At 42.2% G+C, this 66,130-nt stretch overlaps 1 protein-coding gene across 3 annotated transcripts; it reads right to left on the bottom strand.

Moving 5' to 3' along the window:
* Positions 1-12,035: 12,035 nt before the first annotated feature.
* LOC129857260 (apoptosis-stimulating of p53 protein 2-like) lies at positions 12,036-65,132 on the bottom strand. 3 transcript variants are annotated; one of them, XM_055925317.1, is made up of 20 exons: positions 64,610-65,132; positions 48,879-49,026; positions 45,134-45,247; positions 42,294-42,364; positions 41,679-41,780; positions 39,460-39,619; positions 39,144-39,325; positions 37,527-37,691; positions 37,246-37,287; positions 26,205-26,252; positions 25,349-25,544; positions 21,077-21,187; positions 20,710-20,834; positions 20,076-20,481; positions 17,140-17,978; positions 15,217-15,354; positions 14,730-14,863; positions 14,367-14,533; positions 13,997-14,196; positions 12,036-13,863 (listed from the first exon to the last, which is right to left on the bottom strand). In XM_055925317.1, exons 1-20 carry the CDS (start codon positions 64,634-64,636, stop codon positions 13,822-13,824), a joined length of 3,417 nt encoding a protein of 1,138 aa, XP_055781292.1. In that variant the 5' UTR covers positions 64,637-65,132; the 3' UTR covers positions 12,036-13,821. The 3 variants fall into 3 exon arrangements, with proteins under 3 accessions (XP_055781292.1, XP_055781301.1, XP_055781309.1); XM_055925326.1 differs by lacking the exon at positions 37,246-37,287; XM_055925334.1 differs by lacking the exons at positions 26,205-26,252; positions 37,246-37,287.
* Between the last annotated feature and the right edge of the window lie 998 nt (positions 65,133-66,130).

The following is a 66,130-nucleotide window of genomic DNA, read 5'->3' as shown; positions in this document are numbered from 1 at the left end:
GACATCTACTTTGTGCATGACAAGTAATTTTTCCAACAATTGTTTACAGACAGATTATTTCACTTATAATTCACTGTATCACAATTCCAGTGGGGCAGAAGTTTACATACACTAAGTTGACTGTGCCTTTAAACAGCTTGTAAAATTCTATAAAATTATGTAATGGCTTTAGAAGCTTCTGATAGGCTAATTTACATAATTTGAGTCAATTGGAGGTGTACCTGTGGATGTATTTCAAGGCCTACCTTCAAACTCTGTGCCTCTTTGCTTCACATCATGGGAAAATCAAAAGAAATCAGCCAATAACTCAGAAAAAAATTGTAGACCTCCACAAGTCTGGTTCATCCTTAGGAGCAATTTCCAAATGCCTGAAGGTGCCACGTTCATCTGTACAAACAATAGTACACAATTATAAACACCATGGGACCACGCAGCCGTCATACCGCTCAGGAAGGAGACGTATTCTGTGTCCTAGAGATGAACGTAGTTTGGTGCAAAAAGTGCAAATCAATCGCAGAACAACAGCAAAGGACCTTGTAAAGATGCTGGATGAAACGGGTACAGAAGTATCTGTATCCACAGTAAAACGAGTCCTATATTGACATAACCTGAAAGGCCGCACAGTAAGAAAGAAGCCACTGCTCCAAAACCACCATAAAAATGCCAGACTACGATTTGCAACTGCACATGGGGACAAAGATTGTACTTTTTGGAGAAATATCCTCTGGTCTGATGAAACAAAAATAGAATTGTTTGGCCATGATGACCATCGTTATGTTTGGAGGAAAAAGGAGGACGCTTGCAAGCCGAAGAATACCATCCCAACCGTGAAGCACAGGGGTGGCAGCATCATGTTGTGGGGATGCTTTGCAGCAGGATGGACTGGTGCACTTCACAAAATAGATGGCATCATGAGGAATAAAATTATGTGGATATATTGAATCAACATCTCAAGACATCAGTCAAGAAGTTAAAGCTTGGTCGCAAATGGGTCTACCAAAGGACAATGACCCCAAGCATACTTCCACAGTTGTGGCAAAATGGCTTAAGGACAACAAAGGCAAGGTATTGGAGTGGCCATCACAAAGCCCGGACCTCAATCATATAGAAAATTTGTGGGCAGAACTGAAAAAGCATGTGCGAGCAAGGAGGCCTACAAACCTGACTCAGTTACACCAGCTCTGTCAGGAGGAATGGGCCAAAATTCACCCAAATTATTGTGGGAAGCTTGTGGAAGGCTACCCGAAACGTTTGACCCAAGTTAAACAATTAAAAAGGCTTAGAATTATAACCTTCTCAAACAGCCCAATTCATACTCTTCAGAGGAATAATGGACTTTACAGTGTCCTTTATTAAAATTATATATATATATATATATATATATTTATATTTACAGTACCAGTAAAAAGTTTGGACACCTACTCATTCAAGGGTTTTTCTATATTTGGACTATTTTCTACATTGTAGAATTATAGTGAAGACATTAACACTATGAAATGAAACATATGGAATCATGTACTAACCAAAAAAGTGCAAAACAGATCAAAATGTATTTTAGATGTGAGGTAGTCACCTGGAATGCATTTCAATTAACAGATGTGCCTTGTTAAAAGTTAATTTGTGGAAAGTTCATTACTTTAAGACATGAAGGTCAGTCAATGCGGAATATTTCAAGAACTTTTTCTTCAGTTTCTTCAAGAGCAGTCGCAAAAACCATCAAGCGCAATGATGAAACTGGTTCTCATGAGGATCGCCACAGGAAAGGAAGACCCAGGTTTACCTCTGCTGCAGAGGATAAATTCATTAGAGTTAACTGCATCTCAGATTGCAGCCCAAATAAATGCTTCACAGAGTTCAAGTGACAGACACATCTCCACATTAACTGTTCAGAGGAGACTGCGTGAATCAGGCCTTCTTGGTCGAATTGCTGAAAAGAAACCACTACTGAAAGGACACCAATAATAATAAGAAGAGACTTGTTTGGGCCAAGAAACGGACATTAGACCAGTGGAATTCTGTCCTTTGGCCTATTGAATCCATGAAACCCTAACCACGCTGGGCCAATTATGTGCCGCCCTATGAGACTCCCAATCACGGCTGGTTGTGATACAACCTGGAATCAAACCAGGGTCTGTAGTGACACCTCTAGCACTGAGATGCAGTGCCTTAGACCTCTGCGCCACTCGGGTTCCCACTGTGAAGCATGGAGGAGGTGTGATGGTGTGGGGATGCTTTGCTGGTGACACTGTCAGTGATTTATTTATAATTCAAGGCACACTTAACCATTATGGCTACCACAACATTCTACAGTGATACGCCATCCCATCTGGTTGCGCTTCATTTAATCTATCATTTGTTTTTCAACAGGACAATGACCCAAAGGGCTATTTGAGAAGGTTATAATTCTAATTCTAAGGGCTATTTGACCAAGGAAAGTAATGGAGTGCTGCATCAGAAGACCTGGCCACCACAATCACCCAACCTCAACCCAATTGAGATGGTTTGGGATTAGTTGGACCGCAGAGTGAAGGAAAAGCAACCGACAAGTGCTAAACATATGTGGGAACTCTTTCAAGACTGTTGGAAAAGCATTCCAGGTGAAGCTGGTTGAGAGAATGCCAAGATTTTGCAAAGCTGTCCTCAAGGAAAAGTGTGGCTACCTTGAAGAATCTAAAATCAAAAAAATATTTTAATTTGTTTAACACTTTTTTGGTTATTTCATAGTTTTGATGTCTTCCCTATTATTATACAATGTAGAAAATAGTAAAAATAAAGAAATGCCATTGAATGAGTAGGTGTGTCCAAACTGGTACGCACACACACACACACACACACACACACACACACACACACACACACACACACACACACACACACACACACACACACACACACACACACACAATGTCCAAATGTCCAATTTGAAAAAAAAAACTATTGGATTTAAGCTGATAGTCCACTTTTTAAGGGCCACAGAATGAGCAATGGAGCTCTTCTTGGTGTAAACGCTGTGGAAACTATAAGTGCTCCAGAGTAGAATGGACCCCCCTTTTACTGCAACACAATTTACAGAAAACAATTAGATTTAAGCTGATTGGCCACTCTTTAAGGGCCGCAAAATGAGCTTCAAAAGCTCCTCTGGGTGTAAACTCTGTGGATGTGGAAATTTAAGGACTCATGCGTAGAATAGACCCCCCTTTTACTGAACACAACGTATAGAAAATTGTGTTCAGTGTAACATGTATGTCCAATATAAAAAACTATTGTATTTAAGCTGATTGGCAACTCTTTAAGGACCGCAAAATCAGCAGCGATGCTCCTCTGAAAGAAGCTCCTACAGTGCAATAAATGATAGGAGTACACCCCATAAACATTGTTGAGCTTTTAGGTTTAACAACAAATCGACAAAATATTAAATAAATCACCCAACATCTTATAGAAAATACTTGTAATTATTCTTTGTATGATAAGTAGTACAACATATATCGATAACTTTTCAATCATTTCAATCACTGTGTTTTAAACACGCTTCTGTCGTATCTAGTTACCCAATTTAATGTAATATTTACATCATTGTTAGTCAGCGCTAGCTGGTTAAATTAGCTTGAGGTCGCAGTGACGTTAGTCTAGTCGCTAATGCTAACTAGCTACCTAACCTAAGATTGGGACCTAAAATACGTAAGATTGGGATTCCTGAAACATTATTTGGTAAAAATATTTTATCTCAGGGAAATTAAGCTAATTGATTGCACACAAATTGGCCATTTTAATTGATAGGATTCAGATAATATTCAAATAAATGAAGTACCCAACATCTGATGTGGACCAAACTTCTTCCTAACAATGAGTAAAACATGAGGAATAAAATAAAAAAAAGTCAAAAGCAGCCTATGGACCCCCTCCACACACTCCATTCAAATCCCACCCAACAACCAGTATACGGTATCAGTTCTCTGTTTTACAAGTAGTAAGAAGCTGTGGCTTGGAGTATTTCTTCACCATACTAAGTAACCTATTCCCTGTGAATTTTTTTCTCTTATTCAGAGAAATGTCATTGAAGTTGCTTGCATTATTTACCATAATGTAGTAGGAAGTACCATCTTTTGACCATTAGAAGCTGCTGTTCCTGCTATACCACCATAGTATTTTATTAATTTTGCTGGTCTATGTTTATTAAATAGGTCACAACATTTCCTTTGCAACTTTGGGGAGAAAACCAATAAATTTAGCCCCCCATGATATGCAACTTTTCTGGGAAGTTAGGAACCAATATACACAGGCAGTTTGAAAAAGCTAGCCTTTGCTTTCCTAACAGAAATTTGCATCCTGTAGAACAAGCACCAACAATTTCTGGGACACTGTAAAGTCCATGGAGAATAAGAGCACCACCTCCCAGCTGCCCACTGCACTGAGGCTAGGAAACACTGTCACAACTAATAAAACAATGATAATTGAGAATTTCAATAAGCATTTATCTATGGCTGGCCATGCTTTCCACCTGTCTACCCCCACAGCAACTTGCCCAAGCCTCCCCCATTTCTCTTTCACCCAAATCCAGATAACTGATGTTCTGAAAGAGCTGCAAAATCTGGACCCTCTCTAAAATAATCCGCCAAAATTGTTGCAACACCTATTACTAGCCTGTTCAACTTCTGTTTCGTATATCGTCTGAGATCCCCAAGGATTGGAAAGCTGAAGAGGGGTCATCCCCCTCTTCAAAGGGGGTGACACTCTAGACCCAAACTGCTGCAGACCTATATCTATCCTACCCTGCCTTTCTAAGGTCTTCGAAAGTCAAGTTAAACAGATCAACGAACATTTTGAATTCCACCGTACCTTCTCCGCTATACAATCTGGTTTCCGAGCTGGTCACGGGTGCACCTCAGCCACGCTCAAGGTCCTAAACAATATCATAACCGCCATCAATAAGAGACAATACTGTGCAGCTGTATTCATCGACCTGGCCAAGGCTTGGACTCTGTCAATCACCACATTCTTATCGGCAGACTCAACAGCCTCGGTTTCTCAAATGACTGCCTCGCCTGGTTCACCAACTTCTTCTCAGACAGAGTTCAGTGTGTCAAATCGGAGGGCCTGTTGTCCGGACCTCTGGCAGTCTCTATAGGGGTGCCACAGGGTTCAATTCTCGGGCCGGCTCTTCTCTGTATACATCAATGATGTCGCTCTTGCTGCTGGTAATTCTCCGACCCACCTCTATGCAGACGACACCATTTTGTATACTTCTGGCCCTTCTTTGGACACTGTGTTAACTAACCTCCAGACGAGCTTCAATGCCATACAAATCTCCTTCCTTGGCCTCCCAACTGCTCTTAAATGCAAGTAAAACTAAATGCATGTTCTTCAACCGATCGCTGCCCACACGTGCCCGCCCGTCCAGCATCACTACTTTGGACGGTTCTGCCTTAGAATATGTGGACAACTACAAATACCTAGGTGTCTGGTTAGACTGTAAACTCTCCTTCCAGACTCACGTTAAGCATCTCCAATCCAAAATTAAATCTAGAATCGGCTTCCTATTTCGCAACAAATCATCCTTCACTCATGCTGCCAAACATACCCCCGTATAAGTGACTATCCTACCGATCCTTGACTTCGGGGATGTGATCTACAAAATAGCCTCCAACTCTCTACTCAGCAAATTGGATGCAGTCTATCACAGTGCCATGTGTTTTGTCACCAAAGCCCCATATACTACCCACCACTGCAACCTGTATGCTCTCATATTCGTCGCTAAACCTACTGGCTCCAGGTCATCTATAGGTCTTTGCTAGGTAAAGCCCCGCCTTATCTCAGCTCACTGGTCACCATAGCAGCAACCCACCTGTAGCACGCGCTCCAGCAGGTATATCTCACTGGTCACCCCCAAAGCCAATTCCTCCTTTGGCTGCCTTTCCTTCCAGTTCTCTGCTGCCAATGACTGGAACGAACTTCAAAAATCACTGAAGCTGGAGACTCATATCTCCCTCACTAACTTTAAGCACCAGCTGTCAGAGCAGCTCACAGATCACTGCACCTGTACATAGCCCATCTGTAAATATCGCATCCCCCATACTGTTATTTATTTTGCTCCTTTACACCCCAGTATCTCTACTTGCACACTCGTCTTCTGCACATTTATCACTCCAGTGTTTAATTGCTATATTGTAATATTTTGCCACTATGGCCTATTTATTGTCTTACCTCCTTTATCCTACCTCAATTGCACACACTGTATATAGACTTTTTTCTATTGTATTATTGACTGCATGTTTGTTTATTCCATGTGTAACTTTGTGTGTTGTTTGTGTCCCACTGCTTTGCTTTATCTTGGCCAGGTCACAGTTGTAAATGAGAACCTGTTCTCGCCTAGCCTAACTGGTTAAATAAAGGTGAAATATTTAAAAAATAAAAGAAAGATTTATAATCGTCGCTTGCGATACGGCTTTCGAAACATATGGCCCTTATCTTTCATCAGCTAAAAAGAATCCTTCAAATAAAAAATACTTACTGTAGCAGTTTGCACATATCCATACAGCTATGGGTGCATCCATCTGACGAAACTACACTTCTGCTACACTTCCCGAGTTACACAAAGGTGTTCGGAGCACACTTGATAGCTAATTGGCACAGGTGGTCACTTCTGTCTGTTTTCTGTAATCAAGTGCTGTAACATGGAGATATGGAACACTAACCCTAAATAAAGGTGTGTATCAATGTAAACATTTTGGTTTTTATATTTTTTTTTAGATGAAAGATAAGGTTCTTATGCTTCCAAAACCGCACCGCAAGCCATTTCGTGTTAATGTTCAGACCTGTCGTCGGGGCTCTAAACAAAATGCCTTCATCCAATGACATCTATTTGTAATGTAATGGAACTGGGAGTCATGATCAAGGGCTATAGCTAGCTAGGCTAATTGAGGCTACATGCTGTGCTTTCTCCACAACCCCATTCAGATTAAACAACAGCCTACCTTTTGGCTGCTCATTGTGGCCTACTCCTCATTTCCCAAACCTTTTTTATTGGCCAACCTACTCCCTCTTGTTAATCCAGCAGCTGTGTCCGATTTCAAAAAGGCTTTAAAGCGATTATCTGAGGACAGCGCCCCGCATACAAACACATGAAAAACACATTTCAACCAGGCAGGTGCGACACGAAGTCAGAAAAAGCGATATAAAAATGCCTTTCCTTTGATGATTTTCTTCTGTTGGCACTCCAAAATGTCTCAGTTACATCACAAATGGTTCTTTTGTTCGATAATGTCCTTCTTTATATCCATAAAAACTCAGTTTAGCTGGTGCGCTTCAGTCAATCCACCCAGTTTCCCTCCATCAAAATGCATACAAAATTAATCCCAAATGTTACTAATAAACTTTTCCAAACAAGTCAAACAACGTTTATAATCAAACCTTAGGTACCCTAATACGTAAATAAACATTACATTTAAGACGGAGAATCGTCGAAAAATACAAAAGAACGCGCTCTATTCCACGCGCTTGGAAACACTACAGCCAAAATGGGAGCCACCTAGAAAAACTATAATTTCTGGCTCATTTTTCCAAAAACCAGCCTGAACCTCTTTCTAAAGACTGTTGACATCTAGTGGAAGCCCTAGGAACTGCAATCTGGGAAGACTTGGCCTTATAATAAAAGTAATGGTCATTGAAAATAGTGGTAGGCTTTTTTTTGGGATGGTTTGTCCTCTGGGTTTTGCCTGCCATATCAGTCTGTTATACTCACAGACATTATTTTAACGGTTTTAGAAACTCAGAGTTTTTTTCTATCCAAATCTACCAATTTAACAAGCAGTTTACTTTGGGCACGCTTTTCATCCGAACATCAAAATACTGCCCCCTACCCAAGAGAGGTTAATTTTGCATAAATGATTTGCCTTTTGTAAGTTTAAGAAATATTTCGTAGTGTCTTGTTACCAAAAACCCACATATCTTTAAGATATTCTCTAATTTATGTCCCTCATGAGGGAGGATTATGAGTTCACAGAAGTAACAAGTAAAGATAGACCATCGAATTAGTTCATGTTTTTACTGATAACAATTTTGTTTATGAATTATTAAGTGATTCAAATGTGTCATTCAGGTACAAAATTGGTAACAGAGTGACCGAAAAATCTGTAACAGAATGACTGCAACTGAATTGGACGCAACGGGTATTCATAACAGTCACAAACCACAGTTACAGTACAGTACAGTTAAGTACAGAAGACTAGAGCACTAATGAGTAGAGTGCAGTATAATGTAATATACTCTACTTGTCTGTACTGAACTATACTCTTTACTGTACTGTACTCTACTGTGCACTACTGTACTTTGCTCTACTGTTCTGTACTGTACTGTAAAACATACCGTGGTCTCAGCATGACTACTTGTCAAAATAAAGGTTAAATAAAATATTAGACTCTATTTTACTGTACTCTACTGAACTCTACTGTACTTTGCTGTGATGTACAAACTTGTGAAACATAGCTGTCTATGATTGGTACAGATTTGGTCCTGTTATTACAGAATAATACCCAAACATGCAAAGGGAGGATATTCAATTGTTCTACATTTGTGTACCTATTCAGGACACATCACCATGAAGAGAAGGGCATTCATAATTATGCATTTATGTATAGTACAGATCAAGGATCCATGACGCGAGTCTCAGCGTTACTCTGGTGCCGTGAAATTGTCTATATACTGTGCCTTCAGAAAGTATTCATACCCCTTGACCTATTCCACATTTTGTTGCTACAGCCTGAACTCAAAATGTATTAAATAGTTTTTTTCTTACCCATCTACACACAATACCCCAAAGTGAAAACATGTTTTTAGACTTGTTTGTTAATTTATTGACAATGAAATACAGAAATATCTAATTTATATAAATATTCACACCCCTGAGTCAATACTTTGTAGAAGCACCTTTGGTAGCGATTACAGCTGTGAGTCTTTCTGGGTAAATCTCTAAGAGCTTTCCACACCTGGATTGTGCAACATTTGCACATTATTATTTTCAAAATTCTTCAAGCTCTGTCAAATTAAATGTTGTTCATTGCTAGACAACCATTTTCAGGTCTTGACATAGATTTTCAAGTAGATTTAGTGTAACTCGGTGTAACGGTTGTGAAATGGCTAGCTAGTTAGCGGGTACGCGCTAATAGCGTTTCAATCAGTTACGTCACTTGCTCTGAAACCTAGAAGTAGTGTTTCCCCTTGCTCTGCAAGGGCCGTGGCCTTTGTGGAGCGATGGGTAACGATGCTTCGTGGGCGACCGTTGTTGATGTGTGCAGAGGGTGCCTGGTTCGCGCCCGTGTCGGGGCGAGGGGACGTACTAAAGTTATACTGTTACATTGATGCTGTTGACCCGGATCACTGGTTGCTGCGGAAAAGGAGAAGGTTGAAGGGGGGTGAGTGTAACGGATGTGAAATGGTTAGCGGGTACGCGCTAATAGTGTTTCAATCAGTTACGTCACTTGCTCTGAAACCTAGAAGTAGTGTTTCCCCTTGCTCTGCAAGGGCCGCGGCTTTTGTGGAGCGATGGGTAACGACGCTTTGTGGGTGACTGTTGTTGATGTGTGCAGAGGGTCCCTGGTTCGCGCCCGTGTCGGGGCGAGGGGACGCCATAAAGTTATACTGTTACATCGGCCACTGACGAACATTCACTGTCTTCTTGGTAAGCAACTCCAGTGTAGATTTAGCCTTTTGTTCAAGGTTGTTGTCCTGCTGAAAGGTAAATTCCTCTCCTAGTGTCTGGTGGAAAGCAGACTGAACCAGGTTTTCCTCTAGTATTTTGCCTGTGGTTAGCTCCATTCCGTTTCTTTTTATCCTGAAAAACTCCTCAGTCCTTAACGATTACAAGCATACCCACAACAATATGCAGCCACCACTATGCTTGAAAGTATGAAGAGTGGTACTCAGTAATGTGTTATATAGGATTTGCCCCAAATATAACACTTCATATTCAGGACAAAAAGTTAATTGCTTTGCAAATTTTTTTGCAGTATTACTTTAGTGCCTTGTTGCAAACAGGATGCATGTTTTGAAATATGTTTATTCTGTACAGGCTTCCATTTGATCAATCTGTCAATTAGGTTAGTATTGTGGAGTAATGACAATGTTGTTGATCCATTCTCCGTTTTCTCTTATCACTGCCATTAAACTGTAACTGTTTAAAAGTCACTCTGGCACATGAATTAGGAAGACGCATATATCTTTGTAGTGATTGGTAGTATTGATACACCATCCAAAGTGTAATTAAATCTCCCTCATTCACTTTCATTTCACATCCAGAGCTCGGTCTGGCGGACATCTCACTCTGTCTGTACTTGACCCGTCTTCTTCGACACACCACCTCCCTTTTTATCGTCATTATCATCAAATTCAGATTCAACTTCTGCTTTCCTAATTCTCCTCGACATCTTCTTCCTTCTCTTTCGAAATCCACCTTTTCCTGTCCCAATATTCCTCTTCTCCCGGCTTTGCTATTCGTCCCATCGTCTAGGCTGGATGTGCATTCCTGGTAATACACTCATGCCCCCCGTGGACCGGTTCATACATACGCAAGGGTGTACAACATCCTACATTTTCTGAAAATCCCAAAATTGAGGTGGAAAATTGTTTTATTATGACAGTACATATATTTGGTATATATATTTTTTCAGCGTCTCGCCATTAAAGCTGGCTAAGGAGGAAAATTATGCCTATGCAGCCTGATTGGAGGATGCTTTATGTATGAGCCTAGTATTACCGGGAATGCACATCAAACCTAGATCTAGCTGCCGCTATCAGCTGCCTAGGCCACACGAGCCATTTAATTAATGGAAAGAGACAAAAAACGCCAAAAGTGTAATGACATTCAGCGATTGTCATTCGGTCTGCACTCCTGTAGCCTGAATGAATTGATGATGCTGACAAAATTACCGTTTTATGTAGAAAGAAAAGTTGGGACACCTGAACGCTCTTAACCCCCCCCAATTGACTTTGTTCGATTTTAGGGGGACTCATGTCTCATTCAGGTGGTCTCGTTCTCTCCAGCAGGTGGCAGCAGGTTAACAGAGTGAAGTCCATTTAAATGACAAACCTAGGCCCAGTTCCATTTCAGTCCCTAGTACCTACGTCTTTTGGGGTTACTGATCTGGAAGGACAGGTATATATAAAAATAATAATACTAATAATAATAGAAAGGGTAGGGTTAAGGTGAATGGGTAAGGTGCAGAAATTGATTAATACCAGTCTATCACAGTCTTGTTCTTTTTCATTGCGCAGCTCTGCTGGCTTAATTATTGCCAGTGATGAGGTATTCTAGACAAAGGCAGATTGTTATTTTTGATTTTCTGAAAAACTTAACTGACCAAAAAATATAAATGCAATATGTAGCGTTAGTCCCATGTTTAATGAGCTAATATAAAAGATCTCAGAAATATTCCATTCGGACAAAAAGCTTATTTCGCTCAAATTTTGTGCACTGTTTACATCACTGTTAGTGAGCATGCCACCCGTGGCGACACCCCTGCCCAGTCATGTGAAATCCATAGATTAGGGCCTAATAAATGTATTTCCATTGACTGATTTCCTGAACTGTACCTCAGTAAAATGTTTGAAGTTATTGCATGTTGCATTTTTATTTCTGCTTAGTATATAACAGAAAGGTCAGTGTTCCTCTGTGTATTCTAATGTTTATGTAGTCCACTGCTTCATGTGTATTTCAATGCTTCATATCTCAAGTACACTTCTAGAACAATACTTACCTGAAACAAATTCACAGGTGATTAAGATACTTACATATTTTTAAGAATGCAGAGCACTATTTCATCTCACAAAAAGAGGATAGGATCATTCTAATGCTAGCACACAACTATCTGGGACCGTATGCATCGAGCGTCTCAGAGGAGCAGTGCTGATCTAGGATCAGGTCCCCCCTGTCCATGTAATCTTGTTCATGGTGATCTAAAAGACAAAATGTATCCTAAACAGCACTCCTACTCTGAGACGCTTGATACATATGGCTCCAGGTCTAGAAGACACAGTCACAGCAATTAGTTTTCAAAGTATTTTATTGTAAATGTTTACAATTCTCCATGTGAGGTTATAGTTTTGACGAGACAAAAAAATGATGATAAGGTAACAAAAATAAATACATCTGTTGAGTAGACAGTGGTAAGGGTAGAGGCGAGTTGATACAGAATTCCTTACTATGAATGAGCTGATTAACCGAGTTTTCATTCAATTAAACTTGCTTGAGGGATTTTAAGGAAAGACATCCTTGTCTGCCATTGTAACCATGACTCTTTTGCCCTCTCTTACTCTTCAATCAAAAGCTACACAGGTATAACATGTGCAAAATGTTTCTTGAAGTTTAGTCTCATCCTTCCTACATGGCTAAATGGTCCAAATGAATTGTATGGACATCATTTCAGCAACAGAAAACATGGATTCGACAAGTGAGTTAGTTTCAGAGGAATGCTCATTGTGACAATAGCACAACCGCAGTACAATTATGTTTGTTATATCTCAACCATAAAGCCAGTGTAGAGAAACATAATGAGCGATGCTAATAATCTGCTCACATAGAAAACATACCACAGGCTATTTTGGCATCATAAAAGAACAAGAGTCAATAGCAATTGCTAAATCAACAGTGGCATAGGCTAAATTTTGCCAACCATTAACATTATACACCCCCCCCCCCCCCCCCCCCCATTTTATAAGCTGAACAGTGGTAATAGCGTCACACACACACAAACACACATTAACTCTTGCCAATACAGTAGGGTCAATGCTGAAACATGGGTTAAACATTTTAGTTACACAGAGGGACACGGCCACTAAAAACAGGAAATGACAAGCAGACCGAGCCCCCACAGGGATTGTCGAGGTAACAGAATAACTGTTCAGACAGAATGTCGCGCATCACCAAACATTACACTCATCCATTCACTCACCTAATACTCTCTTCAGCTCCAGCTCCTTCTAACAGGGTTAAAATTAAATAATAACCCAGAAGAAAACACAGTTTGAAAGACTATTTAAGAAGTGTAAAATCATCTTTCTACATAAAAATACTTTTTGTTCCATTTATCCCCAGAGTTCCGATCAATATAACTGCAGATACTTAAATCTGATCTGAAAACAATATGACGAACATGTAGAGAAACATAATGCCTTTAGTGCCTTATACACACAAAGTGGTCTGAAAAATAGATGTGGAAAACCTCTTCTGCTGGTATGTAAAAGTGACACAGTCGGGCCATAGAGTCAGTGGCTATAGGCCCGCCTGACAAGTAGTGTTCATAGGTCAGTTTAAAATCCTTCAAGTGGTTTGGTCTTTCAACGTTTCTTCATGTGATTGTTGGCCTGTCCTTGTAAAGTCCTGTTAAAGCCTGCGTGGATCTCCATATCAATTGTTGTCTCAGTCGTCTCGACTGGCTCCCTTCCCTTGCCTCATTTCATCCATCCTCACTGATGTGAAAGAGCTGGCAAAGTGAGATCAAATTACCCTGGAACCTTCTAACATATTACTAGTACCCATCCTGACATGACAGGTCAGAGCAGATGAAGCAGGAAAAGACGCGGAGAGGAGACGAGGAGAGGAAGCCATAGTGGACCAATTAGGTTGCATTTAGACAGGCAGCCCGATTCTGCATTTCTTTTCTTCACCATTTGGTCTTTTGACCAATCAGATCAGCTCTGAAAAAGATCTGATGTGAAAAGATCTGATGTGATTGGTCAAAATACCAATTAGTGGAAAAAAATATTAGAATTGGGCTGCTTATGTAAACGTAGCCTAAGATGCAGACCATGTCCAGTTCAGGATGAGCCTGTCTAAGCCAGGCTTCTCTGTCTGGGCTTGATTCTTGGGTAAAGCTGTTGAGAAAGACACACATACTGCTTATTAGATATATTGGAACATTATCAAACAATAATTAATAACCTCTTAATGCAAAGTTATTCAGGAAGGTTTAACTTTAGGAAACTCAGTTGTGACACTGTGACTCACCCCCAAAAGGTTCCGAGGGATGTACCCCTCGGTGTCGCCCATGCGCGCCCACCACCACTCGATCTCGTCCTCATCCTCCCGGCGAACGATTGTCATGCAATCACCCTCACGGAACGCCAGCTCATCAGAATTGTCATTGGAGTAGTCCCACAGGCCGTAGACCACAGCCCTGTTCATAATGCCCATCTTCTCCTGCACTCCTGGAGGAAAGAGGAGGAGAAAGAGGGTTTAGCAGAGCAAGAACACATACACTCATACAAAAATGTACAAAGCATACACACACACACAGATATATGCACGCATACACACAAACTTACCCCAGACATAACACTCAAGGCTATAAGATCAGTAGAAATGTTGAGCTACTAACCGTAGAGGAACTGGGAGCACTGGGTGTATCCCTCCTCCATCTCCTCACACTTATCTGCTGCCGTCTGCATGTCGCTGTAGGTCATAGCAAACACCGCTGCTCCCGACTCAACCAGGAACTTACACACCTGCACGTTATTACAGGAGGCCGCGCAATGCAGCGGAGTCCTGAGAGAGAACGAGAGAGGGAAAAGAAGAAAGAAAGGGAGGAAAAAGGAGTGTGATATTAAGAGGGGGGAAAAAATCATACATTCCGAAATACTTTCAAGTAAGAGTTCAAGTTGGACTGCAGTTTACAACACTCCTATCACTGACTGCAGTAAGAATCACAATCAGAGATATTGGTAGTATAGGGTCCACTCACCATCCATCACTGTCGGCTGCGTTGACGTTGACACCAAACTGCACCAAGAACTTGACGATCTCCGTGTGTCCGGCACAGACTGCGTTGTGGAGGGCTGTGATCCCCTCATCATTTGGCAGACTAGGGTCCTCCACCTGAGAGGGGAGAGAGAGGTGGATACGATTTCACAACTCGCTTTACACACAGACTATTTTACACCCACTTGATAAAAATGATAATCAGCTAAGACTACAAAACAAACATTAAGACTACAGTACTTCACTTTGAGAGGGATGTTTAACCAGCTACCATGCTACCTGCTATTACAAAAACAACTTTACACATTTTCCCTCACTACACACAAGCCTGTTAAAAAGCACTTGTAAACACTGTTCGTCTATGAAAATCTTTGCTTACGAAATACCTTAATAGAGAGCCACTAGGGAATAATATACAGTATACATCTCAGTATACAGTATACATCATACATACACAGACATAGTCTTACCTCGTAGATGATCCTCTGGACCAGGTCAAACTCTCCCTCCAGAGAGGAATCCAGGAGCAGGGCCAGGGGGTTAAACTTCACCCTCATACTGTGGTCGATCCTTTCTGAGCCAGTCTTACGCAGGTTGGTCCTCTTCCCCTAATACAGACACACGGAGGTGAGAACACTTTTCAAACAATGTCATGCCTTGATGAAGTCACACAGCCACTGACACACACTCACAAGGAAGTGTCTAAGGATTTTAGCTAGTGTCCGGTCCCATCTGTGCTCAAACGGATAGAGAGATGATATATGGAGGTCCTTGAGCCACATTTCAAATCAATGCTCAGTTCATATGAATGGGTGCCAGCCCACAATGCCACACCATGCTAAAGAATAATAAACACATTGATAAAAACCATTCGATAGAGTATCCAGAGTATCCATTGAATGTGAATACCCTGGCTTGAAAGAGAGAAAATGTATGAGCGACCTGTTCCTTCAGCTCCTAGCTCAGCACTGAGCTTTTTGTGAGGGGACCAAATCAGTGAAGAAACTACTGGTTTCACTAAGCAACCTGATTATTACTCAACCAGATTATGGTTATTACTGGCCCCATGAAAGAAAGGGCCCTTTCTGGTTCTTAACTCCCCAACGGTCGGTTCATGAGTCCTCTGAAACACGAACCGCCAAACCGCATCACTTAACACCTGCTCGCTTAACCGAGAAGCCGGCTGCACCAATGTGTCGGAGGAAACACTGTTCAACTGATGACCGAGGTCAGCCTGTAGGCGCCCGGGCCACCACAAGGAGTCGCTAGAGCGCAATGAGTCTTGTAAACCCCCCCCCCCCCGGCAACCCTATCTTCTAAATCAAATAGGAATATGCGAAGCAAGAATATGTTAACTTCATGAAGTAGCTAAGACAAAACATTCAATGTAGCCAAAGATTATGGGGTCCCCTAGGTAACACGTATCAAAACGTTGGTTCACAATAACTCCTCCATGGGATTTCCATTCACTGTCATGTCAAACAACACTGTATTCAAAGTGTCTATGATTCCATGTCATGATTCCAACAGTTCACCCAAGTGTTTTGCTCTAAATCGCAATTGCAACATTTGGTTAAAAATAAGGCTTGGATTGTTTGCCTATATCATGCAGCCCTACGTGTGGAAAGGATCTCAAATGAGTGCAGGAAACGCAGAAATTGAAAATCATTTTTGGTTGAATTGAACAGTATAACAATCAGAATGGAGATAGACCCATTAAAATCACTTAGAATATGTTGACACCCTAGGGTCACGCACTACTCATGAAGCAAATTTAGAACTTTTGTTATTCAAAAACGTCAAATAGTCATACTGTCCATTTTATATATATATATATATATATATATATATATATATATTTTTTTTTTTAAATACTGTGATATGATATTTTGGCAATATCGCCCAGCCCTAGTAGGACCCCACTGATAAACCAGCTTAGAGGGGATCAACAATGGAATGCAACTTGTTGTTTACTTACAGGGCTAGAAAATAACCAAAGCTCATTTCATTGTCACCTTTGGATGGGCGAAGAGTGAATAGGTTCCACATCCTATTGCACTTGATCAGGATTAATGTGCTTATATAACCAATGAGAGTGTGGAGGGTGAACATGTACTGTATAATCTGAACAGTCAGAAAAACCCATGATCCGACCATGAGACTAACAACATGAGGCACATACAGTACTGTAGAGTACAGGCGGCTATTGTTAATACATGCTATGGCTTAAGACTGGTGTAAGGCTATTTGCAGCAAGTAGAGTGGATCTGTTTGATCTGGTACTGATGTTAAATGTGACTGATTGCGAGCTGATGTTTATGAATGTCATGGAAGGTACTTTAAATATAATGTATCATCATCAGTAAAACAACAGTGTAACTTAGGGTTCTTACAGGTGGCAATGTGACCTGTCCAGTGACCTCTGGTGCCTGCATGCTGAGAGTGTCCTCCCCCAGGCTCTCCTGCCCAGCCCCGCTGGGGTAGGGTGGTGGGGGGTAGGGGGGGAACTCCTCCGTGAAACTCTCTGGAGGAGGGGTCAGGCTGGGTGGGCTGGGCTGCTCCATGCCAGCAGCAGCAACAGGGGACGGTGGGGGGAACAGGGGCTGGTCAGGTCGCGGTGCAGGATGGGCCGGATGGGGAGGGGCGGTGAACTCCTCTCGTTCTCCCTTTGGGACGGCTGGTGGGGGAGTGTTTTCTGCAGGGAGTGCGGGGAGGAGGTTAGGGGAGGGGGGCAGGACTTCACAAGCCTCAAGTGTTACACTCTCCGGTTGGCTGCCATCCCCACCAATCTGGGCCCCTGGAACACCAGGCCCTGCCCCTCCCTCCTCCTTCACAGCCTCGGGTGTGGTGGGCGTGGTGAGGATGGTCTCCATAGCAGCCAGCGTGGTCTTCTGGTATAGCAGTTTCTGGATGTTGGGCCCCGCGGGGCCCTCGGGCTCTGTGATAGAGCTGCGTTTCTTCAAGGGCCGCGGGGCGTTGTACAGCTTCTTCCTGAGGGCCTCCAGGTCCCCGTCGCTCTGGTGGCGGTAGGGGTTGGAGATGAAGGGCAGCAGCTTGGTGGGGCTGAGGGGACGAGGGGTGCGCTCTGTCTCCCCCTGCTGGCCCTCGGCAGGGGGGACATGGGGGGCCCCGTGGTCCACCTCAGAGTGCTGGTCTGGGGAATGTCGCTGCTCGCTGTAAGGGTTCTCTGGGTGCTGGGGGCCTCCGCTGGGGATCACAGGCTTACCGTACACTACACACACAGAGAGAGACACAGAAATAAACAGAGAGAATCGGTTAGGATTTAAAGCAGGCTTTATAAAAACAACAAACAGACAACCTCTTTTCCTGCTAATAAACAATGACACACCAGGACCAGAGTTGGAGAACATGTAACATTTGAATCAGCTTTTAAGAATATCATCCAGGCAGTATATAAAATCATTTTAAAATAAAATATATATGTTTTATTGTCACACACACAGGTGTAGTGAAATGTGTTGTTTTACAAGAAAGCCATAGTAGTACGTCGCCCCTTGAGCAAATTAGGGTTAAGTGCCTTGCTCAAGGGCACACTGCCAGTTTTTTCCATGCCACTGGACCCGGCCCCTATCTGTTAAGGACCGTGTGGTTGCTGCCCTTGTATCAGTCTCCCGATGTTAACAGAAGCACCGGCTGGGCCCCGAGGGACCCCCTTCAAGCTAATGAGCAGTCATTCTGACTGCAAACGTTAAAAACTTAGACATGAACTCACTAATAAAATCAGCAGCTCTTTGCTGTATTCTTTGACAGTCTCTCTCTGGTTATGAAGTTATAAAAATCTCACGTATGCCAGTATCAAACTTTGCTGTGGCCGGGGTTGTGATTTGAGCTGTTCGATTGATCACCACAGTAGGCACACTCAATTTAGCCACAGATCTCCCAGTCTGCCGGGTAGGTGGAGTGAATCTCTTTCAGACAAATGAAATGCATCAAAATGGGAACACTTTGCCTACCCAGTGCGCAGGGCTTCTGAAACAAGTGCAGCTACTGCCAACAGCGCAACACGAATAACACGGAGAGAAAAAAAAGAGCACAAGCCTTTACACCTTTATCATTGGCTTTTCTACAGAAATGTTTAGTGATCGACTAGGAGTGCCTTGAAGATTGACCGTTTGGTGACCACTGTACTAGCGTTTTTTCCCTCCTCCATTCTTCTCCATGTACACATGCTGCTCTTCCTTCAGAAAAGCATACATCACTACTTTGTTCATTTGCACAATTTATCTTGTTCACTTTCGCTTGTAAAATGTCCACACTCAGGAAAATGACATTCAGTAGCTACTAGCTAGGCTTGTATAACTTTATGAACTGGATTTATGATATATATATATATTAAATTAAATTAAGAAAAACTAGGAGCACGCTGCATTAAAACAGACAACTGAAGAAAAAGCATTTATTGAAGGAGCTGCACTACACCAAAAAGATCTCCACCGTGCCGCAGAGGACAAGCGGCAGCTATCCAAGGAGAGACTCAACACCTGGAAGACCCCATGGAGGACAATCATACTCCACTCGAGTGATTGTCGATGGAGAAGATGTGTGTCAACATGTCAGGTTGGTGGCTTTGCCCTGAAGGAGATCCACAGGGATGACAGCCTTATGGACTCTTAATACATTGTGAAAGCACACTAAAGACCTCACTTCTGCAGATTGAGACACAGCCAGTCTCAGATAGGGCCAAGGGTTTATTCTGATCATGTGACCTGACCAGTAAAAACTCTAGGTGCTTGTCTTATCATAACCAGGGCATCAAGTTTTTCCTGGCCAGAGCAGAGCAGATCCCTGAGAGTTCATGTCCTCTGTTTCACTCTAGAGGAGAAATCCCACAGGTGAGACTAACTCATTACAAACCTAGTCAGACATATCTGCATATGCAAACCGGTAATAGTAACAGGGTGATGATGAGGATTACGTTGATGTTTTATTTAACGATTGCCATGCCTCGGGGCTTATTACCTTTAATTAGATTCACTAACTGCAGCTTGTTCTGAGTCAGGACCCTCTCCTCTCCACTGGCTAAATTTAATTACTGTACTCTCCTAGGTACTTAACATAAGACTTATGGCAGTCTGCTTTGACCTCTCTGTTAGGAGTTACTCTTGCAGTAAGTGTAAAACAGAAAAGAACAGAAACAAGACTGTTTGTAGTACTCTGGTGTTCAGTGAAATGCTTTGGAGCCATGGTTCACACATCTTTCTTGATTGACAAAGTCTTAAGACAAATAGCCAAATGACTCCAGGCAGACAGTAGCCCTGATAAAGTCAACAGGAACAGAAGAGGAGCCAGAACTAGCAGGTAGTCTTACCACTGACAAATCCGTTGCCGCGGCTCTGGCTCCTGTTGAGAGCCCCCTGCAAGACCGGTGGGAAGGGCTTGCCTGGGGTGGGCTGCTGGGTGTACATGGAGTAGATGGAGCTGGCTGCCAGGGTCTGGGGCTTGATCAGGTCTTTAGGCAGCTCTGGGGTGAAGGGTCTGACAGTGGCGGCCGGAGGGGGGTCCTGCTTTGAGGGCAGGGGCAGGGTCTGGCTCTGGGAGGGGGGCAGGGAGACATGGGCCTGTGGGCCCCCCTGGGATTGCTGGTGCTGGCTGGGAGGCTTGGCCTTGGGGAAGGTGCCTGTGTTGAAGCCTGGCTTGCCATAGGGGGCACCACTGGGGGCTTTAGGTTTACTGGCAACGGGTGGGGGAACTTTAACTGGGGGTTTAGCAGCAGACTGGGGAAAGGAGAACAGAGAGGAGCTGGTTAGACCACAGAGGAATGGCATGCGCGCACACACGCACTCACACACAACTGATCAAGGACAACTCCTGATGTCAAGTGTTCATGTTTAAAGAATTTTCAGTTTTCTGACATTCTGACATTGAGACATTCTGGGCACCATCCATTGGGTCTGCAGTAAAAATAGCTTAGGGGCATTTTTGTTGAGATACACAGTTCTTACCTGGGAGTCTCTGACCAGGTCGTCACTGCTCTGGTTCTTGCGGAGGGAGGCGGCGGGCACCTCAGTGGGCTCAAACATGGAAAACGGACGCACCCTCCTGTCCTTCTTCATCTCCTCAGTCTCATCTACACACACAACAACACAGGTGTAAAACATAACTATGCAAACATACAGGGAAAACAATAGCAAAACCCTATCTGGACTGTGTAAGCTATTAAGTGCATATTCAAGGAAAGTGAAGTGGCAATTTGAGTCTTCATGTTTGTGTGGGTTCGCAGATATGATTTGGCCACTACATATCTGGTCATCGTGTGGTCGAGTGTACAGTCATATTTATGTGTGGTTGTTGTGCTGTGGGGGTGATTACCTTGCTCTGTGTTGGGGCTGGAGTGAGAGGTCATTCTGGGCAGTGTGGAGGATGACCCATGACTACTGCTGTTGGGCTCTGGTCCAGAAGGGCCCCACTCTGCCAATTTAGCTGAGAGAGGGGGGTGAGCGTGGTGGTTAGGGAGTTGTGGTTTCTAAAAATACTTTCAATTGAAACCAATGGAAGGCAAAATATATTTAGAAAGGGTCTGGCCAAAGCTGGGCTATATAGCAATACCCTGTGGCAGGGTCTTCTCTTTTCTCAGCCGGATTAAGACAGTACAGCAGCGCAAAATGTGGTAGAGCTAGCTAGTTCTTTCCATCTTTCTAATTTCCTCAGTAACTGATTTAGACCTGATCGGGACAGTCCGAAACCACATGGTTGTCAGACTGTCAGTTCTGCTGGAGGTAATGTGTTCGTTCCAACGGACCCATTTAGAATGCTGCCGAATCCAGAGTGGAAGGAGAATAGCAACAGGCACGGTTTAATTCAACAAACAGGCAGTATTGCCTCACAGCAACACAGACAACAACAGAGATCTGGCAGAAAGAGAGATGACGATGACAATACTAACTCCTTTTTTTTCTTCCTCCATAACAAACATACCCCCTCAAAGCGTATTTCCACGCCCACACAACTCTCTCTCTCTGTCCATATAGCATCGACTGAAAGGGTAACAAACAGCAAGCACAAGCGGACACATTCACACAGAGCACACCACACCAGAGGGAGTGTGTACTTTTCATCTTAGCCCGCAGCTCTTTCAGAGGTTTAAGCAAGAACATGGATTCTAAAATAACCAAAAATGCACGAGAGACAAAAAGCAGAGGAGCCTTAGAAATCCAGATATCTAGTGTTAAAGATTCGGTCCGTTATAGGCCAGAGCAGGGGGCCCAGTGTGGGCATGGTGAGGGGTGCAGGTCTGGCTGGACCCGGGGCCAGGCAAGGAGACTCCCCGTCGATGGAGGAGAGCTCTGGAGGGGTTTGGACCGGCTGCAGATTCACCTCTTTCCTCCCCTAGGTCTCCTTTTTTCCCAGATACATAAAAATATACACCGATTTCATTTAAGGACCAACAAATGTACAGCCGTGCCATATAGATAGCAAAATAGTTGGGAAGAGATGTTCGATGTACAGCTTTTCTTTCCCACTGCATATTGGCTCATCACGCAGAAGTGATTGCATGTAACATCACGGCAGACTGGGGAAAACCTGTTACTTTAACTGTTTTTCTCTCATTTTGCGCTGAAGAGGACGTGTAAAGGAAAAGATGGACCGATGAAATGACTGACTAGTTTTGATTTCATATCATAAATGTTTATTGATGCCTCTCTCTTACACACACACACACACACACCTCCTTCTACCAGGGTAGTTCTTTAAGGCGGACTGAACAAGTGAGTGATCAGGTGCATGAGTAAGACTGAGTCATTCTGTAGATAATGCAAAAAGACCAACCTCTAATGTGCTTTAACTGGTTTTGTGTGTGTGTGTCATTAGTTTGGCATTTATGCAACCTGACTGAATCGAAGCTCTTATTGTCAGTGTTTTTGGTCAATTTCCTTACATTTAAGTCAATTCAAAAAGTGAATGAATATTCAATTCATGAGTTAAAAAGTCCTCATATGAAATAATTGGTTGACTGAATATGAAATGGAAATTGAGCACATGTAATATCTCCACCGGTATTCTATTCAGCCCAACAATTGAGTCAAATCCATTACTCACTCATGAGTAAAATAGTACTGGATTTGTCATTCCTACTCAGAAGCACTGTAGAATTTGGATAGGGTAATCTGACCATCGTATCAACTTGCACTACTTCCCCCTCTGGTGGAATAAGTATGTCAATTACAGGAAGGAATGTAATTGAAGAATCTCTACTGTTGACCAATGACTGAAGAATGGGTGTAGACTTCGGCTACCAAAATTTGTTTGCACGAACAGACGGAAAAGAAACCTTTGCTGAAGACCAAAACCCAGCTAGCACAGTGGATCTAGGCCGATTCCGTCTGAGAGTCGGAGCACTCGGCTGAGAGTCAGACTCGGCCGACGTCATGTGGCCTGAGTCTGGGCCGCCTTTGGCAGTATTACTTATGGCTAGGATGTAGGGATTGAGCTCGGGCCGATTCCGGTGTGAGTTATCAGGCCTAAATGTATTACTTGGGGCTCGGGCCGATTCCGGTGACAGTTATCTGGCCCAAATGTATTACTTGGGGCTGGGGCAGATTGGGGCTACTCTCTGGCAGATGATTACACAGGCTGCTTTATATAATTAATAAAAATGTCATTATTTATTTATTTTTCCATATTTTCCTCATTGTTTCAAAAAATTAAATAAAATACAATTAACATTTAAATGAAATTCCTTAAGAGTCATGTGTAGTATTTTGATACTTGTGCAAGGCAATTGATAAGCATTAAAAACTTTGTGGCTGGACCTTCCCGAGTGGCGCAGCGGTCTATGACACTGCGTTGCAGTGCAACCTGCGGATCTACAGATGCTGGTTCTAGACCCGTGCCGGCCGCGACTGGGAGACCCATGAGGCGATGAACAATTGGCCCAGCGTCGTCCGAGATATGGGAGGGTTTGGCCGGCCGGGATGTCCTTGTCCCATCGCGCTGTAGTGACTCCTGTGGCGGGCTAGGCGCATGCACGCTGACACGGTCCCCAGTTGTACGGTGTTTCCTCCGAGACAAAATGTTTTTTTTTGTGGATGGGTATAATTTGTATGTATAAAATGTATAATAGTACTATTTAAAATGACTAAATCCGGTAATTTTGTATAGATTTATTTACATTTTCATCGGGTCGCTTCTGGGGGGATTCTGGTAAGATGCCGGCAAAGTCGGCTGAATTCTGGTAGACGGAAACGGCCCGATGTACTTGGGACGATTCTGGGCAGTCATTCATTTTGATTCCGGGCCGAGTCTGACACCGGGCTGATTCAATCAGTTCCGGCTCCCCGGAAGAGGGACGCTTCTGGGCGGCCCTCATTGCTAGCTGGGAACGAACAGAAACATCACAGAATGGCATCATAATATATGCACAAACTGTTCTGAACTGTTTCGGATGGGAATCATGTAGATGCCTTTAGTGCCAATGTACAGGTAACTGCCAAAATAATGGAAACACTTGAGTACATTATGGATACAAAGTATTTTAAAAGCAGGTGCTTCCACACAGGTGTGGTTCCTGAGTTAATTAAGCAATTAACATCCTATCATGCATAAAAATGTTGGGCAGGCCATTATTTTGGCTATGCCCCCATAGGATGACAATGCCCCCATCCACAGGGCACGAGTGGTCACTGAATGGTTTGATGAGCATGTCAACGATGTAAACCATATGCCATGGTCGTCTCAGTCACCAGATTTCAACACAATTGAACACTTATGGGAGAATCTGGAGCTGGGCCTGAGAAAGCATATTCCACCACCATCAACAAAACATCAAATTATGGAATTTCTCACGGAAGAATGGTGTTGCATGATCCTCCAACAGTGTTCCAGACACTTGTAGAATCTGGGCATTGAAGCTGTTTTGGCCCAACATCCTATTAAGACTATGTTGATGTTTCCTTTATTTTGGCAGTTACCTGTAGATTAGGTAAATTCATAGTAGCTATTTGACCAATCTGAAGAGGATACTACTGAGCTTTCCCTGGTTCAACCTCTGAATGCACAATCACACAGCAACATGAGGGCTGGTATTCCACCCTGGCAGACATAAGTCACCATTTAGTGGCGGAAGAATTATGGATAAGGAGAAGGTAGGTTATCATCTCAGACGGGCACCACAACACAGCAACATAACTCCTGATTCAAGGTCTGGTATCTTTTCAATCCCCCTAATGGTTCAGGTTCAAATTAGTAGGGTAATCGAATCCTAGATCTATGGTTAGGGGGATTGGTAGAGGAAGTAGCCACACCAGAGCACCAAGCCCCTAGGTTACCTTCTGAGCTCAGAGTCACTTTACAACTAGAGCCCATCTATCAACCGGGGTATCTCAGAATCCTCAGCTCCTGTTGAGGGTGGGGAACTCAGTCACATGTCAAACCTCTTACAAGCTCGTCATCTGGATTTTATTTATCACTCAGCTGAGGTAGAGATATAGAGTACCTTAATTAAAAGGAGACTGTGAGCGTAAGAGATGGAGTGGAGACTTCAGGAGAAGAATTGACAGGCAAACGTTTGCCAGGGCCAAGAGGGAGGAAGTGAGAGGGGAAAGGTGAAATGAACATCTGTAAGGTTAAAGGTCACTGTCGCACCTGTGTTGGCCTCGCCCTGGGGTTCTGGCTGTGCAGGCATGTTAGCGGTGCCGTCGGGGTAGACAGCAGGTTTGACCAGCAGCTCGTGTCTCACTGGGCCGCGAGGCATGGTGGACGACTGGATGTACGGGCCGACAGCCGCCACACGAGAAGGACCCTGATGCTGCTGCTGACCACCCGGACCATCAGAGGGCAGCTAGAGGGAGAAAGAGAGATGGAGGGAGGGAGAGAGAGAGAGTTAGACAGACAGTTCAGAGCAAGCCAAACATACAGATCCAGCATGTCATCAGTGTGGAGGAACAACAGGGTCACTCACTGACAGACACAGTATGTAAAGAGTGAAAAGTACAGCACAAAAACAGAAATAATACATTTTTTAAGCATCTCCCTCAGCTTAGTAGTAGATTACGCTGTTAGTCTATTTGCCACTATCCTAAATACACAAAGGAGTGTTTGAAGTTATGGATGAAAATATGATAAAAGCTCATTTAAGGGAGCTAAACTGTGTTGAAAAATACTCCAACTACCCCACATAAAGCCTGATCAAGTTGAACTCTGAAACATTTAGGGAAAAAACACAGACCAAACTATCAGCTCTCTTTTACGTTCCAATATAACCAAAGTCTTTCTCCGAAAGTTTTTGGTTCAAAAAACAAACTTTAGCAGTTGTGTAAAATGAGGTCTTACGGAACGGAGCAGATTAAATAAGTCAAGCCGTGCCCTTTAAAACAAGATCAAATCAACTGCACTCCGCTACTGGAAACAGAAATGCAGATAATCCTACGGCAAATGCTGCTCTACCAAGTCATGCTGAAGAGATCTATGTCAGGTCCAGCTCTGCCATTAGTTACTGTACCTGGGGATGAGCGTCTTTTGAAGCCCTCTCCTTACCAGGGTAGCCATTCTTGAGAAAACAAAAACACAAAAGGCAACAGCAGTTGAACACACTAGTAGTCAAACCCCATACAAGTACATAAGTCGCTATTGATCAGTTCCTCCCATATGCTCAGACGGAGCGAGGTGAGGTGATTCTAGGCTGACATCTTTCAGGCGTTTCGCAACCAATGTGTTTGAAACATGCCTTCCAGGTGATGTCATACAGACCCTTGCTGTGTAGTTGGCCAGAGAGAAGGGTAAACGTAACGGCTCTTTGTGGCCGCCTGAAAAAGCCCTGCTCATTATAATTCGAGGCAGACTGTCACTAAATCCCCTCCTCAAAGAGTCCTGCTCTATTCAGCCTTCAGCTTCTCTGCTTCCATCTCTAATAACTACAGTACATTCATATTACACCTTGACCTCTTCAGCTCTCTCCTTTCTTTACCTCAGCTCTTCCCTTCAACATAGGAGAGAGGACTTCAAAAGATGGTGGACTTCTTTAATAATGTAGTACATTATTTTCTACTGGTTGTAACTGACAAGTAACCTGTCAGTCTATGTCGTTGTTTTTTGTTTGAATTGCTTACGTCTTCGCTATGCGGGGGAAATGGTAAAACAAGCAGAACTACGTGGCTAAGAACTGTTGTGACGGGGATTATTATCGTAGCAACACACTTGTCGAGTGAAGGCAATCCCACACTGTGTTAGCTAGGTTTTTCATGTCTTCGGGTGTAGTTCGTAAAGGTTGAAGCATGTATGTTAGGATTGTAACGTTATAATAATTAAGGATAAAGCGTAAATTCATGCCAGGAATAAAAGTGTGACGTTTTTGATTTCCTCCCTTCTGTAATAAGCAGCCAATTAAGTATTTTTCCTTTTTTCATGTGTTTAATCTGATACTGTTATCTCCAGCTAAACAATTTTTTTATGTATGTAAGCACTTCAGAGTTATATCATGCTAATAAGTGACTCATAAGACAAGAAAGTTGTAAGAGTGTGCTTAACTGTACTTTCATCTATTTTATAGTTCTCACGGAAGGTGATAATTCTGACCAAAACTACAGAATAAAAAGCCGCCAGTTAAAATCAAGGAACGGTTGTGTTCGTGGTTACTGGAGGGAGCTACAGTGAGAACTCAATGCTCTTCACAAGCAAGAGAGAAATAAGAATCTCATCCAGCTGTAAAACGTCTACAAGATTCCCAAGTCCTGGTAGGCTGTCAGATAAGAGTTTTGCACCTACCTGCAACCTAAGAAGAAAATCTCCACATAAGGAAACATCGTGAGGCAACATAAGGTCAAGACTAACAGGAAAGTCAGACACGCAAGTACGAGTCAAGGTGTTTGAAGGTGGTCCTAGCCTTGTGAACAGCTAATAAGAGACTTTAAGATTACAATTCGTAAGGGCTGGAGATAGTTGTGTATTTCATTAAGACTTGCTATAAGTATGCATCTGCTCTTTCTATCTGAAAAGTATCACTGGTATGTGCATTACTGGAAAAATATTTTTTGATACTTACTAAAAAAATATATATAGCTACAAAACATTAAGGGTTAGCATACACCTATTAATCATATTTTCACCTGTAAGTTAATAGTGTAATTGTTTTGGTAAAGTGTTTGTTCAAGCTTTTGTTAAAAGCGTTATACGTGTTTATATCACGTACCAAGGTTTAAATTACAGTGAATTAGAGTATAAATGACATACTCACTTATCCAAGCCTTATCTAGAATGTCAGAAAGAGGTAGTTTCACTAAAGGTGACAGGGGATGGGATGGGTCAAGTTGAGCAGCCGCAGCAACACCTCGGGAACGTCAAACCTTCATCACAACAAACAGAGCAGCAGGAAGAGACCGGTGTGGAGTCACGGCTGCCAGCGAATGATGATACAGAGGCTGCTAATGAGACATCACAACAAGAGCCACGAAGAGGTGAGAGGGTCCGCAGGTTAACTGAAAAGGGCAGGGAACTGAGTGACGAAAGGTGGAGACAGCTTGAACATCGTTTCAGTGTCAGCTATGAGAAGTGGAAGGGTCTGGTAAAAGGAGGCAAAACTGTCACTGACAGGCTGTTTCTCTGAAGACCTACTACAATACCTCCTAAACAAGTTTAGCCATACCTCTACAGATCTAAACATTGACTATGTAAATTTGCGTCAAATCGACATTCCCGACAATGATATGCGCCGCAGATTTGATACTTGCGAAGCAGTTACAAGGTCTATTATCAAGGCTGTAAGGTGTCAGTTAGAAAGCAGGTAAGAAGCTCAAAGTAACCAAATAGAAAGCTGCACTGGAATGAGAGCAATTCATTGTGCATGTCCGAACTCTCACATAAGTCAAGTCTCAACTATCAGCACTCAATTGCATCCTCCCAGTCTCAAAGCAACTCAAAAGGTCACCTCCGGACGCTCAAGTGTGTCATCTGTCAAGAGACAAGAGGCTGCGGTAGAAGTTGCTGCTAACCAAGCAGCTTTAGAAGTAATGGTTAAGCAAGAATGCCAACTAGTAGAGCTTCAGAGACTCGAAGATGGAGATAAGAAGAGGACAGCGGAGTGTACGAGCAAGATGAATACTCAGAGGACGAGAAGAGAGAACTACTCTAACTGCAAATCTGTGAAAGAGAAAGAAGTCATGCACAGAGGTTGCTCATTTCAGAGTCTCTCACCACAACATGTTGTGACAAGCACACAACAAGAAAATGGCACCAAGACCATGGTCAGATTACTAACGGAATCCATCAGTGTAAGCTGCCTCCCCATACCTGAACCAGTAACATTCAACGGAGAACAAGTCTCTTTCACTGACTGGAAGGTCTCTTTTCAGACTCTGATAGACAGGAAGAACATACCAGCAACTGAGAAAATATACTACTTAAGAAAATATGTTGGTGGGCCTGCCAAGAATACCATCGAAGTTACTTTCTGTTGGGAACAGAGTCAGCCTTTGGCTTGGAAGGACGGGCGTTTCAGATTTGTGTGTTTGACCTCTGGGTCAAAGAATTGTCTTTGCGCTCCATCAGCTCCATATAAGCTGTTGACTTCCGTTGTTTTGGAGATGCCGTACATTTACTGCAATGTTTTTTTTGCTGTGTGGACCATTCTTGAAGAAGGTACGTAAACAAATTCCTCATTGCCAAGTCCTTCAGAGATAAGCTCAATGCATGGCCTAAGATAGGATCCAAGGACACATCCCTTTAACATCCCTTTAAGCTTTGAAACCAAGTGAAGATGGGAAACCTAAGACGCCAAGGATTCAAAGCCCTGGAGCAAGGGTATTAGCAACTAACTCCGATGAAAAAGGTACTGTTACTAGTTGTGTCTTCTGAGAGAAGTCAGGTCACAGTCTCCACAAATGTTGGAAGTTCTTGGATAAGCCCACCGCAGAGCGACAGAAGTTTGTTCAAGAAAATAAATTGAGCTTCGGCTGTTTAAGGCCTGGACATCGTTTGAAAGATTGTGATAACAGGAACACCTGTGACACCTGTCAGAGGAGGCATCCATCCTGCATGAACGAAGATCGTACTAAAGAAAGGTCAAGGGATAGGAAAGAGCCCCCACAAGATAAGGGGACAAGGCCGTCAAATGAGGCCATATCTAACAGAGTCGTAAGGGACATTAACAACACTCAAACCTCCACAATCATTCCAGTATGGGTGTCAACCACAAGCGAGCCAGATCGTGAAGTTCTCATGTACGCACTTCTTGACACCCAGAGCGACACCACTGTTATCCTTGAAGAGGCAACAAAAGCTCTCAATACAAGGAAGGAGCCAGTACAACTGAAACCTTCTACAATGGCTTCAAGGAATACCATTGTGCCCTGCCAGAAGCTGTCTGGTTTGCAGATTAGAGGGTTTTACTTGGAGAAGAAAATCCCTCTGCCAACGACCTACTCGAGAGAGTTTATTCCCGCAAACAGAGATCATATTCCCACTGCAGAGACTGCAAGAGCATGGTCTCATCTTGAACACATTGCAGAGGAGATTGCTCCTCAACAGAGCTGTGATGTCGGTCTCTTAATTGGCTACAACTGCTCCCAGGCTCTCCTTCCAAGAGAACTTGTGTCTGGTAAGGAAAATCAGTCTTTTGCTCAGAGAACAGACCTTGGCTGGAGCATTGTCGGCTGTGGAAACCCATGCATCGACTATGGCGATGCTATTGGAGTGAGTCATCGGGTTATCGTTAGACAGGTGATGCCAAGTCTTCAATCCTCTTCCAACCTCACAAATCAAGTAAACTATGTTTGGTCCCGTGTGGCTCAGTTGGTAGAGCATGGCGCTTGCAACGCCAGGGTTGTGGGTTCAATTCCCACGGGGGGACCAGGGTTCAATTCCCATGGGGGGGACCAGGATGAATATGTATGAACTTTCCAATTTGTAAGTCGCTCTGGATAAGAGCGTCTGCTAAATGACTTAAATGTAATGTAAATGTAGAACACCCGTAAGAGAGGTAATAACAGCACTGGACATTATCAAGACGATTGAATCCAACTTCAACATGAGAGCCGCAGAAGAGGAACTCATATCTCAAGAGGATATCTGGTTCCTGACAAAAATGAAAGCAGGCATCAGATGCAAGGACGATGGACATTACGAGATGCCTCTGCCGTTTAAGGAAGAAAGCACCAACCTGCCGAACAATAAGACATGTGCAGTTCACCGTCTCAAGTGCCTTGAAAAGGAGGATAAGGAGAGACAAAGAGTACTACAAGGACTACACAACCTTCATGAAAGAGACCATCGCTTGTGGAGATGCTGAGAAGGTCTCAGAGGAGGAAATTAACAAGCATCCAGCATGATACATCCCGCACCATGGGGTTTATCCCCCACAAAAGCCTGGGAAGATACGAGTCATCTTTGACTGTTCAGAGAAGTTTCGAGAGACGTCCTTGAATGACCATCTCCTTACTGGTCCAGAGTTGACAAACACATTGCTGGGTGTCCTTTGCCGTTTCCGTAAGGGTCCAGTCGCAATCATGTGTGACGTAGAGCGCATGTTCCACCAGTTTCATGTGAAAGCCGAAGACCAAGATTATCTGCATTCCTTTGGTGGGAGAACGGAGATCTAGAATCTCAAACCTCAGTGTATCGTATGAAGGTCCACTTATTCGGCGCAGCTTCATCTCCTGGTTGCGCCAACTATGGTCTCAAACATCTTGCTGCCGAAGGACGAGGAAGCTTCAGCAAGGAGTCTATGCAGTTCATAGAAAGGAACGTTTATGTTGATGATGGGTTGACGAGCGTATCGTCTGTAGATGAAGCGGCCCAGCTGGTGAAAGAAGCAAGGGAGCTTTGCAGCATCGGCAAACTTTGGTTGCACAAGTTTATCTCCAACAGCAATGAATTTATAATTCCCAAGGAAGAACATGCAGAGGGTACCAAAGACCTGGATATGGCTCTGGATGAACCACACAGCTTTGGCGAACTCTGGTGTGTCGCATCAGACAAGTTCCAGAGTGCTCATAACTCAGAACAATCAGCACAGCAGGAGAAGTTCATTGCTCCCTAGTTATGGGGAAGTCGAGAGTCGCCGCTTCCAAGGTTACGACCATACCACGACAGAAACTTTCAGCAGTGGTGGTAGCTGTTCGAACAAGTGACATGCTCAAAAAGGAGCTAGAGAAAGGTCTACAGTAATACTTCTGGACAAACTCGAAGGTAGTTATTGGCTACATCAACAATGAAGCCAGAAGATTCCACATCTTTGTATCTAACCGTATTCAATGCATTAAGCAAAGAACAGATCCCTAACAAGATATGTGACCTCTCAAGAGAATCCTGCGGATCACGCTTCCAGGGGTCTCACATCAGAACAGCTTATGGCTTCCAACTGGTTCACAGGTCCAGACTTTCTTTGGCAGGAGGAACTTCCCAAAGGACAAATCAAGGTGGGGAGATCTCAGACAATTACCCAGAACTGAAGAACCCCTTCACAGAAATCACAGGTGATTGGTGGGAGTGTAACTGACAATTAACCTGTCAGTCTGTTGTTTTTTTAAATTGTTTACGTGTTCGCTATGCGGGGGAAATGGTAAGACAAGCGGAACTACGTGGCCAAGAACTGTTGTAACAGGGATTATTATCGCAGCAACACACTTGTCGAGTGAAGTCAATCTCACGCTGGGTTAGCTAGGTTTTTCATGTCTTCGGGTGTAGTTCGTAAAGGTTGAAGCGTGTATGTTAGGATGGCAACTTTAGAATAATTAAGGATGAAGCGTGAATTCATGTCAGGAATAAGAGGTGTGAAGTTTGATTTCCTCCCTTACGTAATAAGCAGCCAATTAAGTATTTTTCCTTTATTCATGTGTTTAATCTCATACTGTTATCTCCAGCTAAACATTTTTTTATGTATGTAAGCACTTCAGAGTTATATCATGCTAATAAGTGACTCATAAGACAAGAAAGTTGTAAGAGTGTGCTTAACTGAATTGTCATTTATTTTATAGTTCTCACGGAAGGTGATAATTCTGACTAAAACTACAGAATAAAACTGCCAGTTAAAATCAAGGAACAGTTGTGCTCGTGGTTACTGGTGAGAGCTACACTGGTGGTTTTCATGTATATAAAATGATTAAGTATGCCTATTAAGAGAAGGATTAATTCCACTACAGTATGTGGTTGAATTATTCATTCTGTGAGTTTTAGCACTGCAGCTTGGAGGGGGGTCTAATGGCATAGAATGTGTTTTGCTTAGTATACACTTTCATCCAAAGCAGTTTACAAAGCAGACTATTTGTGACTCGTTTCAGGAAACTAGGCGTATGTCGTACGTCACTATTTCACAGGAGCAGCATTTGAACGTAAATATTTATTTTTGATCAGAATGCGTTTTTTTGGCAGAAATGCCTTAATAACAAACTTGTATTCCATCCATAAATATGAAAACAATTATTAAATTACGAGCCTAGTTGGTTTAGCCACGGATAAATACAGGAACCTTCCTGCTAGCCATGATTGGTTGAGAAAATGAATGGGCTGGACATGTCGAGAGATGAGTTTGGATTGGTCTGCCATGTAGCTTGCTTCTGTCTATAACGTGAGTGTTGACAGTCTTTTCTACCTCGCTGTTTTTGAAAGATATAAAGTTAGCCATTGAGAACTACAAAAGTTTTCTACTTTCCTCAACAACATTGATTCCCTGAATTTAGCCGGCGCTATCGACAGATCAGTTGGAATATATAAATTCATTGCTGTTGGAGATAAACTTGTGCAAAGTGATGGGCTACTTTCTGCACACACCACGGTCAATGTGAACCGGAGTGACTTGACACAACGCTGGTCAAACAATATGTAGCTACAAACAAAATGGAGTTAAATGGTTCCAGTCTGCCGTGAAGCATTCATCCATGAATAAGGGTAAGAGTCTAGCTATATTTTCAGATATGTTTATAATTTGGTCAGAAAGTATTTTTTATTGCAAGTAAAAGCATACTGTTAGTTAGCGAGGAAAGGTTAGCTTGCTGGCTCACTAGCTAACATTACATGTATGATCTGTGTAGTAATATTTTTTGAATCAGAAACCCATTTGCATTGCTAGTTATAGCCTAATGTTAGCTAGCTAACATTGAACCTACTTTGTTAGCTTTAGCTGCCTGCAGATTCATACTACATCTATGACAATGTTTGTATTGGTAGTAGTATGAGTTGGGATTATGCCGGTTCATTGATTAGCTAGCTACATGTCTAAACAAAAATTTGCCAGGTGTGTCAGGTGTGGGGTTGATTGCGGCCATCTACTGGATTCATCTACTGGATGAACATGTGTACATGTCTAGTGTGACCCATCCACTTAGCTAGATGTGTATGGGGGGTGGTTATAGCATTTCTTTCAGATGACCCATCAATTTAGTGTGTCGGGTAAGCGTCATCTATTAATAATAAAATATTTTTATCTGTACACTTCTGTTTTTTATATTGCTACTATGCAAGTAACCACTTCACTGTAACGTTGACACCTGTATATGTGACAAATTAACTTAGATTTTATTTGATTATCACATGGCCTCACATGTGAATCCTTAAAGAGTTGGGTGGGGCTTAAGAGGGTGTGAACGATACTGAATGGGTGTAGACAAAGAGCTCTCCAGAAGGTGTACCAAAACATTCAAGGGACATTTTCTCAAAAGTGGGGTTACAAGTTTATCAACTTCAAAACCAGAATTACTTTCCTATTGTTCCTCAACTGCAGTGTACGATATACCATGCTCTAGCTCTGAATCTATTTTATCTCATGTAAAAAAACACAATTTCAAATGTGGTCACATTTGTACATATACAGCTTAATATATACTTTATGACATTCTCTATGCAAATATCATATGAATATCAAATATCATATGAACCAGGGAATATTGTGATCAGTGACATGCACACTTTTAAGGAAACATTTTCAACTTCATATTCATCATCTCCAGCACCATACCAAAATGTGAAAGTGGTGTGTTTCTATGTTGAGTAAAAAACAGGAAGTTAAGTGGTTCTGATGACACCATCTGGCGACACTTATGAAATCTGGTGTGCATCCTGTGATTTTAACCAACTATGAGTAGGGCAAAGGTTAGTAGTAGTTGGTTAATCACATAATACACACCAGATGATTTTTCGATGACATTATCCAAAAACACTTTGTGTGCATCTTTATGACTACAACACATAGAAACTTGTCATTTTCACATAATATTATGTTGATGTTTGGGTGGTGCAGGAGATTAACATTTTGGGAAATGGCCCTTTAAATTATAATAAAATTTAAAAAATTTAAACTTGGACTAGTAGGCATAAAGTTACTCAAACGGACAGATTAAGTGCCTTCAGAAAGTATTCACACCTATTTACTTTTTCCACATTTTGTCGTGTTAAAACCTGCATTTAAAACGGATTCCATTTAGATTTGTTTTTGTCACTGGCCTACACACACACACAACACTCAATAATGTGGAATTGTGTTTTATGACATTTTTACAACTAAATTAAAAATGAAAAGCTGAAATGTCAACCCTTTGTTATGGCAAGCCTAAATATGTTCAGGAGTAAAAATGTGCTTAACAAGTCACATAATAAGTTGTGTGTGCAATAATAGTGTTTAACATAATTGTTGAATGACTACCTTATCTCTGTACCCCACACATATGTAAGGTCCCTCATGCAATGAATTTCAAACACAAATTCAACCACAAAAGACCAGTGAGGGCACCTATTGGTCGATGGATAAAAAATAAAAAAGATATTGAATATCCCTTTGAGCAAAGTGAAGTTATTAATTACACTTGGGTTGGTGTATCAATACACCCAGTCACTAAAAAGATACAGGCTTCCTCCCTAACTCAGTTGCCGGAGAGGAAGGAAACCGCTCAGGGATTTCACCAGTTTATTGGCTGTGATTGGAGAAAACTGAGGATGGATCAACAACATTGTAGTTACAAAGTGTTATGTTTGGGGCAAATCCCCTTTCAAGCATGGTGGTGGCTGCATCATGTTATGGGTATGCTTGTAATTGTTAAGGACTGGGGGATGTTTCAGGATAAATAAACAACAGAATGGAGTTAAGCACAGGCAAAATCCTATAGGAAACCTGGTTCAGTCTGCTCACCATCTAACACTGGTAGATTAATTCACCTTTCAGCAGGACAATAACCTAAAGCACAAGGCCAAATCTACACTAGAGGTGTTTACCAAAAAGACAGAATGTTCATGAGTGGCCAAGTTACAGTTTTGACTTAAATCTACAAGAAAATCTATGGCAAGACCTGAAAATGGTTGTCAAGCAATGATCAAAAACCAATGACAGAGCTTGAATAATTTTCAAAGGAATAAATGTGCAAATGTTGCACCTTCCAAGTGTGGAAAGCTCCTTGAGACTTAGCCAGAAAGACTCACAGCTGTAATCGCTGCAAAAGGTGCTTCTACAAAGTATTGACTCAGGGGTGTGAATACTTATGTAAAGTAGATATCTCTATATTTCATTTTCAATAAATTTGCAAACATTTCTAAAAACATTTGTTCAGTTTGTAGTTATGAGGTATTGTGTGTAGATGAGTAAAAATATACATATTTAATTAATTTTGAATTCAGGTTCTAACAACAAAATGTGGAATAAGTCAAGGGGTAAGAATACTTTCTGAAGGCACTGTAAATCTAGACTCCCCACATTAAGTTAGTTTGATTGAGATACAACATGATAGAGTTATCAAGGAGGAAAGTAAAGGGTGTTGTCTATTCATTTGACAGTGGTTTTGTTTCTCTATTAAAATACCACTGATAGAGGATAGATTCTGTAAATTGCCCACCACATGAAACATGTAAAATCATAATAAATCATGCCTGGGATTTACTAACGTAATTTAAGAATTTGAGTGCCTGAGCAAATCAGTTTCCATTTGACAAACACTCCTCACCCTTACACGTTGTTCTAGTACACTAATAGCTACAGCAAATCTCATGTGTCCTGACAATTTCCTCACAAAATCTTTCAAAGACAGATTCAAAAGTTCCATGTTTACATAGATTAAAAAGTGCAATGGAAACCACAGGAGTCAAAAACAATTCAGAGGAAGAGGAGCAGAGAGATACCAGGCAGTGATACCATCTCCTCTGGCATTCCTGCCTGTCTGCCTGCCTGCCTAAGCTCTAGTCTCCTCCCCTCTCCTGGAGTTGTTTTTGCCAAGTTGGGCTGAAGAGAGGGAATGTTGAGTGTAAACTGAGATAGCAAAATCAACCCTGTGACAAGGATCAAAACAATGATTCATTCCACCAGTGTCCTTCAATCCGGATCTTTGGGAGCCACCTGGGTGCAGGCTTTTGCTCCAGCCAAGCACTAAAATACCTTAATCAGGTGTTAGTACTGGGCTGGGAGAAGCCCCCACTCTGTGGGTCCCAGGGACGAGGGTTGAAGAACACTAAATAGAGAGAGATTGAAAAAGTGAACTGTGGAAGGAGATATCTGAGGGTATTTCAGTCCTGTGAGTCAGTGATTTGTTTGTCAGTGCAGAAAGGCAGCAAGAGACAGGCTTGAGGAGTCTTACTTTTTTGATAGAGGCCGGCTCTGAGGGCCAGGGCATCTGGGGCTTTCAGAGGTAAACAAAATACAGTTGTGTTTATATTCTACAGCCCCAAGGGGGCGCTCAGGTTATCAATTTTGATGGGGTGTGCTTCACTATAAACATTTCCATTTCTTTCACAAAGTCTTAAGATGTCAAAGTAGGTGTTCTGACTCATGTGTGTGCATGTGTGTGTGCGAGAGCGCATGCGTTTGTGCGTGTACAGTATATGTGCATGTACACTATGTGCGTGTGTGTACACTCACAGGCAGATTCTCTTTCTGCTGCAGAGCGGCCTTCTTCTTCCAGAGGCGGTCTCGGAGCTCACTGACCCTTTTGTCCATAGATGCCACCTCCAGGTTGCGCTTGTTCAGACTGTCTCTCTGATGCTGCAGCTTGGAGTTCTGTTCCTGGTTCAGCTTGTTACGCAGCTAGAGGGGACAAGAGATGCAATGTCAGAGAGCTGAACTAGGATGGAGGACAGGGTAGAGGACATACAGTGCGCCATCAGAAGTATTCATACACCTTGACTTATTCCACATTTTGTTGTGTTAGTCTGAATTAAAAATTGCTAAAAATGTATTTTGTTTCTCACCCATCTACACCCAATACCCCATAATGTGAAAACATGTTTTTAGAAATTTTAGCAAATTTACTGAAAATTAAATACAGAAATATATGATTTACATAAGTATTCAGACCCCTGAGTAAATAAATGTTAGAATCACCTTTGGCAGCGATTACAGCTGTGAGTCTTTCTGGGTAAGTCTCTAAGAGCTTTACATACCTGGATTGTACAATACAATTGCACATTTTTCTTTTAAAAAATTCTTCAAGCTCTGTCAAGTTGGTTGCTGATCATTGCTAGACAGCAATTTTCAAGTCTTGCCATAGATTTTTAAGACGTTTTAAGTCAAAACTGTAATTAGGCCACTCAGGAACATTCAATGTCGTCTTGGTAAGCAACTCCAGTGTATATTTGGGCTTGTGATTTAGGTTATTGTCCTTCTGAAAGGTGAATTTGTTTCCAAGTGTCTGTTGGAAAGTAGACTGAACTAGGTTTTTAGGAAGGACGCCTGTATGTTTGTAGTGACTGAGTGTTAATTAATTAATTATTAATTAATAACTTCACCATGCTGAAATGAATATTCAATGTCTGCTTTTTAACATTTTTACCCATCTACCAATAGATGCTCTTCTCTGTGAGGCATTGGAAACCTCCCTGGTCTGTGGTTGAATCGGTGTTTGAAATGCACTGCTTGAATGACGAAACCTTACAGAAAATTGTATGTGTGGAGTACAGAGATGAGGTAGTCATTCAAATATCATGTTAAACACTATTATTGCACAAAGAGTGAGTCCATGCAACTTATGTGACTTGTTAAGCAAATTATTAGTCTTAAACTTATTTAGGCTTGCCGTAACAAAGGGGTTGAATACTTATTAACTTAAGACATTTCAGCTCCTCATTTTTAATTCATTTGTAAACATTTCGAAAAACATTATTCCACTTTGACATTATGGGGTACTGTGTGTAGGCCAGTGACAAAAAAATAATAATAATCGCAATTTAATTTTAAATTCAGGCTGTAAAAGAATAAAATGTCAAAAAAGTCAAGGGGTGTGAATACTTTCTTAAGGCACTGTATGAGGCTATGAACCAGTGGTTCTGATGGCTCAGTTGATTAGTTATGGCATGGTAGTATAGATAGTTAAGGGTTTGAGTCCCACACAAGCCACATACAAAATGTACGTGATTTGGAATCAGACCTTGGTTAAATAGCATGCATATGTAAAACACTTTCTAACAACTGAGCTCCTGGGATTTAGTTCAAGTGCAATGGAATTTTCAATTGTCCCACATCTGCAAACTCCAATCACACCTGTAGCTCCTTGTAGAGGCGGTCCAGTTCACCCACAGAGCTCTGGTTGTCGTGGAAGGAGTCCATCTTGCCGTTCTTGAGCATCTCCAGCTGTCTGCTGAGCTCCTCCACCTTGGACACAGCCACCACCAGCTCCTTCTGCTTCTGTTGGAACAGACTGTTCATCTGCTCTATCTCCTCCACTAAAGACGAGAGAGAGGAGGTTAGAACCAATCGATCAGTCAGTCATCCTACACAAATCCCCCAATCAATTCACCGCTCAATCAATCCAAACAACAACCAATCCCTCGCCCATTCATAGCAACACTGTGCTCACCTAGCTTGCCGTTGCTGAGGCGTTTTTGCTCCACCTGGCCCTTGATGGCCCGGACCTTCTTCAGCCTGGTCTCCTGGTTCTCCACATTCTCCTTGAGACGCTGCAACTTCTCCTGCTCCGACGCTTGCTGCTGCTGCCTCATGTAGCGCAGACGCTGCTCCTAAAGACAGGGGGAATCGAGAGGAGAGAGGAGAGATTGCGGTATTACAGTGTTTTTGCTGCCTCTGCTGTGGCTTCAGGTAGCAGACACTGCTCCTGTGGAGGGGAGAGTAAGAGAAAAGAAAGAGGATGGTTACGGAGGATTGCTGTTTTATAAACCATAGCAGCTGCTCCTACACCTTCCCTGAACAAAGTCATTTTTTTACTTCATCATTTAATTGACAGCCTACTATATAATTTTAAATGTATGTAATTTTGGTGTGATGACCTGTTTTCAATTATATTAAATGCTGCTTTTCTGGCATGCTATCCTGCCAAATATACAGTACCTGTCATTAGTTATAATTTAACATTTGAATATCACTACAGTCAAAGTTTAACAATGAACTACTCATTGTGCCATAAACGTGACATGAATCTCCTGAGAAAGGTTATACTTTAAAACAATAGTGTATTTTCCAGCAAGGCATGTTAACTTGGCCGCTCTCCTGCTTGATCAAATCAAATCAAGCTTTATTTATACAGCACATTTCAGACATGGAATGCAGTAAGGCATGGAGGAGATGCAGAAAATAGTAAAAATAAAGAAAAACCCTTGAATGAGTAGGTGTCCAAACTGGTACTGTATATGCCAACTTGCTCTCTCAGAATAGCATAAAGGACCTGCAACTTTGACTTTCTCCACTTCCTCTCTGCCTTTCTGCAATTTCTCTTAAATTTATTAGTTTCCTCACTCATCCAAGCGATGTGGCCTTTTTCAACTTTACTGGAGCTATGGCATCAATGGTTGCCCTTAATTTGCTATTAAAGTTATCAATTAAATCATCACAAAAGGAAGGTGTAATATCACTCAAGACAATGACTTTAGCATAGTTCTTAAGGCCAATAGACAATAGTTCAGATACATCAGTAAAGAAAGTGGGTTAGTGCCTTGGTGATCTATACAGGGTTATGGCCAGTACTGGTGGCTGACATTTAAACAGTAAAACATGATGCTTAAAACACCCAAAGTTGCCAAGCAAAATGTCCTTACAGCGGAGACCATTAGTAAAAAATAGAGGCTGACCTCACACCCTTTTTCCCCTTTCCTGTTAGAATATGAAAAGCTGTAGTCCGGGGGGTAAGATTCAATAAGAGCAGCACTACAGTCTGATGACAGCCATGTTTCAATGAGACACATGCAATCAACTTTGCGCTCAGTAATGGAGGTCATTCACAAGAAAGCACACACACACACACACACACACACCCACACAAAACCCGACAATTCAAACACACACACACACACACACACACACACACACACACACACACACACACACACACACACACACACACACACACACACACTTTTACATTCATCATTTGCTGCTGCTACTGTTCTTTGTTTTACTATTATTGTTATCTATCCTGATGCCTAGTCACTTTACCCTGCCTTCGTGTACATATCTACCTCACATTCCGCGTACCTTGGCACATTGATCTGGTACTGGTACTCCCTGTATATAGCTCCATTCTTGTGCATTTTATTTTATTCCTTGTCTTACTATTTTATTAAATGTTTTTTATTATTATTATTTTTTTTAACTCTGCATTGTTAGGAAGGGATCATAAGCAAGCATTTCACTGTAAAGTCTACACCACTTGTATTTGGTGCATGTGACATAACATGTTTTGATTTTCCTGTTTGTTACCTTCTCAAGGTAACTCAAGGTCAAGGTCATCCCATGAACCAGATGCTTCATCAAAAGGGTTATCTTGCAATCTCTTCCTATTCCTTAAAAACCTTTTTCGCTCCCTGATAACCCCCCCTTCTCAACTTATCTCTATCACTTTGTCCTCACCTTTAATCGTCCCTCTTTGTCTCTCACCCCATCTCCGTTTTTCAATCTCTCCATTTATTTCCATCACTTTACCCACCCTCTTTCACTTTCTCTTGCTCTCTCAGCATCTCTGTCTTTCATCCGACCCCACTTGCTCGCCCTTGCATTCTTTCTTCATCCATGTCTCATTAGCCCCTTTCCATCCCCCCTCTCTTTCTTTCTACCCTCCCTCGTTACCTTGGAGGCGAGGAGTTGCTGCTGTGCATCTATCTGCTGCTGCTGTCTGGCAGCCATTTCCTGCAGCTCAGCCAGAGTCATGTCCATCCGTGGGGCCGACACCTGCACAACAGAAAGAGAGTCAGCTACACACGCCAACGCACACGCACACGAGAGTTGGCCAAGTAAGACAAACACTGAATAGTCTACGTACAAATACCCTCTCTCTCTCTCACTCCAAAACAAGGGAAATATGTGTTTTGCATCTGTCAGGACAGGCCTGAAGCCAAGTAGAACAAATACAGTCTCTGCATGTGGGTAAATAGCACAAGCTCAAATATAGGGATTTTTTTTGTGCAATTGGTGACACAGGAGTAACCAAACCTGTTTTTCCCGCTCCTTCTCTTTGGAAGCTATAGCTGTTACAGGTTTAAAAGTCTGAAACTAACACCAGCATACCAAGAGCAGGGAGAGGAAATGGTCAAACATAGCCCAGTCCAACGACTCATAGGATAGGAAATGTACATGTACACTCTGCAATTAGCAACTGTATACTGCACAAAGTGAGTGACTGAATGAAACACTTTTCAAAAGGTCTCCAAGTGTTTGTCTAAAGTCAATGGTTTCGGGACTCACCCCGTTCTCCATCCGTCTATCTGAGGGGCTCTTCACTCCATTCCTCTTTGAGTCTGATCCTCGGGAGCCACCTGAAACACATGTTCAAAACCTCAGTCAAAGACACTCGGAGAGAAGAGTAAAGTAGCAGTTTTTTTGGGGACTGGGAACGTTAAAAAGCCACCAAGTCTGTTTTGGAAACTATGAGAAACTCTCGCAAAGTGTTCGTTGGAATTACAGCTGATATGAGTGACTGAAAAAGCGATTGCTCACTCAGATACCATACACTGACACACGTTCTGCAAAAGGTTCCTTCAGCTGGAGAGTAGGGTTCACAAGGAGGTTACACAAATACAGACTGGCCAGCATTAGCAACGAGCTAAACCACTCAGCCAGCACAAAGAGATCAGTGTCGGCAGAGACAGGTCATAATCTCCAAATTTACTACAGCACTCTGGGTTTCTGAGGAGCTGCTCATCGAGTCAGAATGTGTGTATGTGCACATGCGTAGCGTATTTGTGTGGTTGGGGAGGTTTTAGGGAGCCAATGAACCTGATCTAATCCCTTGAGCACCGGCCCTAGATAAAGCCTTTACCAACTAACTTAAAGAATAGTTTTGGACAACCTCTGTTACAATCATGGGCTATGCCTGGGGACTACTCAGGGGCAAAATAATACGCTAAACTAACTCTGGATAAATAATTAGCCTACAAGCTAATGATATCACATTGGCAAATTAACTTAATAGGCTACTTTGTTAACTTAATGGAGCAAATAGCCATCTCTTTTGGTAGCTAGCTAAGCTCACTTTATGAGAAAGAAGAGAGATGGGAGAAAAAAAGGCTAAGCTCTCTCTATAGGAGAAAACACAATGCTTAGTTAGCTGATTGTATCACAAGGCTAACTAACACGGCTAACTAACTCTATCGGAAAGAACGCAATGGGCGCCAACTACGAAGACATGGCCTAAGTACAAACAAGCTAACAGTGTGGGGAAAAAAGAGCAGGCTAAAATGGCCAGAAAGGAAAACAGCCATCTAATCCCAGAGCCAGATCCAAGCTGTGAGGGGTCAAGGGCTTAGTAGTTACGCAATGAGGGGCTGAGAGGATCCCCACCACCAGAGGACTAACTCATTTATAGAGATGTGATTTGAACACCCCTTCACAATGACAGCCTTGGAGCATTAGGTCAATGAAGGCTTGTCTGGGATTTGAAGACTTGTAATAGAAATCTGTAGGCATATGTGGATCAAGGGGGTCTTAGGCTTCTGTTGTACAATCCATGCCTTGTGGGGAGGGAGGGCCATCCGAGTTTCTACTTTCTAACAACTTGTTAAGTAATTGACAACAGGGCTGTGTCTTTACACTGTCTGGTGTGTTTATGAACATGTGTATATACAGTACAAGTCCAAAGTTTGGACACACCTACTCATTCAAGGGTTTTTCTTTATTTTTACATTTTCTACATTGTAGAATAATAGGGAAGACATCAAAACTATGAAATTACAGCTTTGCACACTCTTGGCATTCTCTCAACCAGCTTCACCTGGAATGCTTTTCCAACAGTCTTGAAGGCATTATATGCTGAGCACTTGTTGGCTGCTTTTCTTTCACTCTGCGCTCTAACTCATCCCAAACCATCTCAATTGAGTTGAGGTCGGGTGATTGTGGAGGCCAGGTCATCTGATGCAGCACTCCATCACTCTCCTTCTTGGTTAAATAGCCCTTACACAGCCTGGAGGTGTGTTGGGTCATTGTCCTGTTGAAAAACAAATAATAGTCCCACTAAGTGTAAACCAGATGGGATGGCGTATCGCTGCAGAATGCTGTTGTAGCCATGCTGGTTAAGTGTGCCTTGAATTCTAAATCAATCACTGACAGTGTCACCAGCAAAGCACCCCTACACCATCACACCTTCTTCTCCGTGCTTCACGGTGGGAACCACACATGCAGAGATCATCCGTTCACCTACTCTGCGTCTCACAAAGACAAGGCGGTTGGAACCAAACTCATCAGACCAAAAGGACAGATTTCCACCGGTCTAATGTCCATTGCTCGTGTTTCTTGGCCCAAGCAAGTCTCTTCTTCTTTCTCATGTCCTTTAGTAGTGCTTACTTTGAAGCAATTTGACCATGAAGGCCTGATTCACGCAGTCTTCTCTGAACAGTTGATGTTGAGATTTGTCTTTTACTTGAACTCTGAAGCATTTATTTGGGCTGCAATTTCTGAGCCTGGTAACTCTAATGAACTTATCCTTTGCAGCAGAGGTAACTCTGGGTCTTCCTTTCCTGTGGCGGTCCTCATGAGAGCCAGTTTCAACACAGCGCTTAATGCTCTTTGCATCAAGATTGACGGACCTCTTTTCTTACTTGAACTATTCTTGCCATAACATGGACTTGGTCTTTTGCCAAATAGGTCTATCTTCTGAATACCACCCCTACCTTGTCACAACACAACTGATTGGCTCAAACGCATTAAGAAGGAAAGAAATTCCACAAATTAACAAGGCACACCTGCTAATTGAAAAACATTCCAGGTGACTACATCATGAAGCTGGTTGAGAGAATGCCAAGAGTGTGCAAAGCTGTCATCAATGCAAAGGGTGGCTACTTTGAAGGTTCTCAAATATAAATATATTTTTGATTTAACACTTTTTTTGGTTACTACATGATTATATATGTGTTATTTAATCGTTTTGATGTCTTCACTATAATTCTACAATGCAGAAATTAGTAAAAATAAAGAAAAATCCTTGAATGAGTAGGTGTGTCCAAACTTTTGACTGGTGCTGTATGTGTGGTGTGTGGCATGCTTTTGTTCTTCTGTATCCATCTCATCCTGTTAGGTGGTTGGGAACTAACCTGATTCTCTGCTGGGTGCTCGGTCGTGACGCAGGAAGAAGCGCACCTCTGCCCTGTGCTGTCCCCAGCGCTGAAGCACGTCCAACATCCGCTCCCCATCTCCTACAGGTCGCTCTGATGGGGAGAGTGGAGGTGGGGAGGAGAAGAAGGGGTTAGACTAGAGAACACACACTCACAGGTTTAGGATGTTATGGAATCGAGTTAGTGGTGCTTGGAGAAACAATAAACCAGCACAAATATTTGCACCACCCAAGATTTGGAAATAATGACATGGGCACCTTCCTATAAAATGAAAAAGTTTAAACCCACCATCATCCTAAAAAAGATCAGTGTTTAATTCTAACCCTGCCTAGCAGTATTGATGTGTTTTACATCATTGGTTTAAAGTGACAGGAGTAGAACAAATGTACACGCATGCAACTGCCAATCCAGCACCCATGCATTGGACAAACATACATTCATCTGTAAATGTTAGTAATTTAGTCTCAAAAGAAAAGCAGTCAATGTGTGTGTCGTATGACATGTGTCGTGTGGTTTGTGAATCCGATCAGACCCCACTGACTGACTGGGGGACGCTAGTCTACATTTTGAGGATATGCATTTAATCAAGACTTAAGTAGCAAAACTTGAAATTGTGTTTTTTTTAAACATTGGATAAAAGTAGAGACATAGCTAGAAAATGGTACATCATACACTACAGCTGAGGAACACTGGGAAAGTAATTCTGCTTTGAAAGTTGAAAAACGTGTAACCCCACTTGAGAAAATGGCCCTTTGTCATGTATACACAGGGAGTCAGGGAGCAGGTGCAGAAGTCGAGTTGAATTACAATGATGAAAGGCAAATGAACAAAACAGGAGTTGCGTACTGAACATGAAAACAAACCAATACTGCCTGAAGACTGAGGCTACTGAGGGCTAAATAAAAGGGGAAGTAATCAAGGTACTGATGAAGTCCAGGTGTGCATAACGATGGTTGCCAGGTGTGTGTAATGTGGGTTGCATAACTGGTATAATTTAACGCCAATAAACCTATCCGTTTGAACATGAATTCAGTATATGTCAATCTAGCAAACCAGGCAACAAAACGCAACTTTCTAAGCAATGTTTTGGTTCGTTTCTAGCTTGTTAGCTAGCTAGCAAAATGTTAAGTTAGCAGGCTAGCCAGGTCAAATAATGACCACATTATATAGCTGACAACGTCTTAACTTCAGCTAATTTGTATTCATTATTACAGGAAAATAAACTCACAACAAGTTGATGGCAAGCTAATTACAGAAAATAGTTTATGGATGTGATCATGATGAAATAAAAGCAGGGCATTCTCCCGGAGAATTTTAGAACTTGGCCTAACGTTGTATCCTAATTTGAATTTGGCGCAGATCATGTTGTTCTTCACGTTACTATCTCTGGTAAACACACACTATATAAACTAACATCTAAATGTACTTGTCACAGGATACAGAAGGTGTAAACGATACAGTGAAATGGTAACTTGCATAGTGGAGTCTTTTGTTTAGACATGTAGCAATTCAAATGGCTCTGAGATACAAATAATAATACTACACAGATCATACATGTAACTTTAGCTAGCGAGCCAGCTAGGTCATGTTAACTAGCTAGCTAACAGTACTCTTTAACTTGATGGAAACGACTTTCGGGAGAAAATTTGAGAAACTTATAATATCTGAAAATGTAGCAAACTAGACTCAATTACCAGTAACCATGGATGAACTTCTCCCTCTCTGTCACGGATGCCATGGTTGCCCTTAGTTTGAAGATGTAATCCGGAGACAGGTTTTTTATACAACAGCCTTCGTGTGTTCTCTTTGACTCCCTCCACATATTTGCAATCAAACGCCAGAATGTTCTCCATCTCCTTAGCTATCACACTCTGCTTCCACCGGGCATTCCACTGATTTCAAAACTGTCCTCCAGAAAGTGGAGAGCAACACTTTTGTAGTTAATTGTGATATCTTTAAAAAAAGCTGTGTTAGGGGCCTCCCGGGTGGCGCAGTGGTCTAGAGCACTGCATCGCAGTGCTAGCTGCGCCACCAGAGTCTCTGGGTTCACGCCCAGGCTCTGTCGCAGCCGGCCGTGACCGGGAGGTCCGTGGGGCGACGCACAATTGGCCTAGCGTCGTCCGGGTTAGGGAGGGTTATTGGCCGGTAGGGATATCCTTGTCTCATCGCGCTCCAGCGACTCCTGTGGCGGGCCGGGCGCAGTGTGCGCTAACCGAGGGGGCCGGGTGCACGGTGTTTCCTCCGACACATTGGTGCGGCTGGCTTCCGGGTTGGAGGCGCGCTGTGTTAAGAAGCAGTGCGGCTTGGTTGGGTTGTGCTTCGGAGGACGCATGGCTTTTGAGCCTGTATGGGAGTTGTAGCGATGAGACAAGATAGTAATTACTAGCGATTGGATACCATGAAAAATGGTGAGAAAAGGGGATTAAAAAAAAGCTGTGTTAGAAAGGATTACCTACACATAGAGTAGCCCTTTGTTATTAGACAGAAACGTGCTACATGGCAGACCAATCCGAACTCATCTCTCGGCATGCCCAGCCCATCCATTATCTCTAACAAGCATGGCTAGTGGGAAGGTTCCTGACTTTTACCGTGGCTAAACCAACTAGGCTCGTAAATGTAACAACTGTATTCGTATTTACAGATGGCATACACATTTCTTATTAAGGCAGTTCACGTTCCAGAAGGCATTTCTACCAAAAAACACATTTAGATTAAAAAAATACATGTTTACATTCAAATGCCTCTCCAGTGAAGTAGTGACACGTGACATACGCATAGCTTCCTGAAACGAGTCACATTTTCACTTCATGTCCCAGAGAGGTGGTGCCTCAGGGAAGGATAAAGATATGTTGTTGATGCTTTCAGCTGAGCTGGTTCTGATCCAACAGGCCTATTAGTCAACCACTCCAACCTTTAACACCCTCATCTATCTTCTCTTCATTATACAGAAGTACTAATCACATAGTTGATTATTGCAGCAATGTATTTAGAATGTTCCAACCACATCGTTCATGTTGTCACTCTTAACAAAAAAAAGGACAGTCAAATAATCAGGACATTACACACTAGGGTAGGGCAGTATCCAGATTTTCATACCGTCATACCGTTTCTGTATCATACCGGGGCATACGGTATTACCGGAATTGCACACAACGTGTGCTAATGTTTTTGACGAATAAAACAATTTAGGCAACAGGGATCTTGATCCAGGAGGGGTTTGAATGTCTCTGCTGTAACCAAAAATCTTGATCTTGACATCTAGGCACTTAGCTAGCAAGTTAGCAAACCAAATATTTTAGGAAAAAAAACTGTATAAACAGTATATCGCCCAAGCCTAGAACACACAGAAAGTTTTACATCAGTGCAGACCGCAAAACAGTGTGCAACTGTTTTTTTAGGGAATAACACACCCAGTTTATTAGCAACAGAGACACAGACAAAGTTTAGCTCCTCAGAGGAAGCATCAAGTCTGGCCAGTTGGCACACAGTCAGCACACCTCTATTCTTTGTGTGCTTTCCAAAATAGTATTTTGTCTCAACACACTCTCTATTTATGTTTCATATGCTCTTGAAGTTTGATTAGAAGATTAGCCTAGATGTGTTCCTCATGTAATCACTAGATCATAGGTATTGTTACTGGTCCAGGTTCCTTATTTCACAGACCTCTACAGGTGTTAGTTGTCAGATTGACAGGATCCACAGGTGTAAAGGGGAGAAGGCTCACCAGATCCGCGCCACATCTCAGCCAGGTGGCATTCTGTCTCTCCGGGCTCCTTACACAGCTCCACCACGTCCCGGCACAGCGTCTCCAGGGTAACGGGCACCTCGGTAAAATGCTGGTCATTGTTACTGAGGTACACTGTCAAGAACATCTGAGGGGCAGAGATAGACAAACACAGGATATTAACATGATGACATGAAATTCTGGGCCGGCCATCTTAACAATAATCTGAGATATCTACTGCAGGCCTCATCCTCCACCCGTTCTGCCAGTCACATTCTGCTAAAGGTCCTCAAAGCTCACACATCCCTGGGTCGCTCGTCTTTTCAGTTCGCTGCAGCTAGCGACTGGAACGAGCTGCAACAAACACTCAAACTGGACAGTTTTATCTCAATCTCTTCATTCAAAGACTCAATCATGGACACTCTAACTGACAGTTGTGGCTGCTTTGCGTGATGTATTGTTGTCTACCTTCTTGCCCTTTGTGCTGCTGTCTGTGCCAAACAATGTTTGTACCCTGTTTTGTGCTGCAACCATGTTGTGTTGCTACCATGCTGTTTTGTCATGTGTTGCTGACTTGCTATGTTGTTGTCTTTGGTCTCTCTTGTTGTGATGTGTGTTTTGTCCTATATTTTATATATAATTTTTTTATCCCAGCCCCCGACCCCTAAGGAGGCCTTTTGCTTTTTGGTAGGCCGTCATTGTAAATAAGAATTTGTTATAAACTGACTTGCCTAGTTAAATAAAATTAAACAAATAAATAAAAATAATGGATTGGCTTTATATAGCGTCTTTCTACCTACTGAGGTACTAAAAGTGCTTAGCATTGTAATTTTGACCATTATTTTGGCTTCCATGGCTATGCTCCCATAGGATGACAATTCCCAGATCCACAGGGCAAGAGTGGTCACTGAATGGTTTGAAAACGATGTCAACCATATGCCATGGCTGTCTCAGGTACCAGATGTCAACCCAATTGAATGCTTATGGGAGAATCTAGAGCGGCGCTAGAGATAGTATTTCCACCACCATCAACGAAACACCAGATTATGGAATATCTCGTCGGCAGAATGGCGTCGTATCCCTCCAATAAAATTCCAGACACTTGTAGAATCTATGCCAAGGTGCATTTAAGCAGTTCTGGCTCGTGGTGTCCCAACGCCCTACTAAAGATACTTTATGTTGGTGTTTCCTTTATTTTGTCAGTTACCTGTGTGAGCGCACACACACACACACAGTACCAGTCAAAAGTTTGGACACACCTACTCATTCAAGGATTTTTCTTTATTTTTACTATTTTCTACATTGTAGAATAATAGTAATGACATCAAAACTATTCAATAACACATATGGAATCATGTAGTAACCAAAAAAGTATTAAACAAAATATATTTAAAATGTGAGATTCTTCAAAGTAGCCACCCTTTTCCTTGGCATTCTCTCAACCAGCTTCACCTGGAATGCTTTTCCAACAGTCTTGAAGGAGTTTCCACATATGCTGAGCACTTGTTGGCAGCTTTTCTTTCACTCTGCAGTCCAACTCATCCCAAACCATCTCAAATGGGTTGATGTTGGGTGATTGTGGAGACCACAATTGACTTTTTCCAGATTGACTGAACTTCATGTCTTAAAGTAATGGACTGTCATTTCTCTTTTCTTATTTGAGTTGTTCTTGCCATAATATGGACTTGGTCTTTTACCAAATAGGGCTATCTTCTGTATTCCACCTCTACCTTGTCACAACATAACTGATTGGCTCAAAAACATTAAAAAGGAAAGAAATTCAACAAATTAACTTAAGGCACACCTGTTAATTGAAATGCATTCCAGGTGACTATCTCATGAAGCTGGTTGAGATAATGTCAAGAGTGTAGAAAACTGTCATCAAGGCAAAGGGTGGCTACTTTTAAGAACCTCAAATATAAAATACATTTAAATTTATTTAACACTTTTTTTGGTTACTACATGATTCCATGTGTTATTTCATAATTTTTATGTGTTCACTATTACTCTACAATGTAGAAAATAGTAAAACTAAAGAAAAATCCTTAAACGAGTAGGTGTGTCCATATAAACACACTGAAAATAGAAAAACATTAGGAACACCTTCCTAATATTGAGTTGCACTCCCTTTCGGCCTTACAACAGCCTACATTTGTCGGGGCATGGACTCTACAAGGTGTCAAAAGCATTCCAAAGGGATGCTGGCCTATGTTGAATCCAATTCTTCCCACAGTTGTGTCAAGTTGGCTGGTGGACCATTCTTGATACACATGGGACACTCGAGCGTGAAAAACCCAGCACTGTTGCAGTTCTTGACACATTCAAACCAGTACACCTGGCACCTACTACCATACCCCGTTCAAAGGCACTTACATCTTTTGTCTTGCCCATTGAACCTCTGAATGGGCACACATACACAATCCATGTCTCAATTGTCTCAAGGCTTTAAATTACTTCTTTAACCTGACTCCGCCATTTCATCTACACTGATTGAAGTGGATTTGACAGGTGACATCAATAAGGGATCACAGCTTTCACCTGGATAGTCTGTCATGGAAAGGCCAGGTGTTCCTAATGTTTGGTACACTAAGTGTATAGTGCATTCGGAATGTATTCAGATCCCTTCACTTTTATTTATTTTTGTTACATTACAGCCTTATTCTAAAATGGATTAAATAGTTTTTCTCGTCAATCTACACACAATAAACCATAAAGAAAAAGCAAAAAAACGGTTGACATTTTTGCAAACATATTAAAAATGTTAAACAGAAATAACTTATTAACATAAGTTTCAGACCCTTTGCTCTGAGACCTGAAATTGAGCTTAGGTGCATCCTGTTTTCATTGATCATCCTTGAGATGTTTCTACAACTTGATTTGAGTCCCCCTGTGGTAAATTCAATTGATTGGACATGATTTGGAAAGGCACATACCTGTCTATATAAGGTCCTACAGTTGACAGTTCCCATAAGAGCACAGATGTGACGCTTGGCATTCAGGCCAAATAGTTCAATGTTGGTTTCATCGGACCAGAGAATCGTGTTTTTAGGTGCCTTTTGGCAAACTCCAAGCGGGCAGTCATGTGCCTTTTATTGAAGAGTGGCGTCTGTCTGGTCCCTCTACCATAAAGGCCTGAGTGGTGGAATGCTGCAGAGATGGTTGTCCTTCTGGAAGGTTCTCTCATCGCCATAGAGGAACTCTGGAGCTCTGTCAGAGTGACCATCGGGTTCTTGGTCACCTCCCTGACCAAGACCCTTCTCCCTCGATTGCTCAGTTTGCCCGGGCGGCCAACTCTAAGAAGAGTCTTGGTGGTTCCAAACTTCTTCCATTTAAGAATGATGGAGGCCACTGTGTTCTTGGGGACCTTCAATGCTGCAGGAAAATGTTTTGGTACCCTCCCCTGATCTGTTCCTCAACACAATCCTGTCTCGGAACTCTAGGGACAATTCCTTTGACCTTATGGCTTGGTTTTTGTTCTGACATGCACTGTCAACTGTGGGACCTTATATTGACAGTTGTGTGCCTTTCCAAATCATGTCCAATCAATTGAATTTACAACAGGTGGACTCCAAGTTGTAGAAAAATCAAGGATGATCAATGGAAACAGGATGCACCTGAGCTCAATTGAGTCTCATAGCAAAGGGTCAGAATACTTATGTCAATAAGGTATGATTTAAATGTTTTATAAATTAGCATAAATTTCTAAATAACTTTTTGCTGTGTCATTATGGCGTATTGTGTGTAGAATGCTAGGGATAAAAAAAAAATAGAATAAGGGTGTAATGTAGCAAAATGTGGAAAAGTCAAGGGGTCTGAATACTTTCCGAAGGCACAATGTTCAAAGGAGTGGGCTCCACACACGTCACTGGATCTCAATGGTCTAAAATGGGTTCCTATCCTTGTGTGGCTTTAAGTGAGAGCACCAGAACAGTTAGAGCAGATTCCAAAAAGGCATCAACTACATTCCATTCACTTATTCTGTCTTTTCAGAACACTGACATTGTCCTAACTAGGTAGCCATACTTCTACGAGTCCATTCTAACCATAAATGTTCTCTCTTTTTAAATGTGCAGGTGTAAGTAATCAAAAGTAACCGCCCAATACAAACAATTAAAATCACTGCTGATGATGCAGATAATCGAGGTGGTCCAGACCTAACCAGTAGCTTTGGTAAATTAGGACGCAAATGGACACTTTATAGAACAATTAGGTAATAAGCCATAGCTCATGCTTGGCTTACTACAATAGGGTGATGGGGGGGTTGTAAATGAAAGGGTCACAGTGGTTTCAGTGATTCACGCCAACCCTCCTAAGTACCACCCCAGATAAAGAGAAAGGGTTAACAATGACAGACAAATCTCTCACAAACGTCACCTAAAAGGGGAGCCCCCTGCCCTCATTAAGTTCCTAAACACTGAAGAGTTTTTAGTTGCTGTTGTTTTTTTGTCCTGGTCCTAGATCTGTGCTTAAAGCTTATCCAAGATCTGTGCCAAATATCTGGGATCAGCCTTTGCGCAGAAGGGAAACCTCAACCTCGACCCAGCACTCCACTTCTTTACAAGCATTTCACTACAACCGCAATAACATCTGATAAATGTGTGTATGTGACCAATAAAATTAGATTCGATTTTTGAACCACTGGACTACAGCGTGTGTGGATCATTCAACAGCTCTAGGAGGGTAGAAGCTTCAGCTTTGCAGGAGGGGTTTGCCAGATTTGCTCTGCAACGTTTCAAATAACAGTGACCCAGATACATGATCGTTTATGGCTGCTTGGTTGTTGTGTGGGGGCAACAAATCATGTAAGACAAGCATGGAGTTCCCTTTGAGCTTCAATGCAATAGATTAGCCCTTTAAATGTGCTTTAAATCCCAGCAGGACAGGAAAAGTCACCCAGAAATCACTACAGGCAGCAGTTGACAACATCAGCTCTTGCAAGGAATGTAGGACATCCAGAGGACTCTGTTAATGCTAGGAGAGAGGGATAGGGAGGGGGAGAGAGAGTGTAATGAGAGAGAGAGAGCGAAAGAGTTGTGACATAAGGTAAAGCCCTCTGGGGCTCAGCACTAAAGTTAATGATCCAGACAGACCATGCCATTGCGCTCTCTCTCAGCCTACACTGGATGAGTTGGCACTTGGTGGCTTCTACTCCTGACCTTCATCCCCCTCCCTACATCTCTCCCTCTCTTTCACACAAAATACATTGTATGTAAAATACTTCTGAATATATCACGAGAGAGGAAGAGGAAGAGATTAGAGAGGAGTGGTGGATACAAAAAATATACAGTACTGCATATTATGGCCAGTATATTGCCCATTTGTTGCCAACAAGTAGCACATACAGTTAATTTTCAAAATTAAAGGAAACACGAGTAAATGAGGGAGACAAAGTATATTGAAAGCAGGTGCTTCCACACAGTTGTGGTTCCTGAGTTAATTCAGCAAATAACATCCCATCATGCTTAGGGTCATGTATAGAAATGCCCAGTTACCCATTTTTTTGGCTACCATGGCTAGGATAGATCTGTGACTTTCAAAGAGAGGTCTCAAAGGACCATAGGGGGTTTAAAGGGTGTGTGTGTCTCAATCACCAGATCAACCAAATTGAACACTTATGGGAGATTCTGGAGCGGTGCCTGAGACAGCATTTTCCACCACCATCAACAAAACACCAAATTATGGAATTTCTCATGGGAGAATTGTGTCACATCTCTCCAATAGAGTTCCAGACACTAGACTCTATGCCAAGGTACATTGACGTTGTTCTGGCAGCTCGTGGTGGCCCAATGCCCTATTATGTCAAGTTGTTAGCGTTTCCTTTATTTTGGCAGTTACCTGTAAATTCCATTTATTTTATCAATGTCCTGATGAAACAATTTTCTACGACGTTCATTCTCTTATGTCAACATGATCTATAATAATGTTGAAGTTAATACAAATGCTAGAGCAGAACGGGAGAGTGGAAGTGCAGTAGAAAAGTGCACTAAAGTGTGGAGAGTGGTGCTGAGACACTACCCCAGAGCTCATTAAAATATTCATTAACGCCACAGCCAGAGAAATAAACACAGGTCAATAAAAACCTAATGAGTCGATGAAGAAATAACAAAACAGCATAACAGCTGTTTAACGAAGCAGAGCAAAAAATGTCTAAGACAAATAGGCCTACATTAATCTGATATTCCTATTCAGTATCAAAACAATTAACCCAAGCCATAAAAAAGCAATGTACTAGTCCAGTGGCTCACAACCTTTTTCGGTTAATGTACCACCAACTGAGTTATGCTCTGCTCAGAGTATCCCTGAAGTACCCCCTCATGTGCATTTTACCAGTAAGCCTATGGTCTCATGAGTCTTCTCAAGTATCCTCTGGGGATAGGCGAAGTACCCCCAGGGGTCCTAGTACCCTGGTTGGGAACCACTGACTGTACTAGTCTAAACCTTGACACTTTCACCCAAGAGAGAGCGTAGCAGCTTCAGCATCACCGTAGATCTCCAGTAACACACAGGCCAAGGGTACTACATGGTCTGAATGGAGATAAGACACTTCAGGGACAAAAACCTGCACAGGTCAGCAATCAGGAGCAATGACTAAGGTACAATAGTTATACACTATCAAAAACATAGCCTAGTATATTAGCCCTGAAAGTGAAGGTTTAATTTCAGTATCATAACCAAAAAAAAGAGGGGATGGAACCAGATGCTGTGCTGCATTACCCACTTGAGGAACATGGGTGGTTTCTAATAATGTCCTAGAAGAGTGTGCCAGCTGCCAGTCAAATTATAGATAGCAGGTGCATACAATATCCTGTTGTGACTAGACAGGCATGGGTCTGTCTGATGAAAGCCGCTGGTACGCAGAACAACATCAAAGCCTGTCTGTCTGTCTGATTCATTTTATGAAAGCACTTCTGAGAGCAGGAGAGCAGCCACAGCTGATGACACTACCGTACCCTCCCAGGGGGTTCCTGTGTGCATGTGTGTGTGTTGCGTGCATGCTACATCCTGCTGCCCTTCCAAACAAGATTGACCAAGTGGGAAATGTTGTGCCTTTCTCACACACACCACCCACCCACCCGCCCACCCACCCCTCCCACCCACCCACCCACACACACACCTTGTAGAGTCATGATGACCTAGCCCAATGGGATTGAGGTATTGACTGGCCTGATCTAAGATCAGACTGGTCTACTCCCAATCCTAACGTTAACCATTAAGGCAGATTGCTGGGGGAACGGCTTATCAGGCCTCTGCAGTTGTTTAGGCATTCTTTCAGATCTACTGGGTTTAAAATAGCCAATTACAAGAAGTAGGATGAGGGCAGTGTGTGTGTGTGTGCCGCTCCCACTCAAACAGAATGAACACGTTACCTACGACACATGTGGTGCTGCAAAAGAAATACGATTTATGTAGGCTACACTGTCCAGCAAAATAAGGGTCGATACTACTGTATGTTATTCTCCTTTAGTACAAACTCAATATCTATTTCGTTGAGTTACCATGAGAGAAGGGGGGGGTATCAAAACTGTCCCCTTAGCAGTTTGCATTATCAGATCCCCAGGACTAAACATGAGGCATAGTAAGAGTTATAGACTTCAATGTCAAAGTAACTAGTTAATAACTAAAGGCCTGCTTAGAGAGCAAACATCAATACCACCGTGTGCACCTAGTCAGAGTTACCTACGACATGCTGCCGGGTCCCATACGCACATATGCATGCACACACAGTCTCTGTCCATTACATATATTCCTAGGGTGATAAAGCGATCCAGCTAGGTCTTGTTGAGCGACGAGCCCCCTCTAAGGAAGTCAATAGACTGCATCAAGACAGGCTGCATCTTTCGGTGTGTGCATCTGTTTTTCCGTCCTCTCTGCAGAACTCTGGGCCTGAAGACTTGGATCTGCTCCAGCTGGGCAGTCCTTCAAAAACGCATGGCAGAATATTCTATACATTATTCCTTTTCATCTACCGCCACTAAAGGGGAAGACAGAGGAGGGAAGGTCATTGGTGAGAGCGGTAGCTAACAACTTGTGCTGTAGTCTGCAGTAGGCTACGTCACTGCCTACTTAAATTCAGCATAACCTCCAGTCTCTGTCTGCACTGCACCATGTTTCCCTCCAAACTCCTCCTTTCATGGTCTCTCCATTCTGCATTTTATACTGTGATGTGAGGCAACTATGAGCCTTCTACAAGAGAAAAGAGAAATGGGAGCCAAATTAATCTGAATGAGCCAACTAACAAGAATCGTATTTTTCCCTAACCTAGACAAACTTTTTTTTTTTTCACTAGGCAAATGAGTTGATCAACAACCCCAATCCCATTTATTGATATTTTAGAAGGGACAAGTTAACCTCTACGGGATCGGTTGAGCTAACGTGCGCTAATGTAATTAGCATGACGTTGTAAGTAACAGAAAAGTTTCCTGGACATAGACATGTCTTATATGGGCAGAAAGCTTAAATTCTTGTTAATCTAACTGCACTGTCCAATATACAGTAGGTAGTACAGTGAAAAATGACCATGCTATTGTTTGAGGAGTGCACAACAACAACAAATGTATCATGGCAACTGGTTTGATACATTCACCTCTGAAGGATAATAATATACTTATATTCAGTAATCTTGCTCTGATTTGTCATCCTGAGGGTCCCAGAGATAAAATGTAGCATAGTTTTGATTGATAAAATCCATTTTTATATTCAAATATAAGAACTGGGTTCTACGGTTTGAATCCCTGCTGTCTCTGGCTCCACACCCACCACGCCCGGCCATCTAGACGTGTGAAAGTTAGTGTATAAAGCTAATGATCCATCATGTATGACATTCCTGCTAGTGTGTAAACAAAAATTTTGTATTACCATATCATTTTTGTATGTTCTCTATAGTTATGTACTTGAATGCGTATCAATTGACCAATTCAGCACAAATATGGTCCAGTATTGCAACGCTTCACTGGATCAATCTGAAACTGCACACACTGCTGCCATCTAGTGGCCAAAATCTAAATTGCGCCTAAACTGCAATATTATAGTATGGCCTTTTTCTTGCATTTCAAAGATGGGGGGAAAAATGCTTTTTATTTATTTGTATTATCTTTTACCAGATCTAATGTGTTATATTCTCCTACATTAACTTCACATTTCCACAAAGTTCAAATTGGTTCCTTTCAAATGGTATCAAGAATATGCATATCCTTGCTTCAAGTCCTGAGCTACAGGCAGTTAGAGTTGGTTGTCATTTTAGGCGAAAATTTATACAAAAATAAATAAAATAAAAAATAAAAAAGGTCAGATCCTTAAGAGGTTTTGATTTCTTTATTAAGCTGAATTTGGAACAAGCAGGATAAAATATAACGAGATCATTGGCACAGGTGAGTGAGTGTAGGACCCAAATTCCTCTGACCAACCCTGGCTGCTGCAGTGCTCTGCTCTGGCCTCTCTCATCCCCATGGGTGAACGAGGATTAATGCCCCTGACATGACACCCAATGTCCTTACTGTGTCAGTCTCTCTACAGTATAGTCACACACCCTTGCCCCTTTCACCTGAATCCACCACTCTGGATTCTATGCCAGGTAAGTAGACACCTGGTCGGGTGATTCTATGGTGCTGTGCCTTCTCCCTTCTTCTGAAGGGTCAGATTCAGTAGCTACACCTAAAACCATTCTCATTCAGCTGCTATGGGGAGGAAATCCATTCAGAACATTTATGACTGAGGCTATTCAGCAGAGTCTCCAGCTGTAAAGTACATGACACAGTAACCTATCTAGATATTAATATTTAGCATATAACATAATCACTCCTCTACAAATCACTTCCAGGGATTTATTGGGATCAAAAAGGGGCTTGGGTGGTGGACATGGCAGAAGCACCATCAGCCCGTCTGAATTTTAGAGGCCCCATCTTGGTGGCGTAGACATTTTTAAACCCATTTCCTTCAATTCTACAAATTTCTCCATGGAGCTGAGACAAGTTTTTGTAGTTTTAAAGCAAATTTCCTGCATTTCTCCGACTCTGGCTCTTATTTTGGTGATTGTTAGTTCTCAAAGATTAGGCCTATATTATTTACAAATTGTATAGGTCCATACTTTATATCTGTTTCAATCTTTTAAGTTTATACTGAAAGTGTTTTTCTGTCCCAAAATGTCTAGGGACACTCAACGAGGGGCTATGTTCTCTGGAAAATAGTACCAGACGTGGAAGGTGTGTTCCACAACACATGACCTTCCATGGCATTGCACTATTTTCTAGAGAACACAGAGCCCTGAGTTGATTAGTATGTTTAAATGAACATTTTAGCCCTTAGAAATGTATTAATTTGCCAGTAGAAAGGTGACAACATCCACTGAAGTAGCTAGCATGTTTACTAGCTAGCTCGACTCTGCCGCACGAGCATGCTTTTGCGGAACAGCCGATAGCGCGCTGGACTTCGGGCTAGAAAGTCGAGGGAAAGAGACCTGCTCCCTGCTGTTTCATTACATTGGTGTCAGAAGTGATCGGACCTTGCATCCATGACAGTGCGGGTGCTTGGACGGTGAGCGCGTTCCTGTAAGACGTAGAGTCGCAAGCTAGCGAGAGGACGCGCTCTTTGAAAGGAGGGAGTAGTGTAACGACCCTGGGTTTATAAGCGCGGAAATCGGCTCTGCCGCACGAGCATGTTTTTGCGGCACAGTCGATAGCGAGCCGGACCTCGGGCTCGAAGGACGAGGGTTCGAGACCTGCTCCCTGCTGTTTCATTACACTATTATGAAAATCGAAATAACATGTAAGAACTTCAAAACCATACAATTATACCATGCGTTAAATGGAAATAATGCACGCTCTAGAATGCCCTTCAAGCCAACCAGAAACCGGTCGCAACGTGTCACAGTAAATGTATAATTATTTCATTAATTACTGGAATTGATTTTGGCCAAGTGCAACTGCAATCTGTTCAGTGCGCTCTCTGCTTAGCAGCAAGTGTCTCTGCTCAGGTTGGCAGCTGCGCGAGAGGGTGGAAGATGCCGAAGTGCTTCGGTTTACCAGATCTTTTTTCTGCAGTTTCTTCAGCAGCAGATGATGCGCTGTCAGACACTGGCTTGTCATTCCAACTCGCCATCATGTAATGGACTCAATTTAGCCACAGGTTCTGACTGAGCTCAATTGTCATGAAACGCAAATACAGCGATGTGTTTCTCTTGGTTTAATACAAACTTAGAGAAATAACGAGGAGCGCCCACAATCTGTTTTGTACAGGGAAGTGCTTAGTAATGAGTCTCTCAAAACGAACAGATTTTAATGACAGGTCCTGACCAAACATCCACTGCATGACGGTAAACCCATGGAGTTTTTTCAGAACAGGGCAGAATGCTTCAGGAAACAGTGCTTCGACAGTGGAAAAGTAAATCAGCTAGCAAGGCATTTTTGTCATTTTATAACAAGTGACGATAAGCAGAAGGGAGAACTATTTCTCATAGTAGTCGATGCGAGTTTATCTTTCAAACAATCCCCTTGTACACACCTAATAGCGAGCTACCTAACTTTATCCAAAGCAAGCTATCTAGCTACTGATAGTGTTGCACTAAGTAACAGTACAGATGAAGATGGCAAAAAACTGTTGCTGTTAAAATACAAGTAATCATTTTTATTCGGAACTGGAATACACTGATTGACACAAGATGCTTTTTGATGCAAACACACACAGTTCTGGGTTGCTCATTTACAGCAGGAAGCGATATCCTGCCTAGCTGAGAAAGCAGTAGATGTTCTGATCCAGTTTGGCACCAGAAACCTATACGAGTCAAGGTTCTCATCTCTGGCACACTTAAGAAACAGACTCCATGCTGAGCATGACCTCAGGGTTGCACTGTCAAAACCTGAGCCCAGAATACACCTGCTTGTTGAAAACTTCAACCAGCCACACACCTCTCATTAGGACTGCGAGTGTGTTTTCTGGTCTACATCTGATTGATGTGATCAATCAGTTAGGAATTGTAATTATTTATGTATTTTAACAGCAACAGTTCCAACCCAGACAGATATGTAAGAGTGTTTTTAAGGGGGAAAAATAAACATGAATAGCTATTTATGGGTATTTCATTTAATTGTTGTTAGTCTATGTTGCATTGTTAATGGGCATAAGAGCAATGAAATGTACCGATATGTACATATAGTTGCATGTTTTCGAAAACTTGGGTCCAGGAAAACACAGAATTTCTCATTTGGGTCTCAGGCTTAAAGTTAATGAATATATTTATAAAACTGTGGTTGGAGCACAGAATACTGATTGGTTGAAAGCCGTGGTATATCAGACCGTATACCATGGGTATGACAAAACATTTATTTTTACTCTAATTACGTTGGTAATCAGTTAATAATAGCATTACGGCACCCCGGGGCTTGTGGTATATGGCTAATATACCACGGCTAAGGGCTGCTTCCAGGCCTTATTGCTTAAATATTCTACACTGTTTGGACTAAGACAATACAAAAAAATGCCCAAAGATTTCAATGGCAGAAAAATCCATGACACCAGGCCTATTTTATTATTAAAAAGGCATTGCTTTTTTCCCAACTAGCCTTCAGCAGTTGATTAATTATGGTCCCATGATCATTTCATGTGGAGGTCCATTTGTTTACAGTTGTATATGTGTCCTTGAATCTCCCAGCCTAGCCAACCTCCACCTGACTGGTGTGAATGTCAGGTGTTGCATAAGAAGGAGCCCTCCCAGAGAGTCAACACAAAGCCAGTCAGTCACCACACAAAGAAAGCCTCCTCAAGTTTCTGTTGACATACAGCAAAGTAAAGCAGGGCTGCTCACAACACTACCTCATTTTCCCACCATTCTATCACCACAAGCCTAGTTTGATGTGGTTGTTGTTTTGGTTGATTAAGACAATATGTTTAAGTCAACATTGAACACTTCATTGCTGTTTAGGAACAAATGTGTATAGGTTTAAGAACTCATTGTAACAGTATACATTTTGAAATAATTCAACATGAGATGGCCAATAAAGAAAGTTAGGCCTATAGGCTAACCAGTATTACCTCTTTAGCCTTCAAAACTGTAACATGGCAGGGGTTAATCAATTCAAAACCACACTAACCTTCCTCAAATAAACCTGGGAAAAAACAAGCTTTGATTACAACACTGTGTACACAGCTCAAGACCAAATGTGTTAATCACTGCTAGCTGTGACAGAAGGTAAATCAGAGTAAAACTATTGTGTACAACTAGCCTACACCCACAATGTGCCAATAAATGGAGAGCATCTCTTTTCATAGACCGACAAGACACACATAATCACCTATTCCACACTATCATAAAGAGTCGCTGCTCATTGTCCTAAGAAAACAGTGACCCCCTTTATCACCCTCCCCCACTCAAGCCAGCCACAATGCTGCTACATTCTAACTCCCACAGAGCACTGTACAAGCACAGACAATACCTCATGTTCTAACGTGGCTATATTGTGATAGGGATTATGCTGATCATACTAATAGCACAGAGTAGATGCTAACACACCAAAAACGCGTGCACATACGGACACACCCCAGCGGGCCCAAGGTCTCCTGTGCCTATAAAGAGCTACATGGTATAGTAAGAATAAGGATTTATATTGATCTCCATGTGAACGGAGGTTGCTGATAACAAATGGCTGGGTGTGAATAGTGGCGCTAGGTCATATCTAGCAGACAGGAGTCATCCTGAGAGTACTCTGTCACTGCTGCCTGACAATATGATTCATTCACTCACTCATCCAGTTACTGGAAAGGGAGGAATGAGGGGGAGAGATGCACAACACTGCAGGATACCCGTCTGTATAGTAAGTAATACTCTATTTCAATAAAAGTGTTGAAAGATGGAGCTCAGCACTGCAGCAAAAGGAATGGATCTCTCATGTTGGCAGGGGTCCACATTACCAACTGGTATGTGTGGGAATGATCACTTCATCCCACTCCTGCCAGCAGCTTTTTATTCCGTACCCACTCGTTTTTTGTCCAACTCCCACCCGCTCTCGAACCCAACCACAGTCCTGCAATGTTATTTTAGGTGTATGTGACACAGCTCACTTGCCAACCATGGTCCCAGCAATTTTGCACACTAAAGGCTAAATCAAAATGTGCTAAAAGGAATAGGTTAAATTAATAGAGATTCTCACGTGGCCCAATATATTAGGCTATCGGTATTACTGGGCTATATCAGCCAATAGGCTAAACGCAGTTTGAAGGGAGAAGAGTTGAGAGAGCAGACACTTGCACTTTCTCTTGAGATAGGCTATACGCAAAACTTGTCTTTTAGTAGTGGGACGATTTTCAGATGGGATCAATATTTATTTCTAGGCAATGTAGTTCACTATTGCCTAATCATATTTTAGTTAATTTCCTTGGAAAGATAACTGCCACCTGATTCTACACCCATGCATAGACAAAGGCAGCCTACTCTTTCATATAGCCAGAGAAGAGGCAAAGCAAGAGGGTTTACTCAGCCCAAAAATCTGTCCACTTTAAGCAGATAATTATTAAGCAAGCAGTTTTTGTATGAGGGGGGGGGGGGGGGCGGTCCCTTTTGGAATTTGAAATGGCCTATGCATATTCAGAAAGCTAGCATGACATCTCACTCTCCATTGAACACAGACAGATGACGTCAACACCCATCATCGAATATTTAAAATAAATATTCAAATAACAAGATGTATCTAACAATTCCAAGCTAGGAATAGCGGTGCGCTTGACAGCCCGCAGTTCCACTCTGTGGTCAAGAAATTCCATTCTTGCGGAGACAAGCATCTCGTCAGTATCTCTGCTATAGCCGCACTCTAGGAGCTCCGATGCAATAATTGAATAACCAATGTTTCGACAGAGAAGCTGTCTTCATCAGGCTATAATGGCTACTGAACTTGACGCAGTCAATTCTGAGTCTGTGAATAATGGAACAGGGCTGCTTTTAATACAATAGGTAGAAAATAATCGTGTCATCCAAAAGTTCTGTCTGACCACCCGCAGCATGTAAAAAAAGACCGCGCGGGAATTATCTGTCGGGACCTGCAATTCTGTCGGGAATGCAGCACTCTACTACAGAGTTGGTTGGTGACTTGTTCAAGGAAAAACAATACCTGCCACGTTCAAAATGATGTATCTGTGTCAAAACTATCGGATTAATGAGCTTTTGAACAAAGATCGATGAGAAATGCTCAATCTCCTATGGACATAAATGTAGACACTCGGGTGATTGATTATGCATTAGGCTTCTCTACAAGTCCTTAGTGCTGTGTATGGGTTTTCCCAATGTAAACAATAATAATAGCTTCCTAGTGAATAAATAATTGAAAGGTTTCCCACCATAAAAGTTTTAGCCTAGCGGGCTCTACAAAAACATCAAGACGTGCCGTTTTTATAAGAACGAACACTATCTGAAAATCTGTTAAATATCTAGAATTTGTCGTGAATTAGGCAGCCTACCATTAAATTGCATCAACCCTACAGAAAGAAAGTCACACACACACACAATACATACAATTAAAACGGTGTAAATTGTAATGTGTAACGTGTAATGCAACTTGAGTTTTTCTTTATGACTGAAAACACATTGGTGGAGATAACAACAATGTACCCAACAGTATGGCTAGGCCCCATGTGTCAATTTAATGCCCGACGAGAACGCTACAATGTTGCGTAAGATATCTCTACCATAGAAGCAAATAGGCGAGTATGGTGACAACTTTTCTCAAGCAATTAAAGGCAGAATTTCTCACCGGCATCATTTTAGCCTCGTACCGCATTTAACCAGTTAAATAATTCCTTGGATCGTAGTATCTAGGAAAGCTGGTGGCGTTGCAGCTCAATGTATTTTTAATCCTGATCCTGTCCCGTAGTCTGTCCAATATAATCGAGTCGATGAGTTCTCTTCTTGTTGTTGAATTGTAAAAAAGGCCAAAGATAATACAATGTATTTCGTTGTCTAATAGCCTAATCAGTCTCCTCTCTTCAAATGCCGTGGACCTGTTGTAACAAAATGCAAGGCCTTCTGAAAAAGAAAGTTTTTAGTGGCGATTGTATTGCTTAGAAGTTGGTAGTCGTGTACGGAAACGCATTGCGTTCGAATCTCAAATTATTGCCTGGCCATTACCCAAACCGATCAAATAACACGGATATGTGCGAAGATTTTGTTTATATATTTTTGCAATAGTTTCCCGAGAACGTAGGTGCCTATCCAGCCTGAAACACCGCTGACAGCGTACTAGTTCGGTGGAGTGCTAGCAGCCTATCCCAGAGTGACGTAGCAGGAGGCAACTCATCCCATTGGAATTTAAGCCCCGCCTCGTTTCAGACAATGAGGGAGTTCGATTAAGCTAAACCGGGTGCAAACAGTGAGGGAGCACACTGCACCAAATTCCCTAGTTTCAGACTAATTATCCTTCAACCTCGGAAGACTCTAGCCACTTCCATGCCAGTCGGAATAACGGAAGTGTTATCTCTGAACACTCAAGTTGGTTTCTCCATCGACTGTAGGATAAGGGGAACATGGTGCGTAAAATCAAATCAAATCAAATGTGTAATAGTAATTGTACAATTTGTAAAGTAATAGTTAACAAATTACACAACATATACCCAATACACACAAATCTAAGTAGGAATGAATTAAGACTATGTACATATGGATGAGCAATGTCAGAGCAGAACGGACTAAGACACAGTACAATGGTATAGAATACAGTATATACATATGATGAGAAATGCAAGATATGTAAAATGACATACCCAAATCTCCCTGCCTGTAGCTCAGGCCCTGAAGCAAGGATATGCACATTCTTGGTACCATTTGAAAGGAAGCACTTTGAAGTTTGCGGAAATTCTTTGTACCAGATTTTGGCCACTAGATGGCACCAGTGTGTGCAAAGTTTTAGACTGATCCAATGAACCATTGCATTTCTGTTCAAACTGTTGTATCAAGACTGTCCAAATGTGCCTAATTTGTTTATTAATAACTTTTCATGTTCAAAACTGTGCACTGTCCTCAAACAATAGCGTGGTATTCTTTCACTGTAATAGCTATAGTAAATTGGACAGTGCAGCTAGATTAACAATAATTTAAGCCAATATCAGATATGTCTATGTCCTGGGAAATGTTCTTGTTACTCATGCTAATCACATTAGCCTACGTTAGTCCAACCGTCCTGCAGGGGGCCCACCGATCCTGAAGAAGTTTTAGCAGTCTGATGGCCTTGAGATAAAAGCTGTTTTTCAGTCTCTCGGTCCCAGCTTTGATGCACCTG

Source organism: Salvelinus fontinalis, chromosome 1, assembly GCF_029448725.1.
Source record: "Salvelinus fontinalis isolate EN_2023a chromosome 1, ASM2944872v1, whole genome shotgun sequence".
In the NCBI taxonomy this organism is placed as follows: domain Eukaryota; kingdom Metazoa; phylum Chordata; class Actinopteri; order Salmoniformes; family Salmonidae; genus Salvelinus; species Salvelinus fontinalis.
Note: the sequence above shows the minus strand (reverse complement) of the source record. Positions and strands in the feature narration are given on the sequence as shown.

Bases quoted from the DNA above. Each gene is read 5' to 3' on its own strand.
- LOC129857260 (XM_055925317.1), bottom strand. From the start codon at position 64,636: ATGCGGTACGAGGCTAAAATGATGCCG. The intron at 25,545-26,204 runs GTACAGTAACTA...TTCTCCCTCTAG, and splicing joins CAAAAGACGCTCATCCCCAG to CTGCCCTCTGATGGTCCGGG. The intron at 21,188-25,348 runs GTGCGACAGTGA...CCCCTCTCTCAG, and splicing joins CCAGGGCGAGGCCAACACAG to CTAAATTGGCAGAGTGGGGC.